This window comes from Castor canadensis, chromosome X (genome assembly GCF_047511655.1).
Source record: "Castor canadensis chromosome X, mCasCan1.hap1v2, whole genome shotgun sequence".
NCBI lineage: Eukaryota > Metazoa > Chordata > Mammalia > Rodentia > Castoridae > Castor > Castor canadensis.
The window spans coordinates 20,360,864-20,430,551 of NC_133405.1; the positions used below are offsets into that span (position 1 = coordinate 20,360,864).

At 48.5% G+C, this 69,688-nt stretch overlaps 4 protein-coding genes across 4 annotated transcripts; 2 read left to right on the top strand and 2 right to left on the bottom strand.

Moving 5' to 3' along the window:
* Positions 1–10,050: 10,050 nt before the first annotated feature.
* LOC109679885 (zinc finger protein 449-like) lies at positions 10,051–17,286 on the bottom strand. Its single transcript, XM_074063468.1, has 4 exons — positions 16,927–17,286; positions 15,088–15,292; positions 12,138–12,212; positions 10,051–11,845 (listed from the first exon to the last, which is right to left on the bottom strand). Exons 1-4 carry the CDS (start codon positions 17,284–17,286, stop codon positions 11,070–11,072), a joined length of 1,416 nt encoding a protein of 471 aa, XP_073919569.1. The 3' UTR covers positions 10,051–11,069.
* A 6,294-nt stretch (positions 17,287–23,580) lies between these two features.
* LOC109679884 (cancer/testis antigen 55-like) lies at positions 23,581–30,047 on the bottom strand. Its single transcript, XM_020154944.2, has 5 exons — positions 29,960–30,047; positions 28,634–28,818; positions 25,618–25,762; positions 24,783–24,895; positions 23,581–23,775 (listed from the first exon to the last, which is right to left on the bottom strand). The coding sequence occupies exons 1-5, from the start codon at positions 30,045–30,047 to the stop codon at positions 23,581–23,583; spliced, it is 726 nt and encodes a 241-aa protein (XP_020010533.1).
* Positions 30,048–33,990: 3,943 nt separating this feature from the next.
* Positions 33,991–40,537, top strand: LOC109679920 (cancer/testis antigen 55-like). Its single transcript, XM_074062207.1, has 5 exons — positions 33,991–34,078; positions 35,303–35,487; positions 38,359–38,503; positions 39,226–39,338; positions 40,343–40,537. Exons 1-5 carry the CDS (start codon positions 33,991–33,993, stop codon positions 40,535–40,537), a joined length of 726 nt encoding a protein of 241 aa, XP_073918308.1.
* A 6,300-nt stretch (positions 40,538–46,837) lies between these two features.
* Positions 46,838–55,887, top strand: LOC141419415 (zinc finger protein 449-like). The gene is made up of 4 exons (XM_074062209.1): positions 46,838–47,197; positions 48,832–49,036; positions 51,913–51,987; positions 52,300–55,887. Exons 1-4 carry the CDS (start codon positions 46,838–46,840, stop codon positions 53,073–53,075), a joined length of 1,416 nt encoding a protein of 471 aa, XP_073918310.1. The 3' UTR covers positions 53,076–55,887.
* The last annotated feature ends 13,801 nt before the right edge of the window (positions 55,888–69,688 follow it).

Sequence of the window (69,688 nt, forward strand, 5' to 3'; positions counted from 1 at the left end):
CAATTGGGCATCAGAAATTGGGATTGCTGACACTGCCTCCCCATTGGAGTTAAATCTAGGGTTTTGATTTTTGTTAGAAAAATTTCAAGGTTTAAACTGTGATGCTAACTGTTGTTGGCTCCTTTGTATGTCAAATGTATTTATGTTGTCCAAGTATACAAGCCTTCTAAAATGCAAAATTTTGGAAAAACATTGTATCAAGCTAGTGTCCTCCTAATTGAACCAATTAGTGATGATAGCATTTTGCAGGTTTGTGTGCATTTGTTCCTACTTGAAATAAGGAAAGCTTAATGATGCTGATATAATGCTGTCAATGATGCTGATATAATGCTGTCAATCATTATTATCCTAAAATGTAGTATGCAATGGAAATAACTAAACCATTCTTTGAATTGCAAAACTGTTTTCAGAATTTTAACCATAACTACTTTAAATATTTGTCATTACACTTCTGATCCTTCTTGAGCATTGGCAGATAAACCCATGGAAAATGACTCTGACAAGAACTTATCTGTTAACTCAGTCAGACATTTTAAATATTGGCCTTGTTTTGTATCTTCCTTGTAAAATTTTATAACTGTTGTCTGTTGACATTTTGCAGCATTTTAAAGATGCCAGGACATCTTTCTGTAGAACAGAAAAAATTAGACTTAAAAATGGACTCCAGATAATCCCAGCCTAAGAGCCACTCCTTCTAAACCTCTTTGATGCTTAAATTTTGCTAAAAGGATCTTATTGGCACTGACTCCTACCTGACTTGTCTGTTATGTTACTTCCCCTCTGATGTGGCAACAGATGAGGCCATCTGGTGACTAGGGACCAGAATGGCCAATGGGAACAATCTTCAGAACAGAGAAACAGTTTGGAAAAGAACTGCTCAGAAAAGGTGGAACATTCAAAAAATCCAAATGGAGTCACTTATGCTGGACCTCACAAAAAATAAATATATAAATAACAAAGCTGAGAGGTTTAAACAAGGGGTTCTTATGCATATATAGCTACATGATATTAAAGCCTTCTAGGATTCTGACAGAAAGCAAACTCATATCTCTGGTCAGTGCCTTCTGCTTAAGCAGAGGCAATAAGACTATTTCTACTGGCTCCAGGCATGTCCTTTTAATAGCTCATGCTCTTGGAGTTCTTTACCCTCTCTGTATTCTACTTTGTAATGGTGTTTAACTTCTGCTAAGAGACACTGGGAGTCTTATTTCTGTGTGGGACTGACTCCTATTGATGTTTATCCTTGAGTTGGCCTGGCACCTACACCCTGGTATACCTGGCCCCTAATGTAGATATTGCCCCAAATAATCAGCACTTAACTTCCTCACTCACACCATCAGTCTGGACAAAAAGGGCCATTCAATTAATTTCCCTCCTAATTGGGTTGGGGCAACTGCAAAAATAGCTATCAGAGTAGGAGAACAGACTATCTCCCTCTCGTATTACCAAAAATTATCTTAAGACTTTACTGGCAGCCTAAAAAAAGAAGAACCATGGCCATGCTTCAGAGTGAAATAGACTCTGGCAGCTGTCAGTCTTCAAAACAGGAGAGAATTAGATCTGACAGCTGAAAAAGATAAGCTGTGTTTTTTCCCAGAGGAAGGATGTTGTTTTTATGTAAATCAGTTGGGTTTTGTCAGGGAGTCAGCAAAAAGTTAGCTAAAAGAGCTTCCCAAATCCAACAGCAATTATCTGAGTCCTGAGCTTGTGGTTTAAGCCTTGGAATTGGGTACCCTGGCTGCTGCCTCTGGCAGGGCACTAATGTTCAGGGATTGCCCGCTGAACTTGTTAACCAGATTTATCTTCCAGAATGGAGGCCTTTAAGATTCAAATTGTGATGCAATAGGGCTATCAATCTGTGCAGATGGACAAGATCTCCATGAACAAACTTGATCAGGCTGGACAAAGATTCAGACAGCAGAAACCATCTGAGGACCCAATAATTGCAGAAGGAAAGAGGCAAGAGAGACAATTTCCCAGCTAGGTAGGGTCTGTAGCCCTTCGCCAGACATGAAGCAGATTTTTTCTAATAGAGCCTCTCATGGGGAAGTTGAGGCAGGCTAGTAAATAGGGAAAGAAGCAGTGAGACATTTAGGCACCATGAAACTTTCCCTGAGCATTTCTTACCAAACCCTTATCTCAGTGCAATGCTACCCTTTGCAGTTGTAAATTTCTTTTCAATTGTAAATCCTTTGCAATTTTAAATTGTAGCATAGGAAGCCCCGGGGGAAATTCTACTCTAGATTATCTCTCAAGTAAAAGTCCTTCGCTCAAAACATGAATATTGGCCATACCCAATATATGTAATGAAAATACCTGACTTACATGCCCACAGTGTCCCATGTTGTATCACAAGACCTTGTCGATCAAACTTGTCAATCACTCTAGTCCATCCTGAAAAGACCAACCAGATTTTTCCCACCACTGGCCTTTTCAATTTATAAAGGCCCTTTGAAACAAAATCCTGCCCTTTTGTCCCACCTGGCCAGGGCCCACCAATGCTTTTTCTTGCTTTGCCTTCCCTTCACCTTCAATAAACTTTACTACCTCTTTCACTACATTTTCATGTCTTGCCTGAATTTCTCTCTTGTGGGATGCACAGTGCCTAGGAATCTTCTGATCAGAGTCTTCAGAGACCACCCATCTAGTAACACCTGGGCTCAAGCTATCTTCCCAGCTCAACCTCCCAAGTAGCTGGGACTAAAGGCATGAGCCAAAATATTTCTCCAACAAGGTTTTAAGCACACAAATTCCCCTTTTATTTTTTTGTCGTATTTTAAGTAGGTGTTTCCTTACCTTACAGGTTTATGCCACCTCTGATAATGTTGACGTTGCTGGACCATCAGACTCTAGAATCAGAATTTTAGTTGGTTGTGTTACCCGTATAAAGAAAGATAGTGTCTGTTAGGAAAAACACTGCTCACAAAGAAAGCTCACAAGAAAAGTCTCATATCCAAGAGACTCGAACTGCCAGGCTGGCCGGGGAAAGATGGTGCAGCTCTGACTCCGGACTAACCTAAATTGGCCGCTGATTGACAAAATGGCGACATTATTGTTCTATCGTTCCCCCATTTTTTCTCTAATAATGATGAGGGTAGGGGCTGAGGATCAGGAATTGGAGCAAAGCATCGGCCTCTTCGCTGCTTCCTGCTGGCAGGGGGCACTGTATGGGGCAAGATCCTCAGACTCCTGTGGCCATAGTGGTGTCCTGGTAGGGGCCCTCACAGCAGTCCTTGGGACAGTTTGGGAGAGGTTGATCTCCCTGGAGGTACAACTGGTTAAACTTTTGATTAGCAATAGCAGACATGCAGTCTAAGAGAAATCTTTGTACTGTTTTTATGATACAAGGGAGGAAGCTTAAGAACAGGAGAGCAAGAAACATAGGCATTAGAATGGGCATTCGCCAGGAGAACCACTGTGAAATGTTGTTCTCTAGAGGATTCCAAGAGTCCTCCTACTCCTTTCTCCAGTTTTCTAATTGCTCCTGGAGTTGTCTAATTTTATTTTTTACTGCCCCTGACTGATTAACATAGAGGCAGCATTCTTCTTGTAAAAACAGGCAGAGCCCACCCTTCTCTGCAGTGAGCAGGTCAAGGTCTCGTCGGTTTTGGATTAGCATCATTACATGTGCAGCTGTTTCTCTTTCTATAGTAGCCTCTGTAATGGACCTAATAGATCATATAACCAAGGAACAGAAGCAGGGAGGTATTATGTATGGTCCATGAATTAGGCTCACTGCCCCACCAGTGTTTGAAATCCACCTGTGGTGGAAAATCGAGAGCCAGATGAGGACTAAGAACTTATGTAGGAGTGGAAGAGGGAGAGAGTTTACGGGAGAGGCGAAGCCACATGGGGCCCAGCGGTACACAAGATTATTCATCCTTTCCTGTAGTGGAAGAGTCTGAAGTTGGTGGGCAATGTTTTATCCTTGAAAGGTGCTGCCACTGGGGGATCCCATTGAGCTTGACAGTGGTGGGCATTGTGAGGATCCTTTAGGAGAACAAGATCCCCTGGTTTAATAGAAATTGTTATGGGGTGGGGCAGGATCTGGTCTGCATGCTCTCTGAGAAGTTCCCTGAGAAGGTTAAGATAAGGTAGATAGTCAGCCAGAGGAGCAGGGTCTGTTGGAGGCAAGTTTCCTTAGAGAAATGGGCAGCCTTACATTATTTAGAGCATTTATTATGTAAGACCCAAATAGAAATATTAGAAGGAGCATGAAAATGTGTCTGCTAAGGGCTGCATATCTAGGGATCCAGATTCTGCAAAATCCTGTAATTCCCAAGAAAGCTCTAAGCTGCTTTATGGTATGGGGAGTGGGAAATGGAGGATTGGGTCGATTCCCACATGACTCAGGGAGTGAGTCTGTCCCTTTAAGACCACACTTAGGTAGGTGACGTGTGGGAGGCAGGGGCTGACTCAGGATTTAGGTTAAATGTAACACTCTTGGATAAAAGAGAGCTCTAGCTCATTTTTTATATAACTTTGTAAATGTTTGCACCATATTTAGATAAAAAGTATAGACACAACAGTGTTACAAGGTGGTCATTTAAGACACATGAGCAAATACATAAATGAACTCTGATTTAATAGTTCTTAAAGCTTAACAAGATCAGCAGAAAACACAAATAATTTCTTTGATAAAATCTTTCTCTGTAACAGGTTTTTGTAGATGTTACTCAGAGCAGAGCATACCGTGGTATGCTTTCTGATAGCATCCTTAAGACGCTGTAGAAGGTAAGGGTTTTCTTCAAGGAGTTGCTGTACTACAGTTACCTGGGAATAGTTTAGAGGTTTGACTTTGGCCCTTTTTAGCTCTTCCACTCTGAGATGGCTGAAGTGACATTAACGCCATTTATCTTCCTTACCATTTTTTGGATTTAGCAATGCTGGGGAATTGAACGGAGGGCCTTGCACATGCTGGGCAGACACTCTCCCACTGAGCTACGTCCTCATCCCCAAATATTTTTTTTCTTTTTCCTTTGGCAGTACTGGGACTTGAACTCAGGACTTTATGTCTGCAAAGCAGCACTCTACTGCTTGAGTCATATCACTGGCCCCTTTTAGTGTGAATCTGTCAAGGGGACTGCCTGTGCCCCTGTAGGTGTAGGCACATTTATTCCCTCATTTTTTGGTGCCACTAGTATTGGGACTCATTGTAAATGATAATCATTTCCAACCTGAGTGGCCTGGGCCAGAACCCATTGCTTTTGTAATGAGACAAGAGTCTGGTCTAGTAGAAGCATAATATCTTTTATGTCAGTTCAAAGGTTTGGATCACAGAGATAAAGGCTTGGATGCATTTGTCTGGGCATCACTTTAGCTATCCAGATGTTTTTAATTCCCCTTAGATCTGAAAGCTGGAAGGGGACATAGATTTGTCCACTTCCTACCATTACCTGTTGAAGGGGGAAGCACCCATTAGGAAGTTCTGAATATCAGGGTGGCTTAGAAGGTAGGGCAGAGGGTGGAGCAGTAGGGTTGGGCCTTGTCATTGCTAAGGGGATTATTTGGTCCTCTTTCCCCATGTTTATCCTGTGGCTTACAAAGAATGGCCAGCGTTTGAGTATCTAAATAGCAATTATGGGGCCAATCTGGGTGGTCTCAGAGATGAAAGAAAATTTATAAATGAGAAGTTTAGAGACCACAGTAACGCCCATTTTGCTGTTTCTGGGACTATAACCTTGAGCTAACAATTGGCTTACAAGGGGTGGGTTTGGTGGACCAAGGCCTGAGGTGGGGCTGGGAGCAGGGCCTGTGAAAGGGGCCGCCCCCCCACACACACATACACCCGGGACAAGTGAGCCTGTCTGTCTAGGCCGGATCCTTTTGCCTGTCACCCTTTCCCCCCTTCCTGTGTACTCATACCTGCGCAGATTTATTCTAGGTGAAGTGGCGTCAGGCCACAGCCAGTGCCACATGCGGCTGGCAGCCTAGGATGTGCGTTGGGTCCTCTCTATGGATTCTCTTAGCTATGGCAGGCGTACCCGCTGTGCCCGGGGGCTGGCATCCCTGTGCACGAGTACGCTTGTTTGTTTTCCCTCTTTGTCTTGTGGGGGCGGAGTTAGGGCGAGTGTGGCAGCCATAGTTTTTTTGTAACCGCTTTTGCTCACTGGTGCCTAGCAGTTGATTTAAAGTTGCTTTAGACTGAGGGAGCTGACAAACTAGTGGGAATAACTTAAGTCATAAGGTACCATGCTACAAGTTTTTTGTGGGAGGCCAGGGTCCCATTAAGCCCAGGGAGGGGAAGGCAGAGACTGGAGGCATGACACATGCCTGAGGGATTAGCGATCACCTGTGCATCTAGGTTGCTCACATTGACTGGTACTGGAACACTTTCAGCAACAAGAAACCTCCACTCTTGGGTCACTGTCTAAGGCAGAAGGGGCATTAGACTGGGGAGATAGAAGCAGTCATCAGAGGCTGTAATCAATCAGGACTTCCCCAACGTAGCATGAAGGAAGTCTGCTTACACGGGAAGGAGGAGGTTTGGGAGAGATTTTGGTTGGTTTAGAGGCTGGTTTAGAGGCTTATAGAACCTGCACAGGGGAACAGGAAGTATGGAGGGAGGGTTTGGTGCCCAGACAGGAAAAGGATTGGGTGTAGGGTATTTCTTTCCATTTACAAGTGTGCTCACAGGAATTGTATGAATCCCTTAAAATATTGCAATTGAAAGTGGCATTAAGTGGCCATTTGGAGACATTGTCAAATTGATTTTGGGGCCAGGCTTGATTACAGAGAAAAATGAGCTTTTGGGACTTAAGATCAGGTGTTAGGTGAAGGTGCCCAAGGTTGGCCAGGAGACATCCTGATGGGGAGTCTGAGGGAATTTGGGATGGTCCAATCTCCATAGTGAGGCCTGAACTGAGGAGAGGATATGACGGGCGTCCCTGTGATATCGGTTCCTCAGGAGAGAGTGGAGGTGGGACTCCCGGGAGGCACGTGTTCGTCACCGGGGGCCCACAGTCCTGGGGAACCCGGTCCCCAGTGACGCGAGTGAGCTGAGACCTAGCGCTAGGATTTCGAGGAAATGAGAGAGTGAGATCATGGCTCTTCGTGCTTGGAGGGCTCTCCAAGAGAGGACCTTGATGGTTGATTGGCCGGTGTTGGATGGTGATTGGAGGCGCACTGCGGCGGAGGAAATTCCCTGTGAGTAGTGAGTGTGGCTTCTAGGTTCGGGGGTCCCCACAAAGCAGCTCAGATCCCGGAGGAAGGGAATGGGAGTTTAGAGAGAGAGAAAGCGAGAGAGAGAGAGAGAGGGTGGGATGAGCAGGCAGGAAGCCAGGAGAGCAAGGTCAATGCTGGGAGTGCACCCGATCCAAGTCACAGCACCAAAATGTTAGGAAAAATGCCGCTTCCAAAGAAAGCTCACGAGAAAAGTCTCACGTCCAAGAGCAAGGTTTAATGGTAGGCTCGAACTGCCAGGCTGGCTGGGGAAAGATGGCGCAGTGCTGACTCTGGGCTAGGTCTGGGCTAGGCATGGCTTTTGTAGAAGAGGGAGCTTGAGGAAGTTAGCATGTGCACAGAAGTCTTAGAGCATGGGGATTTCTGTTAAGGGTGGAGCTGCCATTGGGGGTGGCTCCATTTCTCAAGAATGAGGCCTGAGGATAAAATGGCCACCGATTCACAAAATGGCAACATTATTCTATAAGTGTCTACATTCATAAAAAATTTTATTTCTCTCTAGACATTGTTTCTGAAGGTACGGTTTACATTACAAAAACACGCCTTGCTTAATATTTTGAACAGATTTTAGTATTGGAATTATTTCTGTCATTTATGTGTCTCCAGCCAGTGGTTCTTCAATATTTGAGATGGACCTTTCCAACTGAAAGTAATGTTTAATATAGACCAGAAATGGGGTGGGGGTGATAAAGAATGATGGAGGGGTGAAGTCAACTATGATATATTGTAAGAAGTATTGTAACTGTCACAATGTACCTCCAGCACAATACTAAAAAAGATAAATAAATAAATTAGAAATATTACTCACAAAAATAGAAAATAATGTGCAACGTAGAGATGAATAGGTAATATTTCCAAAAACTCAGACTATCACATATTCAGTAATGTTTGTATAATTTTTTCATTCATGTGTTTAATTTCTAATAAAGTAACAATATTACAACTAAACAGAGATACTAGTTAAAATTTTTTTATTAGCATATAATTGTACAGGGGGATACATTGTGATATTTACAGTTGTGCTTACAATATATCTTAGTTAAATTTACCCCCTTCATTCTCTCCCCTCCCCCTTCTTATGGTGTGTGAAATACTTTCTTTTTTGGTTGTACTGGCAATTAAACTCAGAGTCTTGCCTTTCCTAAGAAAGTGCTCTAGGCACTCATGATCCTCCTCCCTTAGCCTCCAGTGTGCTGGGACAATAGTGCATCACCACGTCCAGCCTCTATTTTTAAAAAAACTTCAAATGCTTCAAAGTAAGATCTGGAAACAGCCTTGTAACTCACTGACATATTCTCTCTCTCTCTCTCTCTCTCTCTCTCTCTCTCTCTCTCTCTCTCTCCCCCTCTCTCTCCCTCTCTCTCCCTTCCTCTCACTCTCCCTCCCTCTCTCCTTTCCTCTCCCCCTCTACCCCCATTTATTAACTTCTATTCCTAATGAGCAGATATTCTAAGATTTTGTTTATACCCGGAGCTATACTTTATGTTCTTTGAGTCAAATGCAGTTGTCATGTAGCCTGGGTAGAAAAGCAGAGATTAGCTTAGCCTCGCCAGGCAGCTTGCTATATTACCTTTTGTAGGTATAAAACCAAGACTCCTACCTGAATTTGTTGTGACATATTCATTCGGCTTTGTTGAGAAGAAACTACATGGGGCAGAGGTGGAGTTAGGAAATTGGTTAGTTGTGATAGTTCTGGCCAGTGATGATGAGACTCGGCTGAGGTTGTCAGAGTAGGCTGTAAGGACTTATTTGATTCTGACTATATTTGAAATTAGAGATGGAAGCATTGGCTGCTGGATTTGGACCTTTGTGTGATGGAAAAGGAGTCACAAAATGAATTCTGACAAAATGAAAGAGTAATTCCTACCCTTTTTGTACAAGTTTCCTTGGTTTTTTCTTTCTTCTGCATTTCTAAAGCCTTTAAATTGGACTCCTGAGCTCCTTTAGAGCTATTTTTTACTGGATAGTTGTCCAATTGTTGTTTTTTGTGGGAGGAAAGAAGGCTGGGATCTCCTACTCTAGCATCTTGCTGATGCCCCTCTATTCCTGCCAATAACTGCAGGTTTTCATTTGTGTAGTAGGAAAGATGACATTGCCAATTTGAGATGTGAAAGACTAAGAGGGGAAAAATTACAACAGTAACTCAGCTTTAGACATGTTAAATTTTCATAGGCACATGGACAATTGAATCTGTGGTTGCTTATATCTGGAGGTACATGCATTTTGAAGTTGTCCTCCATAGATATCGTATCTAGACACACCAAACAAATGTATATAGATGAGACAGAGAGAGGGAGAGAAGGAGGGATGGAGAGAGGGAGGAAGGAAGGGAACGAGAGAGATATATCCGAGATCTATCTCATGTAATTCCATCATTCTTTATTTATTTCTGGGTCATAGAGTAATGAAATGTTTGTCTTTGTCAATATTGTTGGTTAACTGGTGTGGTTGTGCTGGTGAACACTCTTACCTGCCAGGTTTTGAGTTCCTCCAGATGCCTTTGCCATCCCCGCTACTCGGGTTCTGAGGCCACAGCAAAGGAGTTCAGAGACAGCTACAAGACAGTTACAAGAGGAGGGACTGTACAATAGGTGAATTGGGAAGAACTTTCCATTTGCTGACTATGTGGTCTGGCTCCTTTCCGTTTTCCTAAACTACTCTATTTCAGCCACACTGGCTTTCCTGTCTTAAAGTCCACTAACGTTGTGTTTTTAATTGCTGCTCTCTGCCTGAAATGCAGACTTTTCCCCACCGTCTGTGGGCAAGGAGGTGCCATGGCCAGCTGTGTGCGCTCACGAGAGCCACTTGCACCTCTTCTCAAAACTATGCTCAGTGTCTTCACGTAAGTTAATTTGAAAAGGGTCCTGTGAGAGCACCCTTATTTTCCCTGGTCCATTATCAAATAAGAGAGTTTTAAATATATAAAGGTGACCACAAGGCAGAAATAGAGGGAACCTCCTTTATTCATCCAAAGGCAATATAGCCAAAAATTGACAGGGAAAGTTCAGCATTGTCTGCCCCTCGAGGCAAAAAGGAGGGAATGAGATGAAAAGTACAACAATAAGCCGAGGCAAAATCACAAACAACATAACCTCACATTGATGGAAGGTGACAAAACCTAGCCATAAGTCACAACTACAAACTCTGAGTGCTATCATTATTTCCAATGTCAAAGAAAGGCAACACAATAGGCTGCTATCTGCTGGAATCTTACTCCAAAGCAGGGCCCATATGTCAACTCATTCCCTCTTAATGGTCACAGTATTTATTTGTGGGTGCTGTATGCTGCTCTTCATAGCAGTTAGGAATTGGTCACATCGTCCACGTGTCCAAAGTAGACCGTGTTAAAGAGTCAAACGATGCAGATGCAAAAGCAGAGCGCCAAGGCTGCACCAAAGCCAGTGAGTGACTCTGGCATGTGCTGTGGCAGGAATCAAGAAAAGTGCTTGTCTCCATGGTTCAACATGGCATCTCTGCATTGCTCAGACAGTGAACTGAAGAGGCAGGAACGGGAAGAGGGTGTGTATTTCCTTTACAGGTCAGAACTTTATCCGTGCCAATAGTACAGAGCAGCAGAACAGGTGTTACTGGCATGGGGGCCAGAGCTCTGAAAGGAACAACACCATGTGCATGCTTCTTACTTATGCCTAGAACGCGGCTGGCTCAGGACAAAATCATTGTCATTGGAACAGCTAATCAAAGGGTGCCCAGGCCCAGAAAATCAAGTCTAGGATGGTGGCAAGTGTAGGTGAATGCTCGAGAATTTATATGCCTTGGAAGGTGGGTTTTAAAAATAGCTAAGTGCAAAGCTCTTCTCTGCAATGAGCTCAAACAAATCTGCTCTGCCAAGACAGCCCACTGCAACGGTGGGCTCTCAGGAGTTACTGTCACTCTGTGCAGAACCCAGGTACCTCGACGTGCTCAGGGAATTCTTCTCTAAAGTGTGCAGCTTGGTGTGCAATAAGGCCCGATTTCTTTCTGAAGCTTTTAGAACAGTGGCTACACTTGTATGGCTTCTCCCCTGTGTGGATTCTCACGTGAACCATCAGGCTGGATCTCTGCCTATATCTTTTCTCACAATGATCACATGCAAATGGTTTCTCTTCAGTGTGTGTTTTCTGGTGTAGAATGAGAGCTGTCCAACTGCTAAAGCTTTTCTCACAACAGTAGCACCCGTAAGATTGTTCCCTTGTGTGAGTTTTCATGTGCTCCATCAGACTCGACTTATGCAGAAACTTCCTCCTACAGTGCACGCATTGGTACATTTTTTCAGAATGTCTTTTCTGGTGCATGGCAAGGTGTGCCCCGTGAGTGAATTGCTTCTTGCACTCAGCACATTCATAGGGCTTCTCCCCCTTGTGAATGAGCTGGTGGCGATAAAGTTCTGACCTGAGAAGGAACCTTTTCCCACACACGGAGCACTTGTAACCTAGCTCTCCTGAATGAGTTTTCAGGTGAACAGCAAGTTGGTACCTATAAGGAAAACACTTTTCACACTGACCACAGTGGTAAGATTTCTCTCTGGGAACCTTTGGCATGAGGACTCTCAGGTTGAGAGACTCCTCCCAGTTGGAGCTCTCTCCTAGGTGGGACCCGGGCTTCATGCAACTGTCCAGTAGCTCGTCGGGGGGCTCTTTGCAGATAGGCTCCAGTTGTTCGTATTCTGAGAGACAAAATATGAATAACATTTCAGGTTTTTCTGCTTTGGCATTTTATTCATTGTCCCTCCCAGCACCAAAACCCCAAGAGAAGAAACAGAAATAGCAGGTCATCTTCTTCCAGGGAGATTAGACAGATGGCAAAGAAGAGTTACACTCTAGCTGGGCGGGGGGAGGGGGGAGGGAGGAAGGGGGAGCAGGGGGTGGGGGGGAGAAGGTGGAGACACACAAGAGACATCCCCACCCTCTCTACCCTGATGTTCTTTCTTCCCTGGCATTCAGTAACCCCTCACCTACCTCTCTTGGAGCCCAACAGTTCCTCTCCTCCATGCTCCAGCAGGAAGCTCCAGTCAGGCTCCAGCATTTCAGGTCCTGGCCAGAGGGAAAGTGTGGGTGTGGTGGGGTGGGGGTGGGATCTGAGTCACTACAGACTGCCTCAGAATTCAAGATGCTTTCTTGGACATGTGCGCTCTCAGCACCTACGTCCTCCTCACTTAGAATTACTTCACCAACAGCAAGGTAGGTTGAGGTGAGCAGAAACTAGCACTTGCATAAGCTGTGTCGGGAGAGCGCGTGGATTAAGAGTTGGGGAGGATATCTGACCATATCTCTTCTATTGGAAAATTCTTACATCCACTAGACAAGGCTCATTGTGTTTTAGAGCTTAGCTCCGGGGCACTGCTGTTAACATTTAATGTCACTGAGAGATCAGGTCCCTGTGCCCACTTCTGCTGTTGTGATGGAAGCCACCTGAGCAGTTGTTTCATACAGCGGCCTGAAAGCCCTCCTTGTCCTGGTCTAGGCAGACTGAGACTCTGTCACTCAAAAGGCCAGTGCCACCAACTCCAAATACCTTCACAACCAATTATTTGAAAATTAGCCCCCAAAGCAGATTTTGAGCTATTTGGAGCCTGCTTGCTTTGCATACCCTATAAAACTTTGCCCGATACCTGCTGGCTGTTGAAAGGCAAAGCCTTGAGGGAAAAAGAAACCCAAGGTGATAGTGTCTCCTGTCCCAGACAGTGACTATGACTACCCATCAGCCATTCCTGAGAAGATGAGAGGTGACCTCAGCTAGGCCCCTGTGACCCCTCCCTCAGCTGGAAGAACCCTTGCCTGGCTTCCTTCCTGACTCAGGACCTTCCCCATAAGCAAACCTGATTGTCTGTCAACAAAGCTTGGTGAGGCACATCTGCCTCTTGGCCATGTCTTTTTTGGGAGGGGCAGCACTGGGGTTTGAACTCAGGGCCTCACACTTGCTAGGTAGGCGTTCTACAGTTTGGGCCACTCCCCCGGCTCATTGGCCAAGTCTTTCCCTTGTTCAGCCCCCACATCCTTCACCGTCTCACCCCGTGTGGGGAGGATGATATTTTGGTGATAAGAAAATGAGAAAGAAATGTGGGAATGGCTGAGTCCACAGGACAATCAACTGACCTAACAGTTCCAGATGGCATCAGTGCGTGGAACTCAAAATCTGAAAGAGCTCTACATCCATGTAGCAGGCCATTACTGGGTAGCATATGAAACTTGATATTTTTCCTGGCCTCTGTCTGTGCCTCACTCCCCTGAGCAAGCGGTAGTGCCAGTGTTCCACGGACCTCACAGCTTTGGACCTGCCTGGGTGGGTGTGTGTGCGGGGGCCGGGGTGGGGGCATTAGAGGTGCTGAGACACCATAGAAAGATCCTGTTAGGCTCTAGTTATGTGCAGGGCAGGGTGTTGTAAGCACCGTGTGGCCGAGTCTCAGGAAGAAGGTCAGCACACACTTCTGGACCTAGTGTGGGCTATACCTGGCTCATAATGGCACTGATGAGGCACAGAAAGTGGCAGAGACAGGATACTCAGTGCTACACAGCTTACATTTTAGGAGCAGTACTCCTGCTAGTTCTGACTATTGAGGTCTTAGTACCATCTCCCTCTAGCATCTACAAGTGTATGGTTTGAGTTCAGATGAGACAATACTTAAGCCTGTGTCAACCGCAGACCACTTTGCTCCGCGGAAACTGTCTTTCCAGGTCTCTGGGCAAGGACCTGTATGCTGTAGTCACCCCTTCTTGTTCATCACCCAACACCCAGTCAGTCCATCACACCTGCTAAACAACGTTTGAATCACCCCTTTCACCCCATCATCACCAACATGGCTCCAGTCCACCGCCCCCCCTCCACCCCCCCGCAAGGCAGCAAAGGGTCTTCTCTCTGTCTCCAGGGCCTATGCACTCAATGGTCCTCCTGCCCAGAGTCCTCTCCCCTCATCACTTGCACCACTCAGCAGGCTGAGTTCGTGCTGCAGGTGTTTGCCGAGATCCACTTCCCCGACAGGTCATCCCTCCCAGCTAGCCCCCCATGCCCTCCTACACACCTTCCCCATCACATACGGGACAGGCTGTCCTGTGGACATATGTGAACCACCAGCCAGAGGGTGAGCTCCAGGAGGACGGGGGCTGCGTTTCTGCTGTGTTTACTGCCACATCCCCAGGGTCTACCACCTGACCTGGCTCTTGACACATCTGGTGATGCTGGTTGAATGGAAGTGCTAAGATGTGGAAGACATGTGGTTTCTAAGCCCTGGCCCTGTGCTACTTATGGACACATCAGGCACTTCCAGTGCATAACTTGGGTTGTTCTCAAGTTGTTTCCATTTTGTCTGTTGGACCCTTCTGTAGTTCCACCATGCGGTTGGTTAATGTGCCACAACATTCAAACTGTGCCTGCTGAAGTAAGGGATGGGGCTGCAGCCAGAATGGGGCCAATGTTCATGGGGGGTGAGGGGAGGGCTGGGGTAAGGGGCATGGTTTCTAACAATGTAGGAGAACCCCAAGGGGAAGGACACACAGGAGCACCCGGACTACAAGATCCAGCTACCCTTTCCCACTGGATTTGCTCCTTCCAGAACTCACCCTGTTGTGTCGGGAGCAATGACATTGAAACCTTTGTGTGTGTCGCACTCACCTAGAAAGCATGTTAGCCAAGCACCCTGGGTTGTACTAATGAGGAGGGCCTGCGTACCATAATTGGAAAAGCACTCTTCTAGGTGGGGAAATAATAAGATAGATACTTCCTTTACGTGCCGCAAGTAACAGAACCCTCTTTGAGGATCTGAAGACAGCGTATTACCCAAGTATTCAGCCCAAATGAGGTGCTCATGCCATAATAGCAGCTGTAGCCTTTGCGACCCACAATCACAGAACCCCCGAGTTCACTTGAGTTCTCAAGCAGGAAGAAAGAGCAGGAAGAAAACCCTCGCCTTACCAGGATCCAGAAAGGGCTTGCATTTGCCAGCAGCATGGTAGTTCAGCTCTTGCTGCCCTGACTGTGGGATCCACGCCTCTGCCCCCAAGGCCTCTTGGGCAGATCCCCTTAGCTGGAGTGCAGGTGACCGCGAGTGCCTGTGTGGTGGCATGAGTTCTGTTTGCACTGGTGGCAGTTCTTCAAAGAGCGTGTCATCTATGTCAATCTGGGAAAAAGGCCAGAACCCATCAGTCCAAAGTCCAGACACTCTGGAAGTAAACTGCCCACCCACGGTCCAATGAGCCACACGTGTAGCTTGAAATTGCCCAGTGGCCCCGAGAAGCAAGGCATAGAAAGAATGGAGTTTGGCCAACTGTAATAGTATGTCACCCTTATTCTCACATGTCCAAGACCCATGATTTCAACATGTGATCCATGCAAACAAGTACTAGCGAGGTCTTCCGCTGCTTTCCCCTTCATGCAAAGACGTTCACAGGCGGTGTGCTTTTGATACTCAGTGCAGATTTCAGAGTGCACTGGCCACACACTTCAAGCGCTCAAGAGCCAGGAGGGGCTCGTGGCTTCTGTACTGGACAGGGCATGTCTAGACCCTCAAAGGCAAAATCTTCTATAGTTAAAAACCAAGAGGACAGAGAAAGGAAGGGAAACAACTCATTCGTGCTACCCAAGGATGGCAGGAAAGGTTGGAAGCCTCCTGTCCAGGGCGTCACCTCCCCTGATGCCAACAGCTCCTGCAGAGTGTCCTGCCCCACTCCCCCATAACCAAGCGTCCCTTACACACAGCTGGAAGCACCTGCTTCCTCCTCCCAGAGACACTGTCCTGGGCCCAGCTGTGGCCTCTCCAGAGCGAGGCTTCACGCAGCTGTTCTGAACAGAGGACGGTGCCACGGCTCCCACGGGCCGTTTTGGAAATGCTGGCGCATGGTGCCAGTGCACTTTAGTGGGCCAGAGATGGGAGCGTCTCTCACAATGCAGAGCTGTCCCACGTCCCTACCCAACGTGGAGTTCTCCCTCAAACATCCACGTGGGTAACATGACCTTCGGAGAACCACATCCTGCAGATCAGTTACAGACAAAATACTTGGCACATTTTAGCGTGACTCTGATTTCTTGGGAATGCACTCCTGTGCAAAGCAGAGGAAGACTATGTGACTTATTGTTCCCATTTACCAAGACTTGTTTGCCACTTTGGGAAATCACATGACAAGCAGCAGTACTGCTCATAGCACTTGTGCCTCACTGTCTGAATTCCTAAGTGTCACATCACACTGAATCTAAGCACGGATGGAGGCATGTGACTGCTTCCTGATGTCATCCGGTGAGGGGAAGCCCAAACAAGTTTATGCAGAGGTGCACATTAGCAATAATCAACTGTGTTCCCTTCCTTTAGGTCCTCTCTAGACCCTGCTGGGCTCGGGGCTGGAAAGCAGTTTCGGGAAAGAGCCACATAGTAGTTTCCGATGTGTGGGCAGCATTCGCCCTGCCATCTCTTCTCCTTCCTCTCTTTTCTTAACCAACTCTGAAACGAGGTAAAACCCCTCACTCGTGCATTGGCAGGGCTCATGCACACGGGCCGAGCCTGGAACTGGCCTTCAGGCCGTCGAGCCAAATATGGATGGATTTGGTCGATGCATGCAGCTGAATTCTGCTATATGTGAATTTCATTTAACGATAGCAGAGGGGATAGGATCAGCCAGAGAGGGTTAAGAGCCAGTGAGCCAGCAGAAGGGAGAACTGAAAGGGCTGTGGAATGACACAGGCATAAAACATCTGGTCCATACCCAGCTGCCTCGGTGCCTCTTTGGGTCTAAGAACAAAGGCCCCAAACTCTTTTCTTACCTGGTACTCTGGTCTCTCATGTACTCTCTGTAAGTCTTCTATGAGGGAAAAGAGTCTTTCTTTGTTCTCTGGGCAGTAAGTGCTCACCCTGGCCTCTAGGTGGGTGGGCAGAATAGTCAGGAATTGCTCCAACACGAGCAGCTCCAGGATTTGTTCCACAGAACGCATCCTTGGCTTCAGCCACTGACTGCAGAGCTCCGAGAGTTTTCTGAAAACTTCCCGAGGCCCAGCTTCTGCTATGTACTGGAACTGCCTGAAGCGCTGGCGGGAGGCTTCACTGTCTGCGTCGTCCCGGTGCAGCACGGGATCCCCTTTGCACAGGAAGGGGGCCAGGAGGGAGTAGTCCGCGGGGCTATCCATTGTGCCCGCTGGCTCCTTAGAGCTTATCTGGGGCCTGAGGCCTCAGATTCCAGGACGCTTCTCTGCGAACTCCTTCGGGGGAGCCACCTACAGCAGAGGAAAACGTGAGAAGTGAGGCATAGCGGTGGCGATGAGAAGACATACTCAGTGCCCTCAGGTTTTCAGAATCAAACCTTACCAAGCCCGAGGACATGGACTGACTCTCTTCCCAGATAAATACGCATACGAGTCCACCTCTGCGTTCAGCTTGCAAAAGTTTCCCATAATCTCCAAGCCCATCCACAGACCCTCTGGCACTGCGCCCTCCTCTCCAGCATGAGAGCCAACACCCCCATGTGGCCACTTCAGTGGGAATAATGAAAATCACCAATTGAGTTGCCGGCCACATTTTAGCTGCAGAGAGCTATCCAGCATTGGGCAGTTCTGCTCTAGAAGTGCATGGGCCCCAGGCTGGTAACCCCTGCAATTAAGGAGACTCCTACAGATGTGCAGGCCTTGAGCCCACTCCCAGTCTAACGAGGGCAATCTTGTGTTTCTGAATACCGGGAGACTGCACACACACTCTCACACACACACACACACACACACACACACAGACACACAACACACACACACAGACACACACACGAGTAGGAACACTAAGGAGAGATTGTACTGCAGAACCTCAAAAGTTCTTCTAGCTTGCAGTCCCCCTTATAGCCAGGCCCTGCAGGGACAGCTAGTTCTCAATCCCTTGTCTTCTCATTGCAGAGTATGTGTGATCTTACTATTGACTCCATGCCCTGCTCCGCCATCCCCTCCCAACATAGCCTTCCAAGCAGCCCACCTATGAGGAAAACACACTGCACTGCCCAACGGGCCCTGGGAATTTGCTGTGCGTTCTTCCTGAAGGACGCTTATGGAGTTCCCGCCACGTGCCAGGTACAGTCCTAAGTGTCCTGCATAGATCAGTTCAGTTAGTCCTCACCGATGTTGGGAGCTGGGGAGTAGCGTGGCCCGCTGAATGCATAGGAGGGAAGGGAGGTTTAAGGCCTGGGGGGCGGGGGGGGGTGGAGCTCAGCTAAGCTGGCCACATTCCCAATGCCAGAAGGAAGTGACGATGAGGTTAGAATCTATGGTTTCCTGCATTTGAGAAGTCTAAATAACATGAAAATGTTCTTGTCACAATCTCTGAGGTCACGGACACGGTCACAGACACGGTCACAGACGCGTCTCCGCGGGTCTCAGGACTTGTACCTGCAGGTGTGCTATGGGTTGGCCTTCACTCTGTGTTTTCTGGGATTGATCCGGTACCTGCCCTCTTGTCTGAAGGAGGCCCTAAAAGAGAAATGTGTGTGATTCCCTTCCCACAGCAGACTCAATATTCACCGTCCCCATACCATTCCACCCAGTGCCTGTGTGCATAAAAGGAGGAGACTCAGGGCTTCGCGACTTCATCATCTGTTCTGTGCAGATCCAGTGGTGTGGAAACTGAGTGCCAAACAGCATTGTCCCTCCCTGCACAGAGGAAGTGCCCGACAGAATGAGGATCAGCCTGCTGTATGCGACCAACCTGGGGTTGAAAAAAGCTGAGGTGAAAACTGTATGGGGAACGGACATGGACAGAGTTTTTGTCGTCATTCCCTAAACAGTGTGGTATAACAACCATTTCCTTAGCATTTACATTGTATTAGATGCTATGGGTGCTCTAGACACGATTTGAAGTATGGGGGAGATGGAGAGATGGAGACGTGACTAGATTGTATTCAAATTCTAGGTCACACTATAGAAAGGTATTGAGTGAGTGGGTGTGCTAGGGTAATCCTCGAAAGGTTCGGTCACCAGTCCTCCTTGGGTAACAAGGGAGGACCGTCATTGCTGGCCATCACTGTGCCCCAGGAAGGTTCTAATGTCTTTAGCCAAGGCTCCCAAGCTTCAGGCTGGGGCCCTTCGAGTGTGGCTCACCCATGCACGTGCCCCGCCCTCCCCTAACTGACTGCGAAGCTTTCTCTAAGTCTACCAGGGAAGTGACCTCGGGGGATCCTCTCCAGGGGCTGGTCCCAATTCCAGTTCACCTGACCACTGGAGCGTGGTTTCTCCTGAAACCCTTGTGCAGTGTTCCCGCCCTCACAGGCCCTGGGCAGGCAGGCTGTTGGTTCCCCAGAAGAGGGCACTTGGGGAATGTGGGAAATGTCCCCGAAAAGCCCCAAATCCGGAATAAGAACAGACGAGGTGGTGCGGGGCAGGCTCCCTGAGTGAGTGCTGTGCCAGAGGGGGTGACACAGCCCCGCCCCGAAGGGGGCTCCTCCCGCTCTGCTCTGCTCTGAGGAGGCCCGGCCTCACCCTGCTCGCGGGTAGCTCCCTCAGGGACACGGGGCTCACAGGAATGCCAGTGGCCTGCCCGCAGGTCTCTTCCACCCACAGCCGCCCCCGCCAGGCCCCCCTATCGCGACACCTCGTGACCCCCGCAGCCCCTGCCCCTCCCCCATCCTCGGGAGAACTGGGGTCCTCCCGGCCTCTGTGCCTCCTGTGGGTGTCCGCGCCCCAGCCCCAGCGACCACGCGGAATGGCCCGCCGCTGCAGGTCTTCCCTACCCCTTCCCCTCCCGAGGGGCTGACAGGGACCTGTTGCCTGTCGCGCTCTCCGCGCACCCAGCGCCCAGGTCCTGAGGGAGACCCAGGCCTGATCAAGGCGCCCCCTGGCTGCGCACGCGACGAGGAGCAAAGGAGGAGCTCGCGTCGCGCCCTCCTGCTCCCGCTCGCTCGCTCCTCACAGAACCGGCGCCCGCCCGGCGGCCTGGCGCTCGGCGCTCTGTCCCGCGTCTGCGAGGGAACGGAGCGCGCCACCTGTGCCAGGGCGGGAAGAAGGCGGGTTGCTCAGGCCCCTGGGGGAAGGGAGCCCCCCATCCCGCCTCGCGAGGGAGTCCGAGCCCGGGCCTGGCGCCCTGTGGCTTCTACCTCTGCCCAGTCCCACAGGCTAGCAGGGGCTCGCAGCTCCTTCACCGTCCGGGCCTGGCCAGGGCTGGAAGCCCCCAGTTACTGTCCCCCCCCCGCCCCCGCCCCGGCTCACGGTGCCAGGACAGCTGCGGACACACACGGGTCCTGGCTGAGGAAGCCAGACCAGGGAGGTGGCGCCTCAGGACAGAGAGACGGCACCTCCCCCACCCCCACCCCCAGCCCACCTCACACCCTGCGACCCCTTCTGGGTGGGAGGGGAGTCGCCCCTCTCCGGCCTCCGGGGGGGCGGGGTGGGGGAGCTCTGGGCTCTCTTGAGTCTCGCGGACTCACTCCTCAATGTCCCCGTGCCCACTGCCACACAGGGCTCGCTGGGCTTCTTCCTGGCCTCGCTCTGAGCGGTGACCTCAACCCAGCCTCCTCCGTCTGCCTCAGCCAGGTGCGTAGCGCGGGCCCACGTGTCCCGCGTACTGCACGTGCAGCTTAGGTCTGCGGGAGCAGACCAATGGGAGCCAGCGGCTGTGGGAAAGTCCTTCTCTAGGCCTTGTGACTGGGTGACAGGGTCAAAGAGAGGCCAGCCGATCCCTCCCGGTACTCCATACTGCGTGATGTCCGCTTGGGAGACTTGGGGACACTGAGGCCGTAGTACTTCCCACAGGGGGTACGCTCCCACTGCATTGCTAGACTCCGGGCTTGTCAGATTACAGCCCGCACCTGGTGCGTGGCCTGGGGGACGCAGCGGGAAGGTTGTGCACCTCTGCTCCTCTCTAGGGCACACCTGCACATTAAGACCCCTACGCCCTCCCTTCCTTGTCCATTTTCCGGACATCCGTGTGAGTAGGGGGGCTCCCTTCTGAGGCCAGGCCTGTGTCAGACGTGTGCTCTCAATCTGTGCAGTTGTACACTGCACATGCAAAACACACTTCTTCGCTTTCATAGAAGGAAGAAATAGCACCCACAGAGACCAGTTCTTGAGCATGACAAACAACGGTCCTTTGCACTCACAAAACACCCCCTTTAGGAAGAGACGGGACTCAAAATTTCTCATGCGAAAGGATAAGCTAGAAGCCATTAGCAACACAAGCACTAACAGTTGAAACTCAATCAGAATGAGATACTTCAAGCACCCCCTACTCAAAACACCATCCATAATTGTGGAGACCAGCCCAGAAAACACTGTGAATTGGGCCCTGAACAGGTTCCACTTTCTTTTTAACGGAACTTCATTTTCAAGACTCATTTCAGGCAGTAAGGCCTGTGTGCCAACTTCTGCTCAAGATCATTGTCTTAGTTCCCTCCCTGCAGAGTGGTATCCCAAAGGAGCAACTATACATCAGCACTTTTCTGCACCCCATTCCCATAATGGCATGTGTAAGCTCGACCTGGGAACAATGGAGACTCACAGGCTCATGGTCACAGATCCTCACCTTTTCATATCATTTTTGTCCCGCCTGTACAAGGTACGTGTCTAAACCAGCTCCAAACTCACTGTTCCCAGGGACTTTTATGGAAAACAATGTGACCTGCCACCGAGGGTGACATGATTAAGGAGCCTGCCTTCCAAATAATGGCCAAGAGCCTCAGAGTTGATGTATTCCTCCCCCCAACACACACACAAAATCAAAAAAGTATGCAGAGTGCAGCTCTGCTGGGCCTGTCCCCAAAGAAAGCACATGGATTCTGGGATGTGCTAGCTACAAAGAGGAAGGAAATTTACACATTCCCCCATCAGCTGCACCGGAGCCACTTGAGTGATTCCCTCAGTCCAGGGAGGTCCTCTGACAAACAGCCGCCTTGACTGAGTCACACCTGATCCCGCTGACCATACCCAAGCTGGCTCCCAGAGAACTCTTTCACACCAGCCAAGCTGGACAAGGAAATGGGAGATGGTTGGAGCACAAGGCCATGTGTCTCTCAGGTCCAAAGGTGGCCGTCTCTGAGACTCCCAGGGAGCGTGGCCTGCTTGGGAGGGACGTTCCTTTCACAGGAATCTGGACCTGCCCCAGCTCCCACTTGCCCTGCCTCCCCTAGGACCTACAGTTTCCCAGGTAAGGAAGACCAGGGGACAGTAACAGAAGCCAAGTTCCATTAAGGCCCTGAATATTGCTGTTTGGGTTTAGTTCCAGTGTCTGCAACAGTTCCTGACACTTAGGTGGCAAAACTGAACGCGTGGAGTGAAACAATGAGCAAAAGCCCAAACTTGCGAGGTCACCCCTCCTCTGGCTTCCTTTATTATAAAGTGGTGCACTAAACACTGGGTGATTGGGAAGTACCCCCAAGATCGCTAAAGCAAACTGAAAACTCAGCTCAGTTGACTTGGGACCAGGAGCTTATGGCAGACTTAGGAATCCAAGGCCTGCCGCTGAGCTCACAGCCAGGTTCCGGGGACGCCAACAGCTCCAAAACCAGACACGGCTCCCTGGTTCAATGCTCTGTTAAGGGAAAGCAAGCAGTTTCATGGAGTCCGTGTGTGGGGCGTTGGTAAGCTCCTTCCCCATGGGCAGGCAACTTCCCCTTCCTGCAAGGGGCTCTGGGTTTGCCCCGTGATTCGGGTCTGCAGACAGGCTGCACCTCTCCCACAAGGGGGGTCCATGGAGGCTTAAGTACCCCACATGTGGCGGTGCTTCTCTTTAAGGGTCAACTGAGGCCTTCGTGGGAGGCTGACCCATTGACTCATAGGGATGGAATGATGAATTAACGGCAGGTACGCTACTGATGCTCACATAATCCATTTATTGAACTTGTTTAACATGTAACCTGCCTTAGGCGCTACCAGGCACGATCCTAAGTGCTTGCTGGTGGAGTAACGAACGCCACTTGCCCCCACATTCACACAAACCTGAAAGCACCCTATCTTACGGCACTTACATGGTAACATGGGAGGAAGGGTCACAAGTAAATGGTAAATAACAAACCGAGTAGGTGACAGATGTCAAAGGCCGTGGGCAATTGGACACCGCACACACAGCCTAAGGGGGACTCAAAACCGCAGGCACGCTGCAACTTTAAATCAGGCCGTGAACATGCGGGGCCCGTGACTCAATTTAGCCGCTTTGTCCCTGCAGGTTACTTCCTGGGCAACCCAGGCCACCGCCAGCACAGAATTCACAACCGGCCATGGGAAACAAGGAGTTTAACCCAATGGCAGTGTCGTTTCTTTCCTACAATCAAAAGCCAGGTCTATGTGCTTTCCAATTGATAATGTACTTCCCTAAAGTCGGCTCGCGGTCTCAACCGCTCCCTACGTTTACAGGGAAATCCTAGTTAAGATATTCTATATGGTTCCTAACGTAAACTTTGCCATTACGCCAGGCCTCCTAGGCCCATACAAGTGAACAGGAACAGGCAAGAAGAGGCTTGGCTACTGCGACATTTGCACTGGGGTCATGGAAACCGCTCTCCAGGTATAGCAGGACTGAGCGCTCTCCACTATGACCACATCGACAAGGTCATGTAATTGAGGAACGTATCCAGGAGGAAGTTTCAGAGAATCCAAAGTGAAAAAGATAGCGTCGTCTATCACCCCTTGACTTCCGTGCATGTTACTGATGTAGACCTGCGACAGAAAGGACAGACACGGTTTTAGAAAACCATAATCATCCCAACGGGCCCAGCACCTCTCACCATGGCTCAGTCCTGCCGAGCGCTCCACCCCTCCGCCGATTCCCAACCTGCCCCCGGCACACTGGCAACACCAGGGGTGCTCTGTGAACACACCGGTGCCCAGGGCCCACCTCACACCGAGTATGGCAGAATCTCTGCGGATGGGCTCTGGGTCTCTCACGGGAAGCCTTGCTCCGAACATTACCCACAGTGGGTAACACTGCCTCTATTTCCATTGAACTCCCCCTCATTCTCAGGTTGCACTACCCAAGTCGCTACCCAGCTTTTATCGGTAAGCTCAAGACTCACACCCGCTTCGTTCCGTCTTTCCTCACACCTTTCTTGTGCACAAATTGTTTTTTCTACCTGTTTTTGCAGAACATCCGAATACAAAAAACAAACAACAACAACAAAAAACCCCTACATAACGTAGAAATTAAGTACCTGTGTGTTCTACCTTACTTCCTATTGGAAGTTTTTCCACTTCAATAAGCAAATAGGCTCCTCTTTGGCAAGGAATGTGTCTTCTACAATTGTAGCCACACCCAACAGAATCCTGGGCACAGCCAGGCATGGTGGCTCCCTCCTGCAACCCTAGCTACTCGAGAGGAGGCAGGGAGACAATGGGAGGATCAAAGTTCGAGGCCAGCCCTGGGGAAAAAGTGCATGAGACTTCATCTCAGCTAGTGAAAAAAGTTGAACGTGGCAGGTGGTATGCCCCTCATCCAGGCTACGCGGACCAGCCCAGCCCTGGAATTAAACGCAAGACTCCATCTGCAAACTGCCTAGAGGAAACGGGGCCGAGGGTGTGGCTCAAGCAATAGAGAACCTGCCTAGCAAATGCAAAACTCTGAGAAGAATCCCCACTACTGACAAAAACTACGAACCCTGGGCAAGAAAATGATTACTGTGGAAGAACTGTCACAAACTAATGACAAGCGTGACACGGAGTCCAATTACCTCATCAATATGACTACAGTTAGTGGGCTTCAACGAGTGTGCGATGATGTTTGAGGTGCCAGGCTGGGTGGAGTATTCAACTTGGATCCAGTCACCCTTGTAAGGCACAAACCCTAAAACAGCCAAAGGAAAACTGGAACAATTACCTCTTCACTTAGGTCACATTCACAAATCCTTGACGCAAGGCAGTCAAGTACACAGGAGGAGCACTGAATTTAACTTCTTACCTGCCCTTACAGCTTTAGCTACAGACAAACTCTTACAGAATATATGCTCACCCTTAACATAATTCCACAATGTGCATATGTGCAAGCACACACACTTGCATGGGGAGAAAGAAAAAAAAGATGGGGGAAGAGGAAGGCAGAGAGGGAGAGAGAGAGAACCATAAGGTCACCTGCAACATTCTTTTGAAGCATTTGACCTATGTTGAAATAGCAACCCTGGGGAGTGATGAGAGGGTAATGCGGGATGAGTATGTATGAAAATGTCATGGTGAGATACATTAAATATGTGAAAAATAAGTATATAAACAGAAAATGTTCACATGAAATAGTGAAAAGTAAAAGGAGTCTTAATTTAAAAATAGAATACACGAAGGCTGTTTTCAATGTCTAGAGATGAAATACCTGCATAACAAAGAACTTTGACACTCTTTAGTGGTTGCATTCACATATGAGAAATGACAGAAAGACTTTTTATAAACATCTCCTATGTGTCCCTGTACCATTACCTTCCATTCCAAACTGCGGACTCAAGAGCTGATAACTCAGACCAAATTGATCACAGCAATTTCAGTTCTCGTATTGCATTTCTCTAAAAATGTAACTCGTACCTTCAGAAACAATGTCCATGGAGAAGTAAGTGTCATTACTAATGTAGACAGCATCGCTTGTCACAGCAGTGACACAACTAATCAAAAGTCGAGTTCTGAGGCCTGATAGCCCATTGCAATCAAAGGGATGGGAGAAAGGCTCCACCTGGAAGATAAGGGGACAGTTACATCACACCAAAGAAAGACTTAAAACGGGAGCCTGTATGATTCCGGGGAATCCCTATCAAAACAACTACAATTTGGTAAGTTGGCCTGTCACCGTCCTGTGGATGCTTGCAAGATACCGGGTTCCCCCGTCAGACACAAAGGGCTTCATTACTCGAAGCAAAAGCAGCCACTACCCATCACTGTGAACCCCACTGGTGTTCAAGAAACAGTCTATGGAACCCTCCTCAACGCTAGCCCATACATTTCATGTGACCAATACATCACGGTCATGAGAGGAGGGTAAAAATGATGTCTGCACTTGCTTCACAGATTGCTAAACTGCACTCAAAGCGTGAACTGCACATCTAGGTCTAATGCACGTAAACCTACAAGATATAATGAGAGCTCCGGGTTCACCCCCCGAGTCGTGTCTGCAGATGGGCCGCACCTCTCCCACGGAGGCTTAAGTACATCACAAAATGTTTTTCTCTAATAAGCATTAACTGACGTCCTCGTGGGAGGCTGCACCTTTTAGGAGTACCAATTTTTGGAGGGTATTATGGGAAGATACCTACCTCTAAGCAACTTGTGACAATCAAGTTTCAAAATCTTTTCCGGGAGGAAAAATTTTTACACTGAGTGAAAATAAGATCATTGTTTGGAGGAAGTGGCATTTGAACTGTGTGTGAAAGAAGAGAAAGAAGTCACCTGGTAGATGGGGATGGGGGCAGAGCAGGGAGGGACACGGGAACAACAAGAACCCTTTAGGAGAAATGGGAGGAACACCATCTACCCAAGGTCCGGGACTGGGGGACAGAGGCATGACGTGACTGACGTTGGAGAGCTCACCACAGTGGGAAGAGATTTTAAAGACGAGTCACGTGAGGGCTGAATTAATCAATGAAAGATGGGAGCCCATATGGAGGCTTATCAGAAGTAATGGACTTATTTTAAAATTTTCTTCATTACACGTATAATGCATGTTCATCATAGAAAAAGAAGAAAAGACGTGAGCACAAAGCAGAAAACGATTACTCACATCCCATAAAATCCAGAAAGCCGCTGACTACTTCTTTGCTATTTACCGTGTGCCAGATATTTCTTTTTTTCCCCCTCCCACAAACACGCATGCCAAGTTTGAAAAAAGAATTAACTCTGCATGTAGTGTTAAAGTATCACGGGGAGGTCACAAACATTTTTAGAAGACAAGAGATCACCGAAAGGCTAATACGGCATTCCAATGAACGAATGTCCCGTATTTAAGTGGCCCAGTTCCACAAAGTCTGGCATTTAGTTGGCATCCTGTGTAATACACTGCCTACCTGGCTCACGCGTTTCTGCGGTACAGAGTCCTAGGAGTAACAGTTCTTGTCAGAAGATTTCCGATGCATTCCTGGGCCACTGTGGTACGAGGTGTGCTCAGGGCTTTTTCAAAGCCTAGTTCATAGCTACTACGATTTCTCAACTGGTGTCTTTCCAGCGGCCAATACCAATCTCAAGGGCCTTTGCCTCTGCTTCACTTCAACTAGGAGTGAAGCACCAGGCTCCTGTCCGTCTATCCACCGCCACCTCTGTCAGCATCCTAGTGGATGATCCATCACGCCTCCTGCCTGCTCGGTGCTCGGTGTCCGTCACAACTGCTGACCTCTCTGTGCCCTGACTGCATTCCAGCGCACAGCCATCCTGCACACTCGACATCCCCCCCCCCCAGCTTCCCTGTCATCCCCTCCACCCACACTCTGCCAGTTCCCTTTCTTTGCCCTTGCAAACACCGCTAGCATGCTAGGGAATGCAGACAGATTCAAAGGTTTGAGAGAAACGACTGTATGAGACAGACAGCCTTCCCCATCAAAAGGGGAGATGTGGATTACGCAATTCATGGTAAGTAGTGACTAGACAGCCTTCAGCAAAACAAGATATGGATCCTTCTCTCAAGACAGCACACCTAAATCAAATGCAGGCTGACCGAATGGTTCCATGCAAAAAAGTAAATGAACAACTTTCAGAAGAGAAAGTGAGTATTTGTGTGAATTATGAACTGCAATTAGCCTAAGGATTCTTGCTAAAGCCAAAAACCAAATGGACAAGACTGACATATTGATATGATACGAAAGATACACATAAAACAAACATATAGACTATTGGGGGAGATAACGTGAGGACTACATCTACTACTTCTCCTGATAAAGACCTCGCTTCTGCTAACATGGAAAGAGCTGAGATCTCTTCTACACAGATAGTTTGAAGAAGAGAAAAAGCTCTACTGTCATTAAGACATTCTGAAATTCAAAATAAAATTCTGAGACAGCTCTTCACTTCTCATTTTTTAAGTGATTTCAGATCAATAACATGCAAGTCCTTTTCAAACAGGTTGTTCTGCAGCCTGTTGCTGGAAGAATCAATTAGGAGAGTGTAGCTAAAAACTAATTTGGTAATAACCCTTTACATGGTACACATTTGGACTGAGGTGTTTACAGAACTCTGCAAATCTTCAAAGCGTGATTAAATCGTATTCTTAGAACTTTCTGTTATGTCAATTATTCTTCAATAAAAGTATGATAAAATGCAGAAAATGCACATTGTTTGGCGTATTAACTATGCTTTTTTATACATACTTTTGGAAAAACATTTGTTTTACCGGAGATATGGAAGTTACAGCGTTAGTTCGTCATATTGTTTACATACTAGAACTGACAAACCACCTTTAAGTATAGGTAGGAAAATCCCCAAAAATATCAGAACAGAAGAACCTGTAGGTCCACGGGAATGGGGCGTCAACTCTGACTCTACGTCCACTGGACAGGTCAGTGGCGCCTTGAATTAATCCCAGAAAGAATATTGAAGAGGCTCTCCCTGAACTCAACCTTACTTTGATTGCTTCCAATCTGTGAGCTGTTTCTTCTTCTTCCACAACCGCAATAACTTGCTGTCCAACTCTCAGTGGGACGTTGCCAGTCACGGCAACATTATGGAAGAAGATGCAGTCATCAATCCAGCCATGATCAGGACACAGAGATGTCACAACTCCCCGTATAGTGTGCAAGTAGGTGCTGCCTATGGCAGAGGTAAACGAAGGTCCCATTAGCTAATCTCAAATGCAAGCACTCACTACAAATAAGTTCAGTGCTGGCCTCCTGTGCAGCCCTGAGCACATTTCTTAACTTCTCTGACCATTTTGTCACCTGTTAGCTGAGTGCAATGGCAATTTCTCTCCATAGTGGTGTTGTGACCACTGACACACAGGTTACCTGTTTAGAGCTGTGAGTGCCTTGCCCAAGTGACAGTGCGAATGTCATCGTGATCATCCTAACTGCAAAGGAAGAGTCTTTAAGCTTCCACTGCTGTCAATGGATACCTTTATCTTCATCGCCAGCAAACGAGCAGTCATAGCTTGGTTCATTTCTCCCCACTGCCCCCACCCCCTCCCTTACCACCCACACCGCCCCCTCCCTCCCCCCCCAATACCCAACAGAAACTATTTTGCCCTTATTTCTAATTTTGTTGTAGAGAGAGTATAAGCAATAATAGGAAGGAACAAGGGTTTTTGCTGGTTGAGATAAGGATAGCTATACAGGGCATTGACTCACATTGATCTCCTGTGCGTGGGTGTTACCTTCTAGGTTAATTCTTTTTGGTCTAACCTTTTCTCTAGTACCTGGTCCCCTTTTCCTATTGATAGCTCTAGATTCTTAACCAGCTCCCCAGCCGCAACACTGCAAGATCTAAGTCTGTTCCAAAACTGCGTCCAAAATTATCGCTCTTTCCTGCACGAGGAACGGCAAGCAAAATTTGGGAAGTGCCTCCAGCAGCCTGCACGCACAACGGGCCCCCTCCCTTCCTCTGGGACCAGACATAGGACTCGTCCACTTGGCTTCAAGTAAGAGACGTGTTTGGTTACGAGACCAAATTCTGCCTCAAAGTAGGGGGCTCCGCTTCTTCCGGAAATAGAAAAAGGCCTCGCTCAAGGGCAAAGGCAGGGCGATACAGCCAAGGAGGCCTTTTGCGCCACAACTTCGCGGTGGCCCGAATGGCTGCCCGCTTTGGACCACCACGTTTGTGGCACGGTGGGATGGGTGGCGGCCTAACTCTTGGGGACTCAAGGGCCCCTGCCCCACAGCGGACCCTCAAGATGGCTGCGCCTCCCTTAAGAGGAGGCTCCTAAGCGTGGAGGACAGGGGCACTCGCCCGGGCGTACCTTGCAGCAGACTCTGCTGCTGTGCGTAATAGGCCGGCTGCCTCCTCCTCCGGAAGAAGGCTAAGACCCGGTTCAGAAGTCGCATCATGGTGCTGTCACCTCCTGCCTCCAAGTTGTACCACGTGGCCTTCTCTGTCGCACGCCCTCGAGGCACAGAGACCGGTCTGTCTGGGTCCGGGTAAGCCTGGAGCAGCGCAGCGCCAGCCACGTGCAGACAACGTAAGTGACGGTGCTAGAGCGGCCTCCAGGCCAGCCCGTGCCACAGCGCCACCAGCTGGGCTCCCAGCTTCCCCGTCAGTTCCCCTCTCCTAGGCTGCTACAGAGCCCGCCTCTTCCTCTCACCAGCCAATGACGGTGCTCCCAGTGGTCACGTGGCCCTCCATGGGCCATAAAAGGCAGTAGGTGGAGTAGCTGGGGAAACATGGCTCCTCCTATTTAGCCTGGAGGCTTCTTGGTTCCCGGTGGAGCCTGGGTGGGGCTTGTGCCCTGGCTGTGCAAACCAACCGCCAAAATCCAGCATGAGGCCGAACGTAAGGACTGGTCACACAGGCGGACAGTCTGCGGTTTCTCTCAGCATGGAGGTAATGTGTGTGTGCTTCACGTCCTGTGCTTGTGCTTCATTTTAGGGATGGCGAGTCCTTCTGTTTCATATTATGGCGTCCTTTATCATTTGCAATGGTAACTTACCATAGAATTCCTTCACAATTATGCCTACCACTTACTCCTTGTTTAAAACGCCTAAATACTCCAGCCAATTACTCTGCTATACCTACTGCATCATTGCATTTATTCACTGATTTAATAAATGTCTGTTGAGGACGGACCGTGAGTCAGACGCCTTTCTTATGGCTTGGAATTAATCAGTGCACAAAAGACACAAGAATATTGGCCTGCTGGAGGTAACTTTCTCACAGGAGGAAAAGGGACACGAGAAACACAACAAATAATGAAATACCTTATATGTTGGGAGGCTCAAAATGGTTTGGAAAAATACTGCAGGGCAACGGAACCTATAGTTGGCAAGGGGGGTCTGGATTGAATTTTGCAGTATGGTCATGGGGTTTCCCAATAGATGAACAATGCTGTTTTAGGGGGGGCAACTCCATTAAGGAAGCAGCCTAGGCAGACTTAAGTGTGTACGTGATGTTTTGAAGCGAAACCTATGTAGTTCGGTCAGAAGGAGTGAAATTGCTGGGCTGTGTAGTTTTTACTCCTTAAGTTTCAGGGTTTCCCAGAAAAGGATGGAGACCAGTTAAAGACAAGATTGAGCGTGTACAGCCAGTTGCAGGAAGATTGAGGGAGATAAATGTTTTATTTTGTTTTGTATACCTTTGAACATTGTAATATAGATACACTGTGGGTGCCAAACTTCGGTGCTAGGACTTTATGCCTGGGAGCCAGGATCTAGACCTGTGTGGGCATCAACAGCAAGGTCTCTAGAAAATGGCTTGGGGAATGAACCCCTGGTGTGCTCAGGCTGTTTTTTTTGGGGGGGTGGGCGTTGGGGATTTTCTGGGAAAATTAAGCAGAGGTCTGGGTTGGGGGTTGTGGCAGAGCCTGCCCCAGGCTGTATAAACAAAACTCCAGCATGAGGACCAGCCACACGGTGGGTGCTCACTACTCTTCAGGAGGGCTCTTATGGCGTCCTGTGGGCGGATCACATTTTAGGGACGTTGAGTACCTGTCTTTTGTACTAGGACTCCCTTTATAGACCCTACTAGTAATTTATCACAGAATTATTTGATGATCGTCGCTATCACTTATCCATTGTTATTACGCCTTTTACTCTGCTGTATTTACTCACTTAGTAAATACTTGTTGGCTACTGACTATGAACCAGAGACACAGCTCTGGGCACTTGGAATTAGAGAATAAAGCCGGAAATTAGCTTGGTCCTGCAGTGGCAATTTTTGCACAGCAGGTGGGGGAGGGTGGGAAGCACAGCCTCTCTGAAGGGAGAAAAGCATCACCACTAGTGACATACTTGGTATGTTGAAAGATAATGAACACAAGGGAACCATGACAGAGTGAGGAGTTCCAGGGGCTGCAGAGGGAGCTGGATTGAATTTTCAAATAGTGTGTCAGGGTAGGCATCCTTAGCGAGCAACAGAAAGAGGTCTTGCTTTAGCCAGGAGCCGTGTGGAGGAGGAACGCTCTGGAAATACGGAGCAGCCTGTGCACAGAATGTGAGGAGAGAGTTGTCTGATGCGTTCAAGGAAAAGTTGAGTGAGCGCAGCAGAGGAAGTGAGAGGTAGAAGAGTGGGAAATGTGAAGGTGGAGGCCGGCTGTAGGGAACCAGGCTGTGTAGGACACCATAAGTTCTTTGGCTTTTCCTGTACATGATATGTAAAGTCCCAGAAGGATTTGGAGTCCTAGAGGGGTCCCTCTGGCTCTTGGTGGAGAGAAGGCTCTAGGGGGCCCGAAACATGGAGCCAGGAGCCCTACTGGGAGGGACCTGCTGTTGCCTATGACTGCTGTGCGTCAAATCTGTAGGTCGCGTTTCTGCTGCAGGGAGAAGAGGCCTCACAGGTGCAAACAGTGATCATCATTTAAGTTATTAAGTTAAGTTATTTAGGATGATATGTGAATATTCCAGCTAACTTTTCACTGTCAGAGAAACTTCCACTGTGTACTACTTAAAGTGCTTGATTTGACAGTAAAGTGCAAAATTATTTTAAGGAATAAGCCTATGAAATGAGACAACCGTGTAAACAGTTTGTGGGTTTTTTTAGTACTCTGAATTTCTTTCTTCTTCACACTTAGGTTGTATCTATATTACAATGTTCAAAGGTATACAAAACAAAATAAAACATTTATCTCCCTCAATCTTCCTGCAACTGGCTGTACACGCTCAATCTTGTCTTTAACTGGTCTCCATCCTTTTCTGGGAAACCCTGAAACTTAAGGAGTAAAAACTACACAGCCCAGCAATTTCACTCCTTCTGACCCAACTACATAGGTTTCGCTTCAAAACATCAAGTACACACTTAAGTCTGCCTAGGCTGCTTCCTTAATGGAGTTGCCCCCCCTAAAACAGCATTGTTCATCTATTGGGAAACCCCATGACCATACTGCAAAATTCAATCCAGACCCTCCTTGCCAACTATAGGTTCCGTTGCCCTGCAGTATTTTTCCAAACCATTTTGAGCCTCCCAACATATAAGGTATTTCATTATTTGTTGTGTTTCTCGTGTCCCTTTTCCTCCTGTGAGAAAGTTACCTCCAGCAGGCCAATATTCTTGTGTCTTTTGTGCACTGATTAATTCCAAGCCATAAGAAAGGCGTCTGACTCACGGTCCGTCCTCAACAGACATTTATTAAATCAGTGAATAAATGCAATGATGCAGTAGGTATAGCAGAGTAATTGGCTGGAGTATTTAGGCGTTTTAAACAAGGAGTAAGTGGTAGGAATAATTGTGAAGGAATTCTATGGTAAGTTACCATTGCAAATGATAAAGGACGCCATAATATGAAACAGAAGGACTCGCCATCCCTAAAATGAAGCACAAGCACAGGAAGTCAAGCACACACACATTACCTCCATGCTGAGAGAAACCGCAGACTGTCCGCCTGTGTGACCAGTCCTTACGTTCGGCCTCATGCTGGATTTTGGCGGTTGGTTTGCACAGCCAGGGCACAAGCCCCACCCAGGCTCCACCGGGAACCAAGAAGCCTCCAGGCTAAATAGGAGGAGCCATGTTTCCCCAGCTACTCCACCTACTGCCTTTTATGGCCCATGGAGGGTCACGTGACCACTGGGAGCACCGTCATTGGCTGGTGAGAGGAAGAGGCGGGCTCTGTAGCAGCCTAGGAGAGGGGAACTGACGGGGAAGCTGGGAGCCCAGCTGGTGGCGCTGTGGCACGGGCTGGCCTGGAGGCCGCTCTAGCACCGTCACTTACGTTGTCTGCACGTGGCTGGCGCTGCGCTGCTCCAGGCTTACCCGGACCCAGACAGACCGGTCTCTGTGCCTCGAGGGCGTGCGACAGAGAAGGCCACGTGGTACAACTTGGAGGCAGGAGGTGACAGCACCATGATGCGACTTCTGAACCGGGTTTTAGCCTTCTTCCGGAGGAGGAGGCAGCCGGGCTATTACGCACAGCAGCAGAGTCTGCTGCAAGGTACGCCCGGGCGAGTGCCCCTGTCCTCCACGCTTAGGAGCCTCCTCTTAAGGGAGGCGCAGCCATCTTGAGGGTCCGCTGTGGGGCAGGGGCCCTTGAGTCCCCAAGAGTTAGGCCGCCACCCATCCCACCGTGCCACAAACGTGGTGGTCCAAAGCGGGCAGCCATTCGGGCCACCGCGAAGTTGTGGCGCAAAAGGCCTCCTTGGCTGTATCGCCCTGCCTTTGCCCTTGAGCGAGGCCTTTTTCTATTTCCGGAAGAAGCGGAGCCCCCTACTTTGAGGCAGAATTTGGTCTCGTAACCAAACACGTCTCTTACTTGAAGCCAAGTGGACGAGTCCTATGTCTGGTCCCAGAGGAAGGGAGGGGGCCCGTTGTGCGTGCAGGCTGCTGGAGGCACTTCCCAAATTTTGCTTGCCGTTCCTCGTGCAGGAAAGAGCGATAATTTTGGACGCAGTTTTGGAACAGACTTAGATCTTGCAGTGTTGCGGCTGGGGAGCTGGTTAAGAATCTAGAGCTATCAATAGGAAAAGGGGAACAGGTACTAGAGAAAAGGTTAGACCAAAAAGAATTAACCTAGAAGGTAACACCCACGCACAGGAGATCAATGTGAGTCAATGCCCTGTATAGCTATCCTTATCTCAACCAGCAAAAACCCTTGTTCCTTCCTATTATTGCTTATACTCTCTCTACAACAAAATTAGAAATAAGGGCAAAATAGTTTCTGTTGGGTATTGGGGGGGGAGGGAGGGGGCGGAGTGGGTGGTAAGGGAGGGGGTGGGGGCAGTGGGGAGAAATGAACCAAGCCTTGTATGCACATATGAATAATAAAAGAAAAATGAAAGAAAAATAAATAAATAAAAAGTTAATTGGTTAAAAAAAAAAAAAGCTATGACTGCTCGTTTGCTGGCGATGAAGATAAAGGTATCCATTGACAGCAGTGGAAGCTTAAAGACTCTTCCTTTGCAGTTAGGATGATCACGACGACATTCGCACTGTCACTTGGGCAAGGCACTCACAGCTCTAAACAGGTAACCTGTGTGTCAGTGGTCACAACACCACTATGGAGAGAAATTGCCATTGCACTCAGCTAACAGGTGACAAAATGGTCAGAGAAGTTAAGAAATGTGCTCAGGGCTGCACAGGAGGCCAGCACTGAACTTATTTGTAGTGAGTGCTTGCATTTGAGATTAGCTAATGGGACCTTCGTTTACCTCTGCCATAGGCAGCACCTACTTGCACACTATACGGGGAGTTGTGACATCTCTGTGTCCTGATCATGGCTGGATTGATGACTGCATCTTCTTCCATAATGTTGCCGTGACTGGCAACGTCCCACTGAGAGTTGGACAGCAAGTTATTGCGGTTGTGGAAGAAGAAGAAACAGCTCACAGATTGGAAGCAATCAAAGTAAGGTTGAGTTCAGGGAGAGCCTCTTCAATATTCTTTCTGGGATTAATTCAAGGCGCCACTGACCTGTCCAGTGGACGTAGAGTCAGAGTTGACGCCCCATTCCCGTGGGCCTACAGGTTCTTCTGTTCTGATATTTTTGGGGATTTTCCTACCTATACTTAAAGGTGGTTTGTCAGTTCTAGTATGTAAACAATATGACGAACTAACGCTGTAACTTCCATATCTCCGGTAAAACAAATGTTTTTCCAAAAGTATGTATAAAAAAGCATAGTTAATACGCCAAACAATGTGCATTTTCTGCATTTTATCATACTTTTATTGAAGAATAATTGACATAACAGAAAGTTCTAAGAATACGATTTAATCACGCTTTGAAGATTTGCAGAGTTCTGTAAACACCTCAGTCCAAATGTGTACCATGTAAAGGGTTATTACCAAATTAGTTTTTAGCTACACTCTCCTAATTGATTCTTCCAGCAACAGGCTGCAGAACAACCTGTTTGAAAAGGACTTGCATGTTATTGATCTGAAATCACTTAAAAAATGAGAAGTGAAGAGCTGTCTCAGAATTTTATTTTGAATTTCAGAATGTCTTAATGACAGTAGAGCTTTTTCTCTTCTTCAAACTATCTGTGTAGAAGAGATCTCAGCTCTTTCCATGTTAGCAGAAGCGAGGTCTTTATCAGGAGAAGTAGTAGATGTAGTCCTCACGTTATCTCCCCCAATAGTCTATATGTTTGTTTTATGTGTATCTTTCGTATCATATCAATATGTCAGTCTTGTCCATTTGGTTTTTGGCTTTAGCAAGAATCCTTAGGCTAATTGCAGTTCATAATTCACACAAATACTCACTTTCTCTTCTGAAAGTTGTTCATTTACTTTTTTGCATGGAACCATTCGGTCAGCCTGCATTTGATTTAGGTGTGCTGTCTTGAGAGAAGGATCCATATCTTGTTTTGCTGAAGGCTGTCTAGTCACTACTTACCATGAATTGCGTAATCCACATCTCCCCTTTTGATGGGGAAGGCTGTCTGTCTCATACAGTCGTTTCTCTCAAACCTTTGAATCTGTCTGCATTCCCTAGCATGCTAGCGGTGTTTGCAAGGGCAAAGAAAGGGAACTGGCAGAGTGTGGGTGGAGGGGATGACAGGGAAGCTGGGGGGGGGGGATGTCGAGTGTGCAGGATGGCTGTGCGCTGGAATGCAGTCAGGGCACAGAGAGGTCAGCAGTTGTGACGGACACCGAGCACCGAGCAGGCAGGAGGCGTGATGGATCATCCACTAGGATGCTGACAGAGGTGGCGGTGGATAGACGGACAGGAGCCTGGTGCTTCACTCCTAGTTGAAGTGAAGCAGAGGCAAAGGCCCTTGAGATTGGTATTGGCCGCTGGAAAGACACCAGTTGAGAAATCGTAGTAGCTATGAACTAGGCTTTGAAAAAGCCCTGAGCACACCTCGTACCACAGTGGCCCAGGAATGCATCGGAAATCTTCTGACAAGAACTGTTACTCCTAGGACTCTGTACCGCAGAAACGCGTGAGCCAGGTAGGCAGTGTATTACACAGGATGCCAACTAAATGCCAGACTTTGTGGAACTGGGCCACTTAAATACGGGACATTCGTTCATTGGAATGCCGTATTAGCCTTTCGGTGATCTCTTGTCTTCTAAAAATGTTTGTGACCTCCCCGTGATACTTTAACACTACATGCAGAGTTAATTCTTTTTTCAAACTTGGCATGCGTGTTTGTGGGAGGGGGAAAAAAAGAAATATCTGGCACACGGTAAATAGCAAAGAAGTAGTCAGCGGCTTTCTGGATTTTATGGGATGTGAGTAATCGTTTTCTGCTTTGTGCTCACGTCTTTTCTTCTTTTTCTATGATGAACATGCATTATACGTGTAATGAAGAAAATTTTAAAATAAGTCCATTACTTCTGATAAGCCTCCATATGGGCTCCCATCTTTCATTGATTAATTCAGCCCTCACGTGACTCGTCTTTAAAATCTCTTCCCACTGTGGTGAGCTCTCCAACGTCAGTCACGTCATGCCTCTGTCCCCCAGTCCCGGACCTTGGGTAGATGGTGTTCCTCCCATTTCTCCTAAAGGGTTCTTGTTGTTCCCGTGTCCCTCCCTGCTCTGCCCCCATCCCCATCTACCAGGTGACTTCTTTCTCTTCTTTCACACACAGTTCAAATGCCACTTCCTCCAAACAATGATCTTATTTTCACTCAGTGTAAAAATTTTTCCTCCCGGAAAAGATTTTGAAACTTGATTGTCACAAGTTGCTTAGAGGTAGGTATCTTCCCATAATACCCTCCAAAAATTGGTACTCCTAAAAGGTGCAGCCTCCCACGAGGACGTCAGTTAATGCTTATTAGAGAAAAACATTTTGTGATGTACTTAAGCCTCCGTGGGAGAGGTGCGGCCCATCTGCAGACACGACTCGGGGGGTGAACCCGGAGCTCTCATTATATCTTGTAGGTTTACGTGCATTAGACCTAGATGTGCAGTTCACGCTTTGAGTGCAGTTTAGCAATCTGTGAAGCAAGTGCAGACATCATTTTTACCCTCCTCTCATGACCGTGATGTATTGGTCACATGAAATGTATGGGCTAGCGTTGAGGAGGGTTCCATAGACTGTTTCTTGAACACCAGTGGGGTTCACAGTGATGGGTAGTGGCTGCTTTTGCTTCGAGTAATGAAGCCCTTTGTGTCTGACGGGGGAACCCGGTATCTTGCAAGCATCCACAGGACGGTGACAGGCCAACTTACCAAATTGTAGTTGTTTTGATAGGGATTCCCCGGAATCATACAGGCTCCCGTTTTAAGTCTTTCTTTGGTGTGATGTAACTGTCCCCTTATCTTCCAGGTGGAGCCTTTCTCCCATCCCTTTGATTGCAATGGGCTATCAGGCCTCAGAACTCGACTTTTGATTAGTTGTGTCACTGCTGTGACAAGCGATGCTGTCTACATTAGTAATGACACTTACTTCTCCATGGACATTGTTTCTGAAGGTACGAGTTACATTTTTAGAGAAATGCAATACGAGAACTGAAATTGCTGTGATCAATTTGGTCTGAGTTATCAGCTCTTGAGTCCGCAGTTTGGAATGGAAGGTAATGGTACAGGGACACATAGGAGATGTTTATAAAAAGTCTTTCTGTCATTTCTCATATGTGAATGCAACCACTAAAGAGTGTCAAAGTTCTTTGTTATGCAGGTATTTCATCTCTAGACATTGAAAACAGCCTTCGTGTATTCTATTTTTAAATTAAGACTCCTTTTACTTTTCACTATTTCATGTGAACATTTTCTGTTTATATACTTATTTTTCACATATTTAATGTATCTCACCATGACATTTTCATACATACTCATCCCGCATTACCCTCTCATCACTCCCCAGGGTTGCTATTTCAACATAGGTCAAATGCTTCAAAAGAATGTTGCAGGTGACCTTATGGTTCTCTCTCTCTCCCTCTCTGCCTTCCTCTTCCCCCATCTTTTTTTTCTTTCTCCCCATGCAAGTGTGTGTGCTTGCACATATGCACATTGTGGAATTATGTTAAGGGTGAGCATATATTCTGTAAGAGTTTGTCTGTAGCTAAAGCTGTAAGGGCAGGTAAGAAGTTAAATTCAGTGCTCCTCCTGTGTACTTGACTGCCTTGCGTCAAGGATTTGTGAATGTGACCTAAGTGAAGAGGTAATTGTTCCAGTTTTCCTTTGGCTGTTTTAGGGTTTGTGCCTTACAAGGGTGACTGGATCCAAGTTGAATACTCCACCCAGCCTGGCACCTCAAACATCATCGCACACTCGTTGAAGCCCACTAACTGTAGTCATATTGATGAGGTAATTGGACTCCGTGTCACGCTTGTCATTAGTTTGTGACAGTTCTTCCACAGTAATCATTTTCTTGCCCAGGGTTCGTAGTTTTTGTCAGTAGTGGGGATTCTTCTCAGAGTTTTGCATTTGCTAGGCAGGTTCTCTATTGCTTGAGCCACACCCTCGGCCCCGTTTCCTCTAGGCAGTTTGCAGATGGAGTCTTGCGTTTAATTCCAGGGCTGGGCTGGTCCGCGTAGCCTGGATGAGGGGCATACCACCTGCCACGTTCAACTTTTTTCACTAGCTGAGATGAAGTCTCATGCACTTTTTCCCCAGGGCTGGCCTCGAACTTTGATCCTCCCATTGTCTCCCTGCCTCCTCTCGAGTAGCTAGGGTTGCAGGAGGGAGCCACCATGCCTGGCTGTGCCCAGGATTCTGTTGGGTGTGGCTACAATTGTAGAAGACACATTCCTTGCCAAAGAGGAGCCTATTTGCTTATTGAAGTGGAAAAACTTCCAATAGGAAGTAAGGTAGAACACACAGGTACTTAATTTCTACGTTATGTAGGGGTTTTTTGTTGTTGTTTGTTTTTTGTATTCGGATGTTCTGCAAAAACAGGTAGAAAAAACAATTTGTGCACAAGAAAGGTGTGAGGAAAGACGGAACGAAGCGGGTGTGAGTCTTGAGCTTACCGATAAAAGCTGGGTAGCGACTTGGGTAGTGCAACCTGAGAATGAGGGGGAGTTCAATGGAAATAGAGGCAGTGTTACCCACTGTGGGTAATGTTCGGAGCAAGGCTTCCCGTGAGAGACCCAGAGCCCATCCGCAGAGATTCTGCCATACTCGGTGTGAGGTGGGCCCTGGGCACCGGTGTGTTCACAGAGCACCCCTGGTGTTGCCAGTGTGCCGGGGGCAGGTTGGGAATCGGCGGAGGGGTGGAGCGCTCGGCAGGACTGAGCCATGGTGAGAGGTGCTGGGCCCGTTGGGATGATTATGGTTTTCTAAAACCGTGTCTGTCCTTTCTGTCGCAGGTCTACATCAGTAACATGCACGGAAGTCAAGGGGTGATAGACGACGCTATCTTTTTCACTTTGGATTCTCTGAAACTTCCTCCTGGATACGTTCCTCAATTACATGACCTTGTCGATGTGGTCATAGTGGAGAGCGCTCAGTCCTGCTATACCTGGAGAGCGGTTTCCATGACCCCAGTGCAAATGTCGCAGTAGCCAAGCCTCTTCTTGCCTGTTCCTGTTCACTTGTATGGGCCTAGGAGGCCTGGCGTAATGGCAAAGTTTACGTTAGGAACCATATAGAATATCTTAACTAGGATTTCCCTGTAAACGTAGGGAGCGGTTGAGACCGCGAGCCGACTTTAGGGAAGTACATTATCAATTGGAAAGCACATAGACCTGGCTTTTGATTGTAGGAAAGAAACGACACTGCCATTGGGTTAAACTCCTTGTTTCCCATGGCCGGTTGTGAATTCTGTGCTGGCGGTGGCCTGGGTTGCCCAGGAAGTAACCTGCAGGGACAAAGCGGCTAAATTGAGCCACGGGCCCCGCATGTTCACGGCCTGATTTAAAGTTGCAGCGTGCCTGCGGTTTTGAGTCCCCCTTAGGCTGTGTGTGCGGTGTCCAATTGCCCACGGCCTTTGACATCTGTCACCTACTCGGTTTGTTATTTACCATTTACTTGTGACCCTTCCTCCCATGTTACCATGTAAGTGCCGTAAGATAGGGTGCTTTCAGGTTTGTGTGAATGTGGGGGCAAGTGGCGTTCGTTACTCCACCAGCAAGCACTTAGGATCGTGCCTGGTAGCGCCTAAGGCAGGTTACATGTTAAACAAGTTCAATAAATGGATTATGTGAGCATCAGTAGCGTACCTGCCGTTAATTCATCATTCCATCCCTATGAGTCAATGGGTCAGCCTCCCACGAAGGCCTCAGTTGACCCTTAAAGAGAAGCACCGCCACATGTGGGGTACTTAAGCCTCCATGGACCCCCCTTGTGGGAGAGGTGCAGCCTGTCTGCAGACCCGAATCACGGGGCAAACCCAGAGCCCCTTGCAGGAAGGGGAAGTTGCCTGCCCATGGGGAAGGAGCTTACCAACGCCCCACACACGGACTCCATGAAACTGCTTGCTTTCCCTTAACAGAGCATTGAACCAGGGAGCCGTGTCTGGTTTTGGAGCTGTTGGCGTCCCCGGAACCTGGCTGTGAGCTCAGCGGCAGGCCTTGGATTCCTAAGTCTGCCATAAGCTCCTGGTCCCAAGTCAACTGAGCTGAGTTTTCAGTTTGCTTTAGCGATCTTGGGGGTACTTCCCAATCACCCAGTGTTTAGTGCACCACTTTATAATAAAGGAAGCCAGAGGAGGGGTGACCTCGCAAGTTTGGGCTTTTGCTCATTGTTTCACTCCACGCGTTCAGTTTTGCCACCTAAGTGTCAGGAACTGTTGCAGACACTGGAACTAAACCCAAACAGCAATATTCAGGGCCTTAATGGAACTTGGCTTCTGTTACTGTCCCCTGGTCTTCCTTACCTGGGAAACTGTAGGTCCTAGGGGAGGCAGGGCAAGTGGGAGCTGGGGCAGGTCCAGATTCCTGTGAAAGGAACGTCCCTCCCAAGCAGGCCACGCTCCCTGGGAGTCTCAGAGACGGCCACCTTTGGACCTGAGAGACACATGGCCTTGTGCTCCAACCATCTCCCATTTCCTTGTCCAGCTTGGCTGGTGTGAAAGAGTTCTCTGGGAGCCAGCTTGGGTATGGTCAGCGGGATCAGGTGTGACTCAGTCAAGGCGGCTGTTTGTCAGAGGACCTCCCTGGACTGAGGGAATCACTCAAGTGGCTCCGGTGCAGCTGATGGGGGAATGTGTAAATTTCCTTCCTCTTTGTAGCTAGCACATCCCAGAATCCATGTGCTTTCTTTGGGGACAGGCCCAGCAGAGCTGCACTCTGCATACTTTTTTGATTTTGTGTGTGTGTTGGGGGGAGGAATACATCAACTCTGAGGCTCTTGGCCATTATTTGGAAGGCAGGCTCCTTAATCATGTCACCCTCGGTGGCAGGTCACATTGTTTTCCATAAAAGTCCCTGGGAACAGTGAGTTTGGAGCTGGTTTAGACACGTACCTTGTACAGGCGGGACAAAAATGATATGAAAAGGTGAGGATCTGTGACCATGAGCCTGTGAGTCTCCATTGTTCCCAGGTCGAGCTTACACATGCCATTATGGGAATGGGGTGCAGAAAAGTGCTGATGTATAGTTGCTCCTTTGGGATACCACTCTGCAGGGAGGGAACTAAGACAATGATCTTGAGCAGAAGTTGGCACACAGGCCTTACTGCCTGAAATGAGTCTTGAAAATGAAGTTCCGTTAAAAAGAAAGTGGAACCTGTTCAGGGCCCAATTCACAGTGTTTTCTGGGCTGGTCTCCACAATTATGGATGGTGTTTTGAGTAGGGGGTGCTTGAAGTATCTCATTCTGATTGAGTTTCAACTGTTAGTGCTTGTGTTGCTAATGGCTTCTAGCTTATCCTTTCGCATGAGAAATTTTGAGTCCCGTCTCTTCCTAAAGGGGGTGTTTTGTGAGTGCAAAGGACCCTTGTTTGTCATGCTCAAGAACTGGTCTCTGTGGGTGCTATTTCTTCCTTCTATGAAAGCGAAGAAGTGTGTTTTGCATGTGCAGTGTACAACTGCACAGATTGAGAGCACACGTCTGACACAGGCCTGGCCTCAGAAGGGAGCCCCCCTACTCACACGGATGTCCGGAAAATGGACAAGGAAGGGAGGGCGTAGGGGTCTTAATGTGCAGGTGTGCCCTAGAGAGGAGCAGAGGTGCACAACCTTCCCGCTGCGTCCCCCAGGCCACGCACCAGGTGCGGGCTGTAATCTGACAATCCCGGAGTCTAGCAATGCAGTGGGAGCGTACCCCCTGTGGGAAGTACTACGGCCTCAGTGTCCCCAAGTCTCCCAAGTGGACATCACGCAGTATGGAGTACCGGGAGGGATCGGCTGGCCTCTCTTTGACCCTGTCACCCAGTCACAAGGCCTAGAGAAGGACTTTCCCACAGCCGCTGGCTCCCATTGGTCTGCTCCCGCAGACCTAAGCTGCACGTGCAGTACGCGGGACACGTGGGCCCGCGCTACGCACCTGGCTGAGGCAGACGGAGGAGGCTGGGTTGAGGTCACCGCTCAGAGCGAGGCCAGGAAGAAGCCCAGCGAGCCCTGTGTGGCAGTGGGCACGGGGACATTGAGGAGTGAGTCCGCGAGACTCAAGAGAGCCCAGAGCTCCCCCACCCCGCCCCCCCGGAGGCCGGAGAGGGGCGACTCCCCTCCCACCCAGAAGGGGTCGCAGGGTGTGAGGTGGGCTGGGGGTGGGGGTGGGGGTGGGGGAGGTGCCGTCTCTCTGTCCTGAGGCGCCACCTCCCTGGTCTGGCTTCCTCAGCCAGGACCCGTGTGTGTCCGCAGCTGTCCTGGCACCGTGAGCCGGGGCGGGGGCGGGGGGGGGACAGTAACTGGGGGCTTCCAGCCCTGGCCAGGCCCGGACGGTGAAGGAGCTGCGAGCCCCTGCTAGCCTGTGGGACTGGGCAGAGGTAGAAGCCACAGGGCGCCAGGCCCGGGCTCGGACTCCCTCGCGAGGCGGGATGGGGGGCTCCCTTCCCCCAGGGGCCTGAGCAACCCGCCTTCTTCCCGCCCTGGCACAGGTGGCGCGCTCCGTTCCCTCGCAGACGCGGGACAGAGCGCCGAGCGCCAGGCCGCCGGGCGGGCGCCGGTTCTGTGAGGAGCGAGCGAGCGGGAGCAGGAGGGCGCGACGCGAGCTCCTCCTTTGCTCCTCGTCGCGTGCGCAGCCAGGGGGCGCCTTGATCAGGCCTGGGTCTCCCTCAGGACCTGGGCGCTGGGTGCGCGGAGAGCGCGACAGGCAACAGGTCCCTGTCAGCCCCTCGGGAGGGGAAGGGGTAGGGAAGACCTGCAGCGGCGGGCCATTCCGCGTGGTCGCTGGGGCTGGGGCGCGGACACCCACAGGAGGCACAGAGGCCGGGAGGACCCCAGTTCTCCCGAGGATGGGGGAGGGGCAGGGGCTGCGGGGGTCACGAGGTGTCGCGGTAGGGGGGCCTGGCGGGGGCGGCTGTGGGTGGAAGAGACCTGCGGGCAGGCCACTGGCATTCCTGTGAGCCCCGTGTCCCTGAGGGAGCTACCCGCGAGCAGGGTGAGGCCGGGCCTCCTCAGAGCAGAGCAGAGCGGGAGGAGCCCCCTTCGGGGCGGGGCTGTGTCACCCCCTCTGGCACAGCACTCACTCAGGGAGCCTGCCCCGCACCACCTTGTCCGTTTTTATTCCGGATTTGGGGCTTTTCGGGGACATTTCCCACATTCCCCAAGTGCCCTCTTCTGGGGAACCAACAGCCTGCCTGCCCAGGGCCTGTGAGGGCGGGAACACTGCACAAGGGTTTCAGGAGAAACCACGCTCCAGTGGTCAGGTGAACTGGAATTGGGACCAGCCCCTGGAGAGGATCCCCCGAGGTCACTTCCCTGGTAGACTTAGAGAAAGCTTCGCAGTCAGTTAGGGGAGGGCGGGGCACGTGCATGGGTGAGCCACACTCGAAGGGCCCCAGCCTGAAGCTTGGGAGCCTTGGCTAAAGACATTAGAACCTTCCTGGGGCACAGTGATGGCCAGCAATGACGGTCCTCCCTTGTTACCCAAGGAGGACTGGTGACCGAACCTTTCGAGGATTACCCTAGCACACCCACTCACTCAATACCTTTCTATAGTGTGACCTAGAATTTGAATACAATCTAGTCACGTCTCCATCTCTCCATCTCCCCCATACTTCAAATCGTGTCTAGAGCACCCATAGCATCTAATACAATGTAAATGCTAAGGAAATGGTTGTTATACCACACTGTTTAGGGAATGACGACAAAAACTCTGTCCATGTCCGTTCCCCATACAGTTTTCACCTCAGCTTTTTTCAACCCCAGGTTGGTCGCATACAGCAGGCTGATCCTCATTCTGTCGGGCACTTCCTCTGTGCAGGGAGGGACAATGCTGTTTGGCACTCAGTTTCCACACCACTGGATCTGCACAGAACAGATGATGAAGTCGCGAAGCCCTGAGTCTCCTCCTTTTATGCACACAGGCACTGGGTGGAATGGTATGGGGACGGTGAATATTGAGTCTGCTGTGGGAAGGGAATCACACACATTTCTCTTTTAGGGCCTCCTTCAGACAAGAGGGCAGGTACCGGATCAATCCCAGAAAACACAGAGTGAAGGCCAACCCATAGCACACCTGCAGGTACAAGTCCTGAGACCCGCGGAGACGCGTCTGTGACCGTGTCTGTGACCGTGTCCGTGACCTCAGAGATTGTGACAAGAACATTTTCATGTTATTTAGACTTCTCAAATGCAGGAAACCATAGATTCTAACCTCATCGTCACTTCCTTCTGGCATTGGGAATGTGGCCAGCTTAGCTGAGCTCCACGCCCCCCCCCGCCCCCCAGGCCTTAAACCTCCCTTCCCTCCTATGCATTCAGCAGGCCACGCTACTCCCCAGCTCCCAACATCGGTGAGGACGAACTGAACTGATCTATGCAGGACACTTAGGACTGTACCTGGCACGTGGCGGGAACTCCATAAGCGTCCTTCAGGAAGAACGCACAGCAAATTCCCAGGGCCCGTTGGGCAGTGCAGTGTGTTTTCCTCATAGGTGGGCTGCTTGGAAGGCTATGTTGGGAGGGGATGGCGGAGCAGGGCATGGAGTCAATAGTAAGATCACACATACTCTGCAATGAGAAGACAAGGGATTGAGAACTAGCTGTCCCTGCAGGGCCTGGCTATAAGGGGGACTGCAAGCTAGAAGAACTTTTGAGGTTCTGCAGTACAATCTCTCCTTAGTGTTCCTACTCGTGTGTGTGTCTGTGTGTGTGTGTTGTGTGTCTGTGTGTGTGTGTGTGTGTGTGTGTGTGAGAGTGTGTGTGCAGTCTCCCGGTATTCAGAAACACAAGATTGCCCTCGTTAGACTGGGAGTGGGCTCAAGGCCTGCACATCTGTAGGAGTCTCCTTAATTGCAGGGGTTACCAGCCTGGGGCCCGTGCACTTCTAGAGCAGAACTGCCCAATGCTGGATAGCTCTCTGCAGCTAAAATGTGGCCGGCAACTCAATTGGTGATTTTCATTATTCCCACTGAAGTGGCCACATGGGGGTGTTGGCTCTCATGCTGGAGAGGAGGGCGCAGTGCCAGAGGGTCTGTGGATGGGCTTGGAGATTATGGGAAACTTTTGCAAGCTGAACGCAGAGGTGGACTCGTATGCGTATTTATCTGGGAAGAGAGTCAGTCCATGTCCTCGGGCTTGGTAAGGTTTGATTCTGAAAACCTGAGGGCACTGAGTATGTCTTCTCATCGCCACCGCTATGCCTCACTTCTCACGTTTTCCTCTGCTGTAGGTGGCTCCCCCGAAGGAGTTCGCAGAGAAGCGTCCTGGAATCTGAGGCCTCAGGCCCCAGATAAGCTCTAAGGAGCCAGCGGGCACAATGGATAGCCCCGCGGACTACTCCCTCCTGGCCCCCTTCCTGTGCAAAGGGGATCCCGTTCTGCACCGGGACGACGCAGACAGTGAAGCCTCCCGCCAGCGCTTCAGGCAGTTCCAGTACATAGCAGAAGCTGGGCCTCGGGAAGTTTTCAGAAAACTCTCGGAGCTCTGCAGTCAGTGGCTGAAGCCAAGGATGCGTTCTGTGGAACAAATCCTGGAGCTGCTCGTGTTGGAGCAATTCCTGACTATTCTGCCCACCCACCTAGAGGCCAGGGTGAGCACTTACTGCCCAGAGAACAAAGAAAGACTCTTTTCCCTCATAGAAGACTTACAGAGAGAACATGAGAGACCAGAGTACCAGGTAAGAAAAGAGTTTGGGGCCTTTGTTCTTAGACCCAAAGAGGCACCGAGGCAGCTGGGTATGGACCAGATGTTTTATGCCTGTGTCATTCCACAGCCCTTTCAGTTCTCCCTTCTGCTGGCTCACTGGCTCTTAACCCTCTCTGGCTGATCCTATCCCCTCTGCTATCGTTAAATGAAATTCACATATAGCAGAATTCAGCTGCATGCATCGACCAAATCCATCCATATTTGGCTCGACGGCCTGAAGGCCAGTTCCAGGCTCGGCCCGTGTGCATGAGCCCTGCCAATGCACGAGTGAGGGGTTTTACCTCGTTTCAGAGTTGGTTAAGAAAAGAGAGGAAGGAGAAGAGATGGCAGGGCGAATGCCGCCCACACATCGGAAACTACTATGTGGCTCTTTCCCGAAACTGCTTTCCAGCCCCGAGCCCAGCAGGGTCTAGAGAGGACCTAAAGGAAGGGAACACAGTTGATTATTGCTAATGTGCACCTCTGCATAAACTTGTTTGGGCTTCCCCTCACCGGATGACATCAGGAAGCAGTCACATGCCTCCATCCGTGCTTAGATTCAGTGTGATGTGACACTTAGGAATTCAGACAGTGAGGCACAAGTGCTATGAGCAGTACTGCTGCTTGTCATGTGATTTCCCAAAGTGGCAAACAAGTCTTGGTAAATGGGAACAATAAGTCACGTAGTCTTCCTCTGCTTTGCACAGGAGTGCATTCCCAAGAAATCAGAGTCACGCTAAAATGTGCCAAGTATTTTGTCTGTAACTGATCTGCAGGATGTGGTTCTCCGAAGGTCATGTTACCCACGTGGATGTTTGAGGGAGAACTCCACGTTGGGTAGGGACGTGGGACAGCTCTGCATTGTGAGAGACGCTCCCATCTCTGGCCCACTAAAGTGCACTGGCACCATGCGCCAGCATTTCCAAAACGGCCCGTGGGAGCCGTGGCACCGTCCTCTGTTCAGAACAGCTGCGTGAAGCCTCGCTCTGGAGAGGCCACAGCTGGGCCCAGGACAGTGTCTCTGGGAGGAGGAAGCAGGTGCTTCCAGCTGTGTGTAAGGGACGCTTGGTTATGGGGGAGTGGGGCAGGACACTCTGCAGGAGCTGTTGGCATCAGGGGAGGTGACGCCCTGGACAGGAGGCTTCCAACCTTTCCTGCCATCCTTGGGTAGCACGAATGAGTTGTTTCCCTTCCTTTCTCTGTCCTCTTGGTTTTTAACTATAGAAGATTTTGCCTTTGAGGGTCTAGACATGCCCTGTCCAGTACAGAAGCCACGAGCCCCTCCTGGCTCTTGAGCGCTTGAAGTGTGTGGCCAGTGCACTCTGAAATCTGCACTGAGTATCAAAAGCACACCGCCTGTGAACGTCTTTGCATGAAGGGGAAAGCAGCGGAAGACCTCGCTAGTACTTGTTTGCATGGATCACATGTTGAAATCATGGGTCTTGGACATGTGAGAATAAGGGTGACATACTATTACAGTTGGCCAAACTCCATTCTTTCTATGCCTTGCTTCTCGGGGCCACTGGGCAATTTCAAGCTACACGTGTGGCTCATTGGACCGTGGGTGGGCAGTTTACTTCCAGAGTGTCTGGACTTTGGACTGATGGGTTCTGGCCTTTTTCCCAGATTGACATAGATGACACGCTCTTTGAAGAACTGCCACCAGTGCAAACAGAACTCATGCCACCACACAGGCACTCGCGGTCACCTGCACTCCAGCTAAGGGGATCTGCCCAAGAGGCCTTGGGGGCAGAGGCGTGGATCCCACAGTCAGGGCAGCAAGAGCTGAACTACCATGCTGCTGGCAAATGCAAGCCCTTTCTGGATCCTGGTAAGGCGAGGGTTTTCTTCCTGCTCTTTCTTCCTGCTTGAGAACTCAAGTGAACTCGGGGGTTCTGTGATTGTGGGTCGCAAAGGCTACAGCTGCTATTATGGCATGAGCACCTCATTTGGGCTGAATACTTGGGTAATACGCTGTCTTCAGATCCTCAAAGAGGGTTCTGTTACTTGCGGCGCGTAAAGGAAGTATCTATCTTATTATTTCCCCACCTAGAAGAGTGCTTTTCCAATTATGGTACGCAGGCCCTCCTCATTAGTACAACCCAGGGTGCTTGGCTAACATGCTTTCTAGGTGAGTGCGACACACACAAAGGTTTCAATGTCATTGCTCCCGACACAACAGGGTGAGTTCTGGAAGGAGCAAATCCAGTGGGAAAGGGTAGCTGGATCTTGTAGTCCGGGTGCTCCTGTGTGTCCTTCCCCTTGGGGTTCTCCTACATTGTTAGAAACCATGCCCCTTACCCCAGCCCTCCCCTCACCCCCCATGAACATTGGCCCCATTCTGGCTGCAGCCCCATCCCTTACTTCAGCAGGCACAGTTTGAATGTTGTGGCACATTGACCAACCGCATGGTGGAACTACAGAAGGGTCCAACAGACAAAATGGAAACAACTTGAGAACAACCCAAGTTATGCACTGGAAGTGCCTGATGTGTCCATAAGTAGCACAGGGCCAGGGCTTAGAAACCACGTGTCTTCCACATCTTAGCACCTCCATTCAACCAGCATCACCAGATGTGTCAAGAGCCAGGTCAGGTGGTAGACCCTGGGGATGTGGCAGTAAACACAGCAGAAACGCAGCCCCAGTCCTCCTGGAGCTCACCCTCTGGCTGGTGGTTCACATATGTCCACAGGACAGCCTGTCCCGTATGTGATGGGGAAGGTGTGTAGGAGGGCATGGGGGGGCCAGCTGGGAGGGATGACCTGTCGGGGAAGTGGATCTCAGCAAACACCTGCAGCACGAACTCAGCCTGCTGAGTGGTGCAAGTGATGAGGGGAGAGGACCCTGGGCAGGAGGACCATTGAGTGCATAGGCCCTGGAGACAGAGAGAAGACCCTTTGCTGCCTTGCGGGGGGGTGGAGGGGGGGCGGTGGACTGGAGCCATGTTGGTGATGATGGGGTGAAAGGGGTGATTCAAACGTTGTTTAGCAGGTGTGATGGACTGACTGGGTGTTGGGTGATGAACAAGAAGGGGTGACTACAGCATACAGGTCCTTGCCCAGAGACCTGGAAAGACAGTTTCCGCGGAGCAAAGTGGTTTGCGGTTGACACAGGCTTAAGTATTGTCTCATCTGAACTCAAACCATACACTTGTAGATGCTAGAGGGAGATGGTACTAAGACCTCAATAGTCAGAACTAGCAGGAGTACTGCTCCTAAAATGTAAGCTGTGTAGCACTGAGTATCCTGTCTCTGCCACTTTCTGTGCCTCATCAGTGCCATTATGAGCCAGGTATAGCCCACACTAGGTCCAGAAGTGTGTGCTGACCTTCTTCCTGAGACTCGGCCACACAGTGCTTACAACACCCTACCCTGCACATAACTAGAGCCTAACAGGGTCTTTCTATGGTGTCTCAGCACCTCTAATGCCCCCACCCCGGCCCCCGCACACACACCCACCCAGGCAGGTCCAAAGCTGTGAGGTCCGTGGAACACTGGCACTACTGCTTGCTCAGGGGAGTGAAGCACAGACAGAGGCCAGGAAAAATATCAAGTTTCATATGCTACCCAGTAATGGCCTGCTACATGGATGTAGAGCTCTTTCAGATTTTGAGTTCCACGCACTGATGCCATCTGGAACTGTTAGGTCAGTTGATTGTCCTGTGGACTCAGCCATTCCCACATTTCTTTCTCATTTTCTTATCACCAAAATATCATCCTCCCCACACGGGGTGAGACGGTGAAGGATGTGGGGGCTGAACAAGGAAAAGACTTGGCCAATGAGCCGGGGGAGTGGCCCAAACTGTAGAACGCCTACCTAGCAAGTGTGAGGCCCTGAGTTCAAACCCCAGTGCTGCCCCTCCCAAAAAAGACATGGCCAAGAGGCAGATGTGCCTCACCAAGCTTTGTTGACAGACAATCAGGTATGCTTATGGGGAAGGTCCTGAGTCAGGAAGGAAGCCAGGCAAGGGTTCTTCCAGCTGAGGGAGGGGTCACAGGGGCCTAGCTGAGGTCACCTCTCATCTTCTCAGGAATGGCTGATGGGTAGTCATAGTCACTGTCTGGGACAGGAGACACTATCACCTTGGGTTTCTTTTTCCCTCAAGGCTTTGCCTTTCAACAGCCAGCAGGTATCGGGCAAAGTTTTATAGGGTATGCAAAGCAAGCAGGCTCCAAATAGCTCAAAATCTGCTTTGGGGGCTAATTTTCAAATAATTGGTTGTGAAGGTATTTGGAGTTGGTGGCACTGGCCTTTTGAGTGACAGAGTCTCAGTCTGCCTAGACCAGGACAAGGAGGGCTTTCAGGCCGCTGTATGAAACAACTGCTCAGGTGGCTTCCATCACAACAGCAGAAGTGGGCACAGGGACCTGATCTCTCAGTGACATTAAATGTTAACAGCAGTGCCCCGGAGCTAAGCTCTAAAACACAATGAGCCTTGTCTAGTGGATGTAAGAATTTTCCAATAGAACAGATATGGTCAGATATCCTCCCCAACTCTTAATCCACGCGCTCTCCCGACACAGCTTATGCAAGTGCTAGTTTCTGCTCACCTCAACCTACCTTGCTCTTGGTGAAGTAATTCTAAGTGAGGAGGACGTAGGTGCTGAGAGCGCACATGTCCAAGAAAGCATCTTGAATTCTGAGGCAGTCTGTAGTGACTCAGATCCCACCCCCACCCCACCACACCCACACTTTCCCTCTGGCCAGGACCTGAAATGCTGGAGCCTGACTGGAGCTTCCTGCTGGAGCATGGAGGAGAGGAACTGTTGGGCTCCAAGAGAGGTAGGTGAGGGGTTACTGAATGCCAGGGAAGAAAGAACAGTTAATGCCCGCCTTCATCAGGGTAGAGAGGGTGGGGATGTCTCTTGGGAGTCTCCACCTTCTCCCCTCCACCACCCCCGCTCCCCCTTGCTCCCTCCCCCCTCCCCCCGCCCAGCTAGAGTGTAACTCTTCTTTGCCATCTGTCTAATCTCCCTGGAAGAAGATGACCTGCTATTTCTGTTTCTTCTCTTGGGGTTTTGGTGCTGGGAGGGACAATGAATAAAATGCCCAAGCAGAAAAACCTGGAGTGTTATTCATGTTTTTGTCTCTCAGAATACGAACAGCTGGAGCCTATCTGCAAAGAGCCCCCTGACGAGCTAGTGGACAGTTGCATGAAGCCCGGGTCCCACCTAGGAGAGAGCTCCGACTGGGAGGAGTCTCTCAACCTGAGAGTCCTCATGCCAAAGGTTCCCAGAGAGAAATCTTACCACTGTGGTCAGTGTGAAAAGTGTTTTCCTTATAGGCACCAACTTGCTGTTCACCTGAAAACTCATTCAGGAGAGCTAGGTTACAAGTGCTCCGTGTGTGGGAAAAGGTTCCTTCTCAGGTCAGAACTTTATCGCCACCAGCTCATTCACAAGGGGGAGAAGCCCTATGAATGTGCTGAGTGCAAGAAGCAATTCACTCACGGGGCACACCTTGCCATGCACCAGAAAAGACATTCTGAAAAAATGTACCAATGCGTGCAGTGTAGGAGGAAGTTTCTGTATAAGTCGAGTCTGATGGAGCACATGAAAACTCACACAAGGGAACAATCTTACGGGTGCTACTGTTGTGAGAAAAGCTTTAGCAGTTGGACAGCTCTCATTCTACACCAGAAAACACACACTGAAGAGAAACCATTTGCATGTGATCACTGTGAGAAAAGATATAGGCAGAGATCCAGCCTGATGGTTCACGTGAGAATCCACACAGGGGAGAAGCCATACAAGTGTAGCCACTGTTCTAAAAGCTTCAGAAAGAAATCGGGCCTTATTGCACACCAAGCTGCACACTTTAGAGAAGAATTCCCTGAGCACGTCGAGGTACCTGGGTTCTGCACAGAGTGACAGTAACTCCTGAGAGCCCACCCTTGCGGTGGGCTGTCTTGGCAGAGCAGATTTGTTTGAGCTCATTGCAGAGAAGAGCTTTGCACTTAGCTATTTTTAAAACCCACCTTCCAAGGCATATAAATTCTCGAGCATTCGCCTGCACTTGCCACCATCCTAGACTTGATTTTCTGGGCCTGGGCACCCTTTGATTAGCTGTTCCAATGACAATGATTTTGTCCTGAGCCAGCTGCGTTCTAGGCATAAGTAAGAAGCATGCACACGGTGCTGTTCCTTTCAGAGCTCTGGCCCCCATGCCAGTAACACCTGCTCTGCTGCTCTGTACTATTGGCACAGATAAAGTTCTGACCTGTAAAGGAAATACACACCCTCTTCCCGTTCCTGCCTCTTCAGTTCACTGTCTGAGCAATGCAGAGATGCCATGTTGAACCATGGAGACAAGCACTTTTCTTGATTCCTGCCACAGCACATGCCAGAGTCACTCACTGGCTTTGGTGCAGCCTTGGCGCTCTGCTTTTGCATCTGCATCGTTTGATTCTTTAACACGGTCTACTTTGGACACGTGGACGATGTGACCAATTCCTAACTGCTATGAAGAGCAGCATACAGCACCCACAAATAAATACTGTGACCATTAAGAGGGAATGAGTTGACATATGGGCCCTGCTTTGGAGTAAGATTCCAGCAGATAGCAGCCTATTGTATTGCCTTTCTTTGACATTGGAAATAATGATAGCACTCAGAGTTTGCAGTTGTGCCTTATGGCTGGCTAGGTTTTGTCACCTTCCATCAATGTGAGGTTATGTTGTTTGTGATTTTGCCTCGGCTTATTGTTGTACTTTTCATCTCATTCCCTCCTTTTTGCCTCGAGGGGCAGACAATGCTGAACTTTCCCTGTCAGTTTTTGGCTATATTGCCTTTGGATGAATAAAGGAGGTTCCCTCTATTTCTGCCTTGTGGTCACCTTTATATTTTAAAAACTCTCTTATTTGATAATGGACCAGGGAAAATAAGGGTGCTCTCACAGGACCCTTTTCAAATTAACTTACATGAAGACACTGAGCATGGTTTTGAGAAGAGGTGCAAGTGGCTCTCGTGAGCGCACACAGCTGGCCATGGCACCTCCCTGGCCACGGACGGTGGGGAAAAGTCCGCATTTCAGGCAGAGAGCAGCAATTAAAAACACAACGTTAGTGGACTTTAAGACAGGAAAGCCAGTGTGGCTGAAATAGAGTAGTTTAGGAAAACGGAAAGGAGCCAGACCACATAGTCAGCAAATGGAAAGTTCTTCCCAATTCACCTATTGTACAGTCCCTCCTCTTGTAACTTCTGTTTTTTGGAGACAGGCTGTCTGTGAACTCCTTTGCTGTGGCCTCAGAACCCGAGTAGCAGGGATGACAGCCGTGTACTACCATGCTTGGCACCCCTGCTTTTTCCTTCATTAGCATGCATGAGTTGTACAAAGGGGAGTATTTGTGATATTTTCATACATGCATGTAAGGTGCCTTGATTAAATCCACCCCCTCTATTATTCTTTTTTATCCCCCTTTAAAATAAATGTATTGGGTTTCCTCATTCCATTTTCATACACGTGAGGGAAGTGCGTGCATCATATTCACCCCCCTTCCGCCGCCCTTCCTCTGCCCTCTTCCCATTGACCTAGTCCAGATAATGTGGCGGGGGTTGGGGCAAAGGAGAGGGTGAGATGAGCGTGGGCTAATGGTGTTTTCTCTATTTGAGAGGCAGGGATGATGCAGATGGCATTTTTTAAGTTAGAAGAGCAAATACAGGAAAAGTGGGCCAACCTAAAACAATTTAGGCCGGCAGAATGGTTCAAGTATGTCAGTAACACTGGTAATGACAAGAGTGTAAATAGACTAACTTCACTAGTAAAAACATACACATCGGTAGGCTGGTTTCAGCAAGCAAATGTAGACAGATACTGTGCATATGAGACACTAGATAAGAACGTGTAACAGCCTGAAGTCCAGGAAGAGAGAGGTATCAGGGAAATACCAAGAGAAAGCCGATAGAGATTCAAATACATCCTTCAGAAAAAACAGTGTTAGGGATTAGAAGGTAACCTCAGCAGGAAAGGCTTAGTTTACCAAGAAGTTGTATCAATTTTAGACAGACGTGCATGGTTTAGTTACCGATTTTTGTCACACATTAGCCCCGAATTTATTGTGTTAAACAATACACAGCTGTTATTTACAAAAAGAAAAGAGAAGAGAAGAGAAGAGAAGAAGGGTGCCTTGTGTACGACACATTGTGGAGAAGCCTGGGGACGCTCAGCTGATTTAGAGTCATTAGGTGCCGCATACCTGGTCTTTGGGGTTCATCTAGGGGCAGTGGCAAGATTGCCTTGCTCTGTACACTGAGTGTTTACCTGTTTGTGCTCTCTGGTCCCCGGGTACACGTTCTGGAGACCAGTTATCCGGGTGTTAAATGATGAGTTTTAACAAGTTGAGCGTTTATTTACTTATCCATTTACGGTGCTACTGGGGTTTGAACTTACTTCCTCACGCTTGCTGGGCAGGCCGTCTACCACTTGAGCTGCAACAGCAGCCCTTTTCTGTGACAAGTATTTTCGTGGTAGGTTCTCTGGAACTATTTGCCCTGGCTGGCTTTCAACCTCGATTCTCCTGACCTGTGCCTCCTGAGTAGCTAGGATTCCAGGTGTGAGCCACAGACACCAGGCGGCACCCACCTTTTAATCTGGCAGTAAAAACAGACCGCTAAATCCTGTCACCTAGGAGGGGCTTTGCCTCCCCAAGGCGGGCTGGGAACACTGTCCCTCACGATCCCATCCTTGCCTTTCCTCCTGACAGCAGAGAGCCCACAGCAGTCCCTCCAAAGTTTTGACAGCTGGATCCTCCTCCATCAGCAGGGTTGTTTCATAGTGTTGCTAAGGTTGCTAACCCAGGACTACAGGGGAGACTGGGGAAATCAGGTCCCACACGACTCACCACGAGGTGGCGGAAGAGAGTCGTTGCACGTTGCCTTTTGCACCTGCGGTCCCCAGGCATGTTTCCTGGAGGGAAGCAGTCTTGGGCACCTCCAGCAAACTGCATGAGCCTGATTCCTCCACCCTCTGTCAGTCCTAACCTCCTGGCGTGAGCTGAATAGTCTCGAAAATAACCAGAGCTCACTCTTAAGAGTGGGCCCAGCCCTCCTTTCTTTTCTGGGTCTCTAAAGCATGTGCCTCTTGTTAGCTTTTATGTTGATTCTGGGCGGCCCCACTTCTCAGGTGTTAACAATTGAGGTTGGGGTACCGGGAAATTTCTCCTCGCTTGTTGTTTCCTGTTTGTGTCGTCATAGGGGAACTCTCAGGTGTCTTGCATGGGCTACTTGCTTGCTACTAGCATCTTGAATAGCGAATATTACAAAAATACTGGTCATTTTTTCATATTTGCCTTTGGTTGGCATCTCTGGTGCCGAACTTTCAACAAGAATAAGAGTGTATGAACTACTGGAGATGACTTTAAATAATCACATGTGAGGCTGTTCAAGAGGGTCAGACGGTCTGGGCACCAGTGGCTCATCCTTCTAATCCCAGCTAGTTGGGTTATGGCTGCCATCCAGCCTGAGATTCAGCATGAGATTTACCCAAGGTAAATGGCAGATATCCACGTAGCTGATCCAGAAAGTGAGAGAACTGGGTGTTTGGCAGGCTATGTTTAGTCAATACCTGTGGGCCAGGTGATGAGAAACTGACAGCCGTTTAACTCCTGATGGCAACATTCGCAGCCTATGTGGGGCAGTGCTGCCTGTGAGTTGCAATGCAATCAGGGCCGAAGCAGATTCCATCACGGAGAGACAAAACTTGCTCTGGAGGTGGGCGGGTTGCTGACCCAACCAAGGGTAGAGAGGAGGGAGCAGGTGCTTCAATTCCCCTCCCCTCCCATTGCCTCCCTACCTTCCTCCTGCAGCCAGGCAAAACTATGTGATCTTGGAAGTTTCAAGGCCATTACTGTAAACAATGGTGAAGGCCAGCCAGGCTCAAGATGGCACCATGGAGCAGCATCTTCATGTCTGCCAGTGGCATGTGTGCTGTGAACCCTCAATGAACAGATGACAAACAACTGAGCCACTCCAATCAAGGGGTACAGGCCAGCAGCAAGAGAGGCAGAACCCAGAGGTGTAGCCCAGAGCAGAGGCTGTCAGTGAAGGTTTTACTGGGAATGGGAATGAAATCCCGAGAAAGCTGAGGAGGGGATTTCAGGAGGCCATATGCCTTTGGGCTCAGTAACCCCTCCCACTGTGAACCAAGTGCCATAGGGCCCCTGGGATGACTGTGCGTAGATTGCCCCACTGACCTGGATGGTTCATTGAGAGAGAAAATTCCAGGGGTGAACCAGGCAAGGGTGGTGGACTTGGGGATGCCCTTTATGCCCACAGAAGCATGCCAGCTGGGCTGCAGAGGCAGCAACAGCAGGGCTGTGTTGAACAGCATAGCGGCCACAGAGGCGGAGCCCAAAGCTAAGGACGAAGCCTCCTGGCTTGCCGGCCCCTAAGTGGAGCAGACGATGACATTGCAGTTGCAGCCACAGAAGTAGCAGCAGCCACAGCTTCCAGAGCAGCAACTGGGGAACCAAGGAATAGATGCCTGGAGATCCCACCCGTGTCCATAAAGTCAAGAGCGGTTCTCCTTGACAATGGACTTTAACTGTATTACATTAGGGCTGTTGCCGTAGCCTGATCTTTTCTAATGGGCTAATGGTGGCTGTCCCTGTGGAAAGGGCACACTGATGGCTGTTCCTCGTGGGGGCCGTCCACCCACTGTGCAGTTCTCTTGCAGATTTGGAGAATGCTGTCCCCTCCTGCATGCGCAGCTGAAGTGATGATGATGGGCGATCAACAACAAGTTGCAGAGGCCTGACTTGTCGGTCAAATTCTTGGGGGTTGTCCAGTCAGGTAAGATTGAAATGATTCCCGATGCCATTGTGGATAAGGGTCAGGCTCACCCTGTGCACACAGCAATAAAACTGCACAGGTGCTCCATGTTATTGTTGATGTACATGTAAGTCTTGGGGGGCTGAATGGGGCCTGTGACGAGGTAGTCTTAGGGCCAGTGGGAGACTGGAGGGCCTTCATACCCCATTTGTCACAGCCAGAAGGAGCCAGATGGGACTAGACTGAGGAGGCAGAGGCTGCCTTTAGAGCTGCTAGGAGAGTATCAGAAACTACACAAACCCTGTGAACAGGATATACGTATGTATCACCCTTGACGGTTGAATGGGGCCTATGGCAGAGATTTGAAAGACCGTGACAGCCCATTAGGCTTTGGTTGCAGCTATGAAAGGGAACAGAGGTCAGACGCTCCCTTATTGAGAAGCAATTGGCCACAGTGTATGTCATTTTGTTAGCCTCTGAGGTCATTACTGGCCCTGCCCGTGAGACAGTGCCCACAATCTACCCTGTCGCTGGCTGGATAAGAGATGGAGTGACCAAACCCCGCAATGGCCAGGCACAGACTCCCACCCTTGTAAAGTGAGGGGCATATTTGCAACAGAGGCGGACATAGTCTGCTAGTCCACTACAAGTTGAATTCCAGGCCATGTTAGGGCTCAATGTTGTATGCTAAGAACCCTTGGAAAGGGCTGCACCAGGTGCTGAACCTCTACCTAGCCCTTTTGAGGATGATAAGGTCCCTATCCTGGCAGATGCCTAATATACAGGTAGTTCCTGCCATGGACAACTGGCTGTATAGACTGCATTGCAGTACAGCTGAGCATGGACACCGTATGGTATGATGCTACACTAGGTCACAGTAGCCACTGGGTCAAACTGCAAACAATGTGGCTTATGACTATGAATGAACCTGGTCCACTATCTATCTGTGCTGACAGTTGAGTGTATACCAAGGACTTACAATATGGATCTCCTTGTGGCAAACCACTGGGTGGCTGGTGGCACACTGCTCCTTGTGGGAGCTAGCCTTGTGGCAGGACCCTTAAACAGGTGACATTGTGTGTTCTGGCTGGGCATATGCTACTGGCCTCACCAGAAATAATGAGGCCAACAATAATGTTTCAGGGCCTAAGATGGACATTGATTTTGCTAATGTAAAATTTGAAAGGTCCCAACCTGACAGGGGGTCTTGCCCCCAAATGGTGGACGTTCCTCACATCATCATGACATACTGCTCTTGCTGTCATAGCCGGCAGCCCCAGCCTGCTGATTACTTATGGCCTATGTCGTTGTTGTGACCTATGGCTACAGTGTTCTGCCTCTTTTGCCAAGGGCCCTCAGGGAAGGTCATTCCCATAGAATTTATGGTGATTACCTTAATAGGGGCGGGTTGTACCAAAAGTGATTAATCGCCCATTCACGGGCACACTCTGGAGACTAGTACTTCTGTACTGGGTAACCTCCCAAGGTCAGTTAGTTATGTAACTAATGGCTGGGCTTGCACACACATTAGAGGTAATAACTTGGCTGGATGCCACTTTTGTCTGTGTTGGTATAAAACCCACCGCACCGAGCAGCCTGGGGCTGCTGCTGCAGCTGCTGAGGACTGACTAGCTAGCTGATGGAGGCAATGGATAACAAAGCACATAAACTCCATCCTGACTCCTGTGTGCACTCCGGTCTGCATGAATCAAAGGAGCTATCTGCTTGAGGCAGGGTATTTGACTCACCCCACGTTTCTAAAGAGGGTAATAAGTACACTACAGGGGGTCATCTCAGCCCTTCGCATATTTTCTGGTTTCTTCTTTCAAAAAGTCTTAAGTCATTACCATCAGATTTAGAGGCCTCCCCACAGCAATGGTTGCTTTCCTGGGTTTAAGGATTCCAGGCTCAGGTAGGGTTTAGATGAGCTAGCCCCCTTTATTGTGCCACAGGGGTGCCATGAATAAGTGCTCTCCCTATAACCTCGAGTATCAGGAGGTCTGTGTAACAGTCATGGGCAGCAGCAACAGCAAAAATATTGAGGAGGATCCTAGTGAGACCCAGGCTTTTAGGAATGTAATGTCAGTATGCCACATGGTAAGTGCTCTTCCTCCAAAGGAGTGACTACTTGCAGGGCACATATGGCACAGAGCATTATTCTTGCCATCCAGCTCTATCTGTAGCATGTAGGCCAATGGCCTGATGGAGACACACAACCAGTAGACACTTGGTAAGAGTCTAGTGTCAGTCATGGTTTGTGCTGGAATGGAGACACACACTGCTAGAGACACATAAGTATGTCTGGAATGAGCTACATGATCCAAGGTCATTCTAAGAGGAGGACCCCAATCTCATATCTATTTCCAAAAACTAATTGTTGCACTTTCCAAACTGGGCAAGTTAAATGGCAGTTTGGTAACATGCATCCAGTGCAGAGCAAAGCAGCACAGCTCAAAGAGCGAGCTTTCCCGGAGACAGCAGCTCTAAGTGCACCCTTTCCATAGACAGCTGAGCCAGTGAGGAAAAGAAACCAAGAGATGAAAGGCACCTGTGACTGCAGGCGTTAACTCGACAACCTTCTCATGGTACCAATACCTGTTGCAACCCCACAGAGTTGCAGTGGAACTCAAAACTTGGCTTGCGTCTTGAGACCGAGGACACCACACATGCAGCCGGTGGATAGTAACGTGTTTACTACTCCACACTTTTCTACTCTCACAGGCTTTCTGGGGAGAAAAAGGCAGGCTTCCCATGGTGCAGACAAAAGTCTGTCAGCAGTCAAAGAGCAACAATAGAACGAGATGCTCTGTGACTTTTTTTTTTTAATAAACTCTGGGATAGAAGTGATTATGACCTCACTTTACAGACGAGAAGATAAGCCTTAGGTAAGTCAACACAACAGGCATCCACACTCAGATTATAAATCTCAGCAATGGAATTTGGACACACATTTACCTTTTGTTAGTAATCTCATTCTTCATCCAGACCAGGTAAAGTGGAGAGTGTTGGAACTACTTCCCAAGCAATGGGGCATCCTTTTAATGTTTGGATTTCTATACCTTAATGCTGAACAATGCACTAATTCTGTGCAGTATAGAATTACCCTTTAAACTACAACACGTTGCTGCTAGTACACAAACCCTTGCTCCAATTGCACATGAAGCTCACCTTTTCATCAATTCCTCTTTCTTTAGGGGGAAGGGTTCGAACTCAGGGGCTCAGGGACTTGCACTTGCTAGGCAGGTGCTCTATCACTGGGCCATGCTACCAGCCCTCATCACTGCCTCTTAGTACACGAATAAGAATGCAGTTTCTTGCCTGAGGGCACACACCCCACCCTGCCACCAGCAATATTGTAGTCAGAGGCTGAAGGTCAATGTGTCTGTAGGCTATAGAATCCCATGATTTTGTTGTGACATAGGCTCATGACTCACCCAAGCACCATCATTATCACCAGCAGCAGTGCTTCAGGCTGAGCTGTGCAGACTGGGTGGGACCTACTGGATCCCCAGTCCCAGCAAGAACTGGAATGGAGCTCGCGCATGGTTGCAAGGGCAGTTATTCTAGGTCTCTGGGAGTCCAGTATATGCTCACTTACCCCAGCTGAGGTTTTCAATAGAAGATGCCGGCAGAACTTTCAGGGATACAAATGAAATGTCCTCTCAAGTGAGTCCAAGCAATTGCATAGCCAAGAACCTGCCTATCAGTCATGGAGTAGAGGCCACCTTTTGACTCAAGAGCCCTTTGGATACTGTGAGTACAATGAGATCTGCCTTACTGCAAGAGCTCGTCTTTGGAAGTGGGAGAAAGAGGGAGAAACAACCCCACTGGAGGGGCCAACTTTCAAGGAAATGAACATATCCAATAGGAACTGCTCAAATCAGGGAACTTGGCTGAGATGACTACAGTGATAAATTCTAATGCCATCAGAATACTGACTGCATGTCAACCACTCTTTCTGAGTACTTTAGTAGTAACATCTCTTTGAATCATCACAAACGCCCCAGGGTGAAGGTGCTGGAGTTTACACTTTACCAAAGGGAACCCGAAGACTGTGGAGGGTTGGGAACTTACCCCAAGCCATGCAGAGTGGAGGCTAGAAATCAGAGCAGTTGTATTTGAGTCTGTTCCTAACCACTTCCGTATGAAATGACTTTTTTACTAATTGGAAGAAAGGACAATCCCCACCTTGCTGATATACGGCAGGGTTGGTGTTTATCAGTTCAATCAGATTGTTGATAATGAGTAAAGATGTTACATTAGTTTACTTGGATATTTTATCCCCCAGACCACTGAGCAGCCATAGTCCCTAAAGGACTAGCATTGGTCTGAAAGAGAAGGTAAGAAGGGAGGAGGAGGGAAATGCCTTTTCTTCTCCCCCATGCTTTTTCCCTCAGTCCCAGAATCTGATTGGTTGTGAAGAGTCATAGTGACTCACAATGGATCTCAGAACCTTGGTTCCACATATAATGGCAAGGTCTGAGCCCTGGCTACCATCACCTGGATTACTAATTCAAGGCTGAAACCAGTGAGATGGAAGTGCTAGGAAAAGGGGCAGAAATACGTTTAGGTACCTTTTCTTGGTACACTCAGTCCATGTCTTGGCCTCGGAGCTTTTCCTTACTCCATGCAAAATCTCCCAACTAGCTTCTCTTGTGGTGAGAGTTACCAAAATGTCCTAACAGTGTTCATTGCATTTCCACAGGTGCAGTGGGCAGCGGTCAGCGATTTTGGTTCCAAGATCCAATCACCCAGTGAGTGCTCCAAGGGACCTCATCCCCAGGTAGGAGTCTCTATTCTTCCTTAATCTCCGATCACCCTTGGTCATGACTCTGCAGTTACTACTTTTATAATACTCAATTTGCATCAATGGGGTGTTTCATCACAGAATCTTTGACTGAATAGTCATACACTTCAAGCCTTAGTACCTTCTACTTCTCTCATCCAAAGGAAGTCTGTTGTTAGCATGGGGAGACCCATGTGGGTATTGTCTAGGGGTTTATCAGAGCTTTACACAGGCAGTCAGATTATTAGTGGCAAGAACAGGGATTTGTATTTGGATCGTGCTGTTCTACTGAGCAACTAAATTGGCCGTTATGGAAAGATGCCGCTTGCCCCACGTTGGAAGTCCCATTCAATCTCATGTAACGGCTGAGGAGATTGAGGCACAGATGCCTGTAAGCGGTACTTGGGTCACGCACCCCCTTCCTTGAGTGAAAGAGGGAAGACCCAGTTGCCTAGGTTTTCTCCTGCCCCATACATACAGAATCATGTAAAGACAATGATACTGTGTTAAGTGTCCAAAACAAATTGGAGAAGGACAAGAGTCTTTGGCTTGCCTTCCACAGGACCAAAATGAAGCATCTTGAAGGAGCAAAGTCTAGGAATTCTGAAGCCAGAGTAACTGGGTTCACATCCTGGTTTTCTCACTTACTACCTATGTGACCTTGGCCAGTTCAATAATTTTCCTGTGCCCCAGTTTCCTGCCCTGGATAAATGGGAATGACAATGGCACCCACCTCAAGCTGTTATAAGATTGAGTCAGCTACTTGTAAAACACTGAAGTGCCTGTCAGCAGTAAGTAGGTATGGGTTGTGTTATTCTACTCATTATGATTTTACTGATAAAATAGGAGAGGCCAGGGAGTCTAAGACCCTGAAGAATGGATGTCACCACTTCTTTTTTTTCTCTCCTGAAATTCTCCCCTTACTTAGGTCTGCTCTCTTGTCTTGAACACCATTGTCATGTTCACTGTCTTTCTGTTTGTTTGTTTATTTCATTGGTTGGTTATGGGGTTTTGGTGCCTTCCCTCTACCAGCCTCTTTCCTTGTGGTCCCATGCTAGTTAATGATCATTCCTTGGGAGAAAATGGGTGACTGTAGGCCATCCTGCCTCAGTGATGTCTTTCTGTGTTTCAGATCTCTGCCTCTGAAGAACCTTGATATCATGTATTATTCATTTAAAATGAGGCAAAGATGTGTGGGGACAGTCTTGATAGTGAACGTGACCTCCAAAATATGGAAACCTACGTGATAGATTTAGAAGTCAAAAGAGGAATTAGAAAGGCATCAATAGAACAAACTAGATTCCAGATCAGACCCATGCAATGAAAAAGCAAAAGGAATGGTAACATTGGTATTGCAAACCAGATACGCCCCCAAAGCGATCTGTTGTGACTACAGCGGTCGCCTTATCTGAGGGAGATGTGTTCTAAGACCCCTAGGTAGGGAGGGGCCTGAAACTGGTGACAGAAGTGAACCTATACATACTGTGCTTTTTCCTATGTCCTGCAGCATGGCTACCTAGTACCAGAGTTTATCTGGCTTCCCGTGTTTTATGTCCCAGTGCTTCCTTCGCATCAGTGATGTTGTGCTTTGGGGCCATTATTAGGTAAAATAAGGACTATTTAAACACCAACTATTGACTACCAGGTAACTAGCGTATACATGTGGATATGGTGGACAGAGGGATGGTTGATGTCACTGCCAGACAGGATGGAGTGGAATGACATGAGATTTCATCCTGCCACTTCAGAGCGCTACACAATTTATAACTTAGGCATTGTTTATTTCTGGATTTTTCCACTTAATATTTTTAGACCATGGTTGACACTGGTAACTAAAACCATGGAAAGTGAAACTGTGTATAGTGAGAGACAACTGTACTGCTGATAGTAAGTAGCGGGGGCAGGGTGCTGACAGGGAGGAAGAAGTCCCTGGGTTCACTTGGTTATCTGGATTTCATCATGTTTTTTAGGCTTTCTCAGCTGTGCTGTCTCCCTGAGGCTGTATGTGGAGTTGACCTGTCATGGATAAAGGACAACCTGAAATCACTCCTAATACACCCATACTGAGAACCAGAAGGAAGGCAGATGAATACTTAAGATCCAATCTAGGCTCCAAAAACGTGTTGAGCTTTTTACTAGGTAGACAAATGGGGAGGCACAGAAGTGATGAGGATCTGTCAAAGTGGCTGTGGATGCTGACACGAGCAACACCAGGGTGGAGCTGGCCTTTGCCAAAACACCATGTGACTTACATGCTTATGCCTGCCCAGAATATGGGAAACCCCCCAAAAAAGGTTTAAAATACAGGTCTTCCTTGTTTCAGCTATTGAAATAGAAGCTCTGTTTTCCCTTCTTTCAGTTTGGTGTGTGTGTTTTTGACACAGCCTTCTGGTGTTACACTGGACAAGGGATTGAAGGGATCCTGACATTCTATGCAGGAGCTCTGAGACTTGGGATGATGGCGAGATTACCTTCACATCACATCTCCATCATTAATCTGACAAATAAGTTTGTATGTATTTTATACAGCACTTGGCCATTCGGTTCCCAAAACTTCTCCCTGGCCATTTTGTAGACATCCAGCATGTTCCTCTGTAAAACCTAACAGCCTGCCCTAGTGACCAGACATAGTTGAAGAGCAAACCAGAGTTGCCGGGGAAGTCTAGGGTACCGTTTTATTTGTGATGCTCATAAAAGCCTCATAAAATACAGACTGTGTGGTTGTCAGTTCTAGTTCATATTAAAAATTCAGAGCACAGAGCATTTCATACCAGAAATGCCATACCCTGAGAGCCGTATAAAGTTAACTTTTCATGGTCCCTGAAGAAGTGGAATCTCCAGGTGCCAGTTTTTGTTGTGGTTGTTTACTTACTTTGTGTTTGCATACCATGTGAAACAGACCTGTTCATATTGCAGTGGACCGAAGAGAATTATTCCTGAGGCCAGCCCAAGGTCAAGAAGATATGTGAGATGGTTCCCATTCAAAATGCTCTGTCCCCAAAGGTATGGGCTGACTAAGTCATGCTTACTCTGAGAAGCTGGAAATTAGACTGTGCAAGAAGCTGAGCAAGAAGAAAGGAGAGGTAATGCTAATGAGAGGAAAGAGAAGTCCTGTAGCATTCCTGTCCTCACCATGCACTTGATGCATGAAAACAAATTGAAGCGTTGGTCTTAATCTTCTCATATGTGTTTTCACATAGCTATCATATGGTACATATGTCTTGTTTTGTGTTGTATTCCCAAATATTTTCCCATGAGGGCTTTTCCACACGTAAAAAAGTTGACAAAAATTGAACACCCATATACCTTCTACTACAAGCCAGTGATTAGCTCTTGGTCATATTTTATAGGTATCAGGTTTTTTGTTGTACTACAATTTGAATTGGGGGCTTTGCAGTTGTTAGGCAGGCCCTCTATCACTTGAGCCACACCTCCAGCCCTTTTTACTTTAGTTATTTTTCCAATACAATCTCGCATTTTTTCCCAAGCTGACCTAAACCAAGATCCTCTTACCTACACCTCCGATAGATGGGATGAGGCACACACCACCACACCTAGTTACTGGATAAGATGGGGCCCTGCCAACTTTCTGCCTGGGCTGGCCTCAAAACATGATCCTTCAGATCTCTGCCTCCTGTAGCTAGGATGACAAGTGTGAGCCACCCCTGGCCTGGGCATCTTTTTTTTTTTTTGAGACAGGGTCTCACTATGTAGCTCAGGTTGTCCTCCAAATTACATCCTTCTACTTCAGTCCCCCCAGTGCTGGGACTACAGGCATGAGCCACCATACCCAGCATATTGGGCATTATTTTTAATCTCTGGGTTTTTTAATTCAATTTTTTTTTGGTGGCACTGGGGTTTGAACTTGGGGCTTCTGCACTTGTAAAGCAGGCACTCTACTGCACGAGCCATACTTTTAGTCCATTTTGCTCAGGTTATTTTGGAGATGGGTGTCTCACAAACTATTTGCCCAGATTGACTTCGAACCTTGATCTTCTCAATGTCAGCCTCCCAAATAGCTAAGATTAGAGCTGTGAACTATTGGCACCTGGCTTGGGGGTTTATTTATTTATTATTATTTTTTGCAGTACCAGGGTTTGAACTCAGGGCCTCCACCTTGAGCCACTCCAGCAGCCTTTTTTTGTGATGGCTTTTTTCAAGATAGGGTCTCGTTGACTATTTGCCCAGACTGGCTTCGAACTGTGATCCTCCTGATCGCTGCCTCCTGAGTAGCTAGGATTACAGGCGTGAGCCACTGTTGCCCAGCTGGGGTTTTATTTTTGTAGTGCTGAGAATGGAACCCTGGGCCTTTTGCATGCTAGGTCAGCACTCTACCACTGAGTTAAATCCCCAGTCCCTAATGTCTGCATAGTAGTTCATCAAATCATTGCATCTTTATTTAGATAATTGTCTCTTTTGAATATGGTCCTTGCTTGCAACTTCCCAAAGGTATAAGTGAGAATTAATGATGAAAATCTCTGATCACATGGTCCCTCCTTTCTGAATTTTTAGGGTCTGTGACAGCTGATTAACTAGAATGTTGATGCCAGTGTCCCTAACCTTTTTGTGTTTGAGGAAAGGCCAAAGGATACTAATGGAGAATAGAAAGTAGAAGAGAATTCAGAAGAACAAGTACCTTGCAAAGAATCAAAACTTAGAACAGGCACATTCCCCAGAACTGTGAATGTGGACATGGGGAGGGGTGTCACTGGAATCTATTTGTTCTGTTCTAGGAAGTCTGCTAGATTCAGCCTCCTTCCCTAAGCTTGGAAGCTGAAACTTGAGTTTGAGGGTACTGTGCTGCTCAACAGACACTGAATTAATGCTAATCAAGGGGACATTAGATCAAGAGATCCCCCATGTGGAGGCTTGGTGGCCCAACTTAGAACTTATGACAGGGAGGTGAATATGTGAGGGACAGGATCCTGGCTAATGGCACTGTTTTCATCCCTGGGAAAGGTCTTACCAGTGAGTCCAGATTTCCATCATCTACTAATGTATATGTCCTTGGGGAGAGTCCTCTTGCTCGGATCCTGATGGACAAGCGCTCAGGTAACTGAAAGAGCACAGATCTGCTTCAGTCTGAGAAGCATCAGGCAGAGTTCAACAGAAGAATCATGGGATAAAGTGGGGAAATGGGGGTGCTGAGAACATGTTCCAGAGAGAGAAGTGTAGCAGGCCTACAGGTGGTGTATGGGGGAGACAAATGAAGAAGGTAGGGGAGACACGTGGGTAAGAGAGAAAGGACCCTCTGAAAGTGGCAGTAAAGGGCCCTGTAAGAGAAACACTCAGGGAGGAGGAAGGCGTAGGGAGGAGGTAATGACAACGGGAATTTCCACATTACCTGGAGGCCTTGTCAAATCTTTGTCTTCCATCATTCCCTCAGGAGGACAGAGAGGAATGCAAGAAACAGGTAGTGCAGAAGGTGACAGAGATCACTATGAGAATAGCATCCCTAATTCCTCACATCCTGTGGATGAAGACACCCCAGTGCCCATTCCCCCAGACTCATTCTTTATTCCTGAAGACTAAACACACTAAAAAGAGAAGGCAGCTGAGGCATCATAATGTCCAAAATGATGGGCTACCGTAAAAGAATCCCAGCAGAATTTTCTCTCCCTCCCTTCCTTACTTTCTTTCCTGTGGTGCTGGGGATGAATCCCAGGACCTCATGCATGCTAAACAAGTGCTCTATCAAGCCAGCAGACTTTTCTTGCTGGATTGCAGAGCCTCAGGTTCCTGATCATTCAGCTACCCACCCTGCCCACTACATAGAAGGGACTCTATTTCCACTGGGTCTGAGGCTTCCTTCCCCTGTCCAATACACTTTGTGACTGATAGCATGAGCAATGGAGATCTTATCACAACAAGGTAGCTGGTCCAGGAACCTCTCTGTCACCTTTCAGCCTAAGATTGACCTTCCCTGACCAGAGACATCTTAGTGCTGGGAAGTACAACACCACGATTCAGGTTACAAATGTCAGGCTTGGGAAATTCTTATCTGATAGGGGAATTCAGCCTCTAGAAGCTACCAATATTGAAGATGTTCTTTTTACAGAAGCCAGCAGAATTCTTTCTCCTACCTAGAACCACAAGGTAGTCAGGGGAAGTACCTTTCACTCCCTCAAGCAGCATCAACAGCTAAAGGATATGAAAAACCAAGCATAACAATAGAATACCACCTAACATCTGAAATTAGACTATCATTAAAATCATAGCCCATAAAACTAGACCAGAACCTGCATGTCAAATCTAAATGAGTAACTGACTGCTAAAATTAAAAGTGTAAATAATATATATTCTGAATGCCTAGAATATAAAAAAAAATCATCTCCCACACAAAGAATCAGGAAAGTCACAATTATAATGAGAAAACACAATCAAGCGACTTGAACACCAAGATGAATAAGATAACAGAATTCTCTGTTAAGGATTTTAAAGCAGCTGTCATAAAATAATTCAAAAAAGGAATTACAAATTTTCTTGAAGTAAAAATAAAAAGAGAAAATAAATAGAAGTCATAAAGAACCAAATGAGAATTACAGAGCTATGAAATCTAAGAATTTGAAAAAAAAAAAAACCCTTGGAGGATACACTGAACAGTACAGTGGAGAAAACAAAGGACTGAATCAGTTAGCTTGAGGACACATCGATAGAATTTACCCAACCCGAAAAACATAGAGAAAATAGACTATCTAAGGGATGGAGACTCTGGAGACCTGTGGGATGATAATAAAATATCCAATGTTCATACCAGCAGTCCCAAAGGAGAAGAAAAAGAAAGTGTGGCTGGAAGGGGATCCAAAGAAATATCATTGGTGATAGATAAATCTACAGATTCAAGAAGGAATGACTCTCAAATAAGATAAACTAAGAAACCCATACCAAGACATGATAAAAAAAAAACTTTAAAATTACAACAAAGAAAAAT

What these genes read in the sequence shown, in the direction of transcription:
- LOC109679885 (XM_074063468.1), bottom strand. Translation starts at nt 17,286, where the DNA reads ATGGATAGCCCCGCGGACTACTCCCTCCTGGCCCCCTTCCTGTGCAAA. An exon ending in ATGAGAGACCAGAGTACCAG is followed by an intron (nt 15,293 to 16,926) that starts GTAAGAAAAGAG and finishes CCTTTTTCCCAG; the next exon opens with ATTGACATAGATGACACGCT. An exon ending in ACTGTTGGGCTCCAAGAGAG is followed by an intron (nt 11,846 to 12,137) that starts GTAGGTGAGGGG and finishes TTTGTCTCTCAG; the next exon opens with AATACGAACAACTGGAGCCT.
- LOC109679920 (XM_074062207.1), top strand. Translation starts at nt 33,991, where the DNA reads ATGATGCGACTTCTGAACCGGGTTTTAGCCTTCTTCCGGAGGAGGAGG. An exon ending in GCAGCAGAGTCTGCTGCAAG is followed by an intron (nt 34,079 to 35,302) that starts GTACGCCCGGGC and finishes CCTCTGCCATAG; the next exon opens with GCAGCACCTACTTGCACACT. An exon ending in CATGGACATTGTTTCTGAAG is followed by an intron (nt 38,504 to 39,225) that starts GTACGAGTTACA and finishes TGGCTGTTTTAG; the next exon opens with GGTTTGTGCCTTACAAGGGT.
- LOC109679884 (XM_020154944.2), bottom strand. Translation starts at nt 30,047, where the DNA reads ATGATGCGACTTCTGAACCGGGTCTTAGCCTTCTTCCGGAGGAGGAGG. An exon ending in GCAGCAGAGTCTGCTGCAAG is followed by an intron (nt 28,819 to 29,959) that starts GTACGCCCGGGC and finishes CCTCTGCCATAG; the next exon opens with GCAGCACCTACTTGCACACT. An exon ending in ACAGATTGGAAGCAATCAAA is followed by an intron (nt 25,763 to 28,633) that starts GTAAGGTTGAGT and finishes CTTATCTTCCAG; the next exon opens with GTGGAGCCTTTCTCCCATCC.
- LOC141419415 (XM_074062209.1), top strand. Translation starts at nt 46,838, where the DNA reads ATGGATAGCCCCGCGGACTACTCCCTCCTGGCCCCCTTCCTGTGCAAA. An exon ending in ATGAGAGACCAGAGTACCAG is followed by an intron (nt 47,198 to 48,831) that starts GTAAGAAAAGAG and finishes CCTTTTTCCCAG; the next exon opens with ATTGACATAGATGACACGCT. An exon ending in CAAGCCCTTTCTGGATCCTG is followed by an intron (nt 49,037 to 51,912) that starts GTAAGGCGAGGG and finishes CCCTCTGGCCAG; the next exon opens with GACCTGAAATGCTGGAGCCT.